Below are 72089 nucleotides of genomic sequence, written 5' to 3' on the forward strand. Positions count from 1 at the left end.
CTTTGTGCATGGACTTCCGTCAGGCTCCAAGCACTCTTTTCACCTAGAGCCCAGTGATGCTCTGGTACAGAAGAACTTGGAAACACAGCCCTGAGTCCCACAGCTTTTCTCCCAAAACTAGTCTGGAGTTTCTGAGACAGCAGCCTTCCCCACAGCCCTTTGCTAAAAACACTGGAGAGGCTCCTGGGTGGCTCAGTCAGTTAAGCATCTGCCTTAGGCTCAGGTCATAATTCCATGGTCCTGGGATTGAGCTCCACCTTGGGCTCCTTGCTCAGCGGGGAGCCTGCTTCTCCCTCTCCCACTCCCAATGCTTGTACTTTCTCTCTGTCAAATAAATAAAATCTTTAAAAGATAAATAAGCACATTGGAGTAACTAAACCCCAGAACAGCACTACTGATCCAGAAATGCATACATCACAGAGAATAAGAGGGCAATAACAGACTGCTCAAAGGCCTAATACAGGAAGAGTTTATTCCTGTATACAAAGAAGGGAGTCTTCTGGTTTTTCCCTGGCAAGGGGACACCGGGGATAAGATGAAAAAACACTTCTCTAGCCTAGTTCCCAGGGCTTCAGGGTGCCTTTCTGCCTGGCTGACATTTTAGTAACTGATGTTTAGTCATTTGCATCCCACAACCCAGTGGTCCCAATGTATCTACTTCGTCCACATAACATCAGAAAGGGGCCCATGTCTACAGTCAGCAAAGCAGGTATTTAAGGATTGGCTGACCACTCTGGTTCTAAAGACCTGGGTCCTCTTTTCTCCACACAACCCAAGTGCAATCAGCATTGAGTCCTATACAACCCACCTCTCAGAGTCTCTCCAATTAGGCCACTTCCAGGCATCCCACTACCATTTTGTTTAAAACACACACATTTCCCACTAATGTCTGTGCCAGTTTGTGCCATTGGTTTGACAAAGACACAAATTTTCACTCACTTCTATGTGCTTGTGTAAAGTTCTTCCCTCAGACTCACAAAACCCTAACTCCCTTACCTTTGCGCTCAGGAACCTGTCTTACAGTGCAGGTGTGGAGTTGGCAATCCTCACTGAGAGGACAAAAGTCTTCTCCATAACTTTCCTAAATTGTTTAACTTTTAATTTTAACCTAGAACATTTAAGTGGGGTACCAAATCCTTCTATTCAATCCCAGAAGATCAAACTTTTTAAAAAAGGCCTTGAAATCAAAATGTTAAAAACTGGATTGCATGTTTATATTGGTGTAGCATTATTAGCCAGTGCTGCACTCAAGATCAGGGGCTTGATGGCAAGTGTGTAATAGAAGTAGAAACAAATGTGATTTACTATATGGTTTAATCAAACATGTGGAGTACCAACACATGTTATGGCTTTCTACAATATACCCCAATCAAATGCTTACAAACAAGATGGTAGATACTTTATTGATATATGTAGTAGGAGCTGGTGAAGGTCCTATTTGTCTTTTTGTAAAATTTTAAACTCAGTGAAGAGGTGCCCCAGAGGACGCATGGAGGAGGGATGTATGTATGGAGTTTAAGGACCATAAATGGTGAACTCGGGAGAAGGAAGTTTTCTGGAGATAAGGAGGAGATCTTCATCTAGACTTCATTACATTATTATCATGGACCCAGTGTCTGAGCCAGAGACTAAAATTCCAACCAGAAAGAAGCCAGGGATCAGAGAGCCAAGAAGAAATGGTGGCAAAGCAACTAAGAAGCCAATCAGTGCTTTAGGCAATCTCCTAAAATTGGGTAGAAGAATTTGGAATTCAGTTCCTACCAAGGAGGAAGAAACCTGGCATCTCTACAGATTTTCAGGTGAGCCCCAAAGGGTTAAAACCTGGCAGTTAATCCAGACTATAAATACACAAACCATTAACAAAGATTAAGCAGGCCAACTCCACCCAATCTCAGCTGGGATTAAGTTTAACCACATTTATCCAAACTGCTTGCCAGAGGCGAATGTAAATCCCATCTAGAGAGAATTAACATCACCTCCATTTATATCTATATTTTTTCATACATAAATTCCTAAATTATTTTGTATATCATGAGGCAATTATTTTGTATACTTTAAGACAAAACCAAATAATTAGAAAAAGAAAACATACAGATATTAGAACAAATCCACAAGACTACTAGATATGGAAGTTATTAATCTTAGTAAGAAAGCAGAATACAAAATGAAGTATTTGCATAGATATATAAGATTTATCAAAAACGAAAGGGATATCTTAGAGTTGAAGAACACACTAACTGCAGTAAAGAATTCAATCCAATAGATAAAATTAACAGATAAACATAGAAAATTGATAGGAAAGACAGGCTACAAAAAATACCCAGACTAAAGCACAAAGAAAAAGAAGAATAAAAATATGCAAAAGACCACAATAGACATATAGGACTTATTAAAAGATCATGTGATTGAAGTCCCAGGAAGAGAGGAAAGAAAAATACAGTGCATGGTATAGTGACTAAGTTTTCCAAAATAATGAAAGACATCAAGCCAAGATTCAAGAAGAGCTATGAGCCCTAAGCAGGATAAATACACAAAGAAAAACATTATCAGGTATATCATATTAAAACTGGAGGACAATTTTAGGACAATTAGAAAACTAAAATGAGTCAGATATGTTAATGAATGAAACAGAATGAGAACTTCAGAGTGCCAAAAGAATTAACTGCTAACCTAGAATTCTGTTTTATAGGTCTTCTTTAAAAAGAACTCAAAAGAAAAGTATTTCAAGACAACCCAGAGATTATTTTCCATCAACATATCTGCACTCGGTATTGAATATGAGTGTTCAAGAAAATTCTTCTTTAGGAGAATAATGATGCTAGATGGAAATATGGAGATCAATAGAACACTGCAAGACAATGGAAAAAGTGAATATGTGGGTAAGCATAAACTAATATTGATTGTACAAATAAAAAGAATGATTTTCTTTTGAGATTCAAAATACACACATAATTAAAATGTCCTAAAAAAACAAAAGGGTGGGAAAGAAGTAACTACAATTCGAGTGTTCTAAGGTCTCTGAATACTTGATAAGTAGTAAAGAAATACATTCCAACAGATTCCAACAAATCAAAAATACATACTGTTATCACAATAATATATGGCCTAACATGGCCAAAAGGTGAAAATAAATAAATAAAAATACCCGGTTCATCCAAAGAAGACAAAAAGGCAGAGGAAAAAAGATTACAGACTATAAAATAGATGAGATAAATAGATAAGCAATAAAATGGTGGTTATAAACCAAAGAGATCAATAATTCACTCAATATAATTGGATTAAATAATCCAAACAGAATGATCAGCATGGGGAAAAAGCACCAGTAACAAAACCATACTCTGTGTTGCTCACAAGAAGCACACTTTAATTCCAGCAGTAAAGAAGGCTTATGAGAAAATGTAAGGGAAAATATACATCCTGAAAAACGTAATTAGAAGAAAAATGGCATAATTACTAAGAGACAAAATAGACTTCAAGGAAAAAGTGGTGCTAGAGATGAAGAGGGGTGTTTCATGTGTTAAAAAAAATTTGATCTTTAAGGAAAGTAAAATAATTCTTCATGTGCATAGATCTAATACACCGGCTGAAAATGCACACACAAAAAAAAGATAGAACTAAAAGAAGAAACAGACAAAACCAAACTTACGGTAGAGCTTTTAACATACTTCTCTTAGTAACTGATAGAAAAAGCAGACAAAAATTACCAAAAATGTAGAATAAGCAACATGATTAACAAGTTTTACCGAACTGGCCTAAGAGAACACTGCACTCAAAGTTTGAAAAACATACTTTTTCCTTATTTCTTAAGAAGGCACATAGCAATCTTGGCTCACAAACAAATTCTCAACAAAGTTCATGGGTTAAAATCACACCAGTATTATTCTGTGACCAAAATGGTATTGTTTGAAATCAATGAAAAACAAAAAAGATTTAAAGTGTCCAAATATTAGAAAATAAATTAATAAACTCACAAATAACTCGATGGGTCAAAGATAAAATCAAGGGGCACCTGGGTGGCTCAGTGGGTTAAAGCCTCTGCCTTCGGCTCAGGTCATGATCCCAGGATCCTGGGATCAAGCCCCGCATCGGGCTCTCTGCTTGGCAGGGAGCCTGCTTCCTCCTCTCTCTCTGCCTGCCTCTCTGTCTACTTGTGATCTCTCTCTGTCAAATAAATAAATAAAATCTTTAAAAAAAAAAAAGATAAAATCAAAAAGAAAATTAGAAAAATCTTGAAATGAAATATATGAAAGATAGGACATAAAAATACTAGGTTAATGTCCTTTTCAGAGGTAAATTTAAACACTTTAGCATATATTTTAGAAAGGAAAATGTTTGAGAATGATCTCAGTTTATATCTCAAGAAGTTAAAAATAGGGGTGATTGGCTGGTTCAATGTGTTGAACGTCCTCTTGGTTTTAGCTGGGGTCATGATCTCAGAGTCATGAGATCTAGCCCCATGTGGGGCTCTGCACTCAGCACAGAGTCTCCTTGGGATTCTCTCCCTTACCTTCTCCTCCCCCTCTGCCCCCGTGCCCCTCTTCCAACTGGTACACATGTGCATTCTTTCTCTCTCTAAAATAAATAAATAAATCTTAAAAAAAAGAAGTTAAAAGTCATAGCAAATGAGGCAAAAAAAAAAAGAGTAAAGATAAAAGTTGAATTTAATTAAATAGAAAACAACTGTATAATAGAAAAAAATTAACAAAAAATCGTTCCTTTGAAAAGGCCAATAAACTCCTAATAATAATTATGAGAAAATGCAAATTACCAAACTCAGAAAAAAAAAGGATTCATCTGCACAGATTCTATATCATTAAAAGTTTTATCCTAATACTTTAAAAAATTTAAAATAAATGTAATAATTCTCAGAAATATGCAATATACAAAAGTACCTAAAGAGAAGTAAAAAATCTAAATAACCCCATGTCTGTTAAATAACTTAAATCTGTATTTTAAAACCTTCCCACAAAGAAACTCCAGGGGCAGATACTTTTACCAGAAAAATTTATAAATATTTAAAGAAGAAATGGGTCCAATGTTAGACAAACTTGTTAAGAGAATAAGCAAAGACAGCTATTTCCTAACCAGTTTCTGAGGCCAGTATAACTTTGATAACAAAACCTGCTAAGGACACTTATCAGAAAGGAAAGCTGCAAGCCAGTTTCTCTAAGCACAGGTTCAACCATTTAAATAAAATATTAAAAGCCCATACACAGTAAGATCCAAATTCAGTAGATATATATTCTGGGAATGTGGGGTTTGCAAGTCAAAATCAATCAGTGAAATATATTAACAAAATAAGGAGAAAATGCGATCTTCAAAAATGATAAAAAAATCTTTTTTGGTTAAAAATCTTAATTGGTTAAGCATCAGACTCTTGGTTTTGGCTCATGTCATGGTCTCAGGGTCATTAGATCAAGCCCTGCATTAGGCTCCACACTCAGAGCAGAGTTTGCTTAAGTTTCTCTCACCCTCTCCTTCTGCCCCTCCCCACCTCAAACTCTCTCTTTTAAACAAACAAATCTTAAAAAAAAAAAAAATCTGATAGCAAACATATATTTATATTTACCTCATGAGGAAATATTAAAAGATTTCCATTGAGACTAGGAAAAGAAAAAGAAATTAATATCCTCATTTCTACCAAACATTGTGCTAGAGTTTCTACAGTGCAATAAACCAAACAAGAAAGTAAGTAAAGTAAAAGGTTGGGGAAAGAAAGAAGTAGTATTTAGACATGACATGATTATTATTAATAAGTAAATTTATCATGATGTCATGGTACAGATCAATTTAGGAAAATGATGTGTTTTCAATTTATCAGCAACAAATTGATAACATGAAGTTTATAAAAGTTATCATTTTATAATAGCTTTATAATCAAATAAATTAGAATAAGGCTGATTAGAAATAAGCAGCACCTAGGCATGCAAAAAATATTGAGAAGATAACAGTAAATGGAGAAATATGCCATAATTATATATTAGATCATTCAAATTATTTTATAGATTTGATTCAATCCTAATCAAAGTCTCTTTAACCTGTTTGTGTGAATTTGCATATTTGTGTGCGTGTGTGTGTATTAAGAAACCTCTAAAAAGTATATTGAAATGTAAAAGTTTGAGAATATGTAAAACAACAGTATAGAAGAAAAACAAATTTGAAATTCATAGACTACTAGATTTAAAGATATAATTAAGCTACAATACATAATAGAGAATGGTACTGCCACAAGAATATAGAAGTAAACCAGTATAACAATAGAGGAATAAAAAAAATATATGGACATATATGGACACTTAAAGGCAAAGTAGTGGGGAAAATGACAGTCTTTTCATGGGTTAACTAGATAGTTGCACAGAAGAAAATACATTTTGACTTCTATTCCACTCTATTTAATGAATGTATGCCAGATAGATTTTAGATCTAAATATGAACTGTAAAGTTCTTTTAGAAGAAAACATATTTGTGATCTTGAAGCAGATTAAAATGCCTTAAATGAGATGCAAAAATCACTAACCTAGAGAGAAAAACATAGAACCATTTAGGCTACATTAAAAGTATAAACCCCTGCTCATTAAAAGACACAAAGCATGAATACAAAAACCACAGAGTGAGAGAAGATACATACAATATGTGTAACTGGCAAAGGACTGATATATGATGTGTATAATGGATTCCTGCCAATCCATAAGACTAATGCAGACCACCTTCAAAAAAAGGACATCCAAATGATCAATAAATATATTATGTTTAACCTCATTAGTCATCAGGGAAATACAAATTAAAACCACAATACAAAAATGTAATATACTCACCTGAATATCTAAAATTAAAATCACTGACCATCATGTATGTTGTTAAGAATGAGAAGCAAGTAGAACATACATCCATAATTGGTGGAAGTACAGATTGATAAAACCATCTCAGAAAATTATTTGAATGTATACATATTATATTTGTGTGTGTGTGTGTGTTATGTATAAAACTTATGACCCAGAAATTCTACTTATAGATATGTACTATAGAGAGATGCTCACAAAAAGACAGGTATAGAAATGAGCAAGTATGTATATCCATGGAAAACAGAAAAGGCAAACAATACCAATGCCCATCAATAATAAAGTAGCAATAAATTGCCATGTATTTATACAACAAAATACTGCACAGCAGTGGGGGATCATGAAACTACTACTTCACAGAACAACTTGGAAGAATATCAGAAACATAGTATTGTGTGAAAGAAGCCAGATGCAAAAGGATCCATACAATATGGTTCCATTTATAGGAAGTGTAAAATTTATCACTACGTTAACAAATAGCTTCAAAATTTAGCAGCTGATAACAACAAATAGTTATTATCTCAGTTTCTGAGGGTTGGAAATCTGGGAACAGTTTAGTTGGGTCACTGGTGGCTCAGGCTCTCTCGTGAGGTTGCAATCATCTAAAGGCTTGACTGAGACTGGAAGGAAAATCGGCTTTCAAGATGGCTCACTCACATGGCAGTTGGCTAGAGATTTCAACTCACTGCCTATTGGCGAGAGGCCTCAGTTTCTTGCTACATGAACTTCTCCCCTGGGTCTACTACAGTGTCTTTACAAATGGTGACTTCAAGTTGAGACCAGTGTTCATTTACCATTCTGAAAATTCTGGGGCCCTTGAGAATTATGCCATATCTCTTTGCCTGTGCTCTATAAATGGAACCCCTGGATGACAGCATATCTGTCTATAACTTGGTTTACCAAATATTTTAAGCCCACTGGTGGGACTTAGTGCTTAGAAAAAAAAATTCCTTTAAACTATTACTGCTCATTGACAATGCACATGGTCACCTAAGAGCTCTAATGGAGAAGTACAGTGAGACTGGTATTTTTCCATGCCTATTAATGCAATACCCATTCTGCAACCTATGGATCAAGGAGTATTTCAACTTTCAAGTCTTATTATTTAAGAAATAGATTTCATAAGTCTATAGCTGCCATAGATACTGATTCCTCTGATAGATCTAGGCAAAATAAATTAAAAACCTTCCAGAAAAAAAACAAAACAAAACAAAAAAACAAAACACCATTCTAGATACCATTAAGAAAATTTGTGATTCATGGGGAGGAGGTCAAAATACCAACATTAGCAGGAATTTAGAAGAAGTTTATTCCAATCCTCACTGGATGACTTTGGGGGGAGGGTGTTTAAGACTGCAGATACCATGGATACAGCAAAGAACTAGAATTAGAAGTGAAGCCTGAAGATGAGATTGAATGGCTGCAATCTGATGATAAAACTAAAATGGATGAGGAATTGTTTTTATGGATAAGCAAAGAAAGGGGTTTCTTGAGGTGGACACTACTTTTTTTTAATTTAAGATTTTATTTATCTATTTGAGAGAGAGTGAGAGAAAGCATGAGATGGGAGAAAGTCAGAGGGAAAAGCAGACTCCCCATGGAGCTGTGGGCCTGATGCAGGACTCCATCCCTGAACTCCGGGATCATGACCTGAGCCGAAGGCAGTCGCTTAACCAACTGAGCCACCCAGGAGCCCCAGAGATGGAAACTATCTTGATAAAGATACAATGCAGACTGTTGAAATGACAACAAAAAAGTTGGTATGTTACATAACCTTAAATAGCAGCAGCATTTGAGAGAACTGACTCCCAGTTCTGAAAGAAGTTCTACTTTGGGTAAAGCGCTATCAAACAGCATCACATACTACAGAGAAATTGTTCTTGAAAGGAAGGGTCAACCAATGTGGCAAACTTCATTGTTGTCTTATTTTAAAAAATTGCCAGAGTGACTCGAATCTTCAGCAACTACCATCCTGATCAATCAGCAGCCATCAAGACAAGTCCCTCCACCAGCAAAAAGATTAGGACTCGCTAAAAGCTCAGATGATGTTTAGCATTTTTTTAGCAATAAAATATTTTTAATTTAGGTATGTACATTGTTTTTAGACATAATGCTATTGTACACTTGAAAGACTACAGTATAGTATAAACATAACTTTTTAAAATGTTAATTCTGGTATAATTAATATACAGTGTTATATCAGTTTGATGTATGCAATATAGCTTAAAAATTCTAATTTTGTTAAAAAATTCTAATTCTAAAAAATTCTAAAAAATTCTAATTTTCTTTAAAAATTCTAATTGTGCTAATCACAATATGTGTACTCTTAATCCCCTTCACCTGTTTTACCTATTCCTTCCATCCACTTCCCTTCTGGTAACCATCAGTGTGTTCTCTATAGCTAAGAGTCTGTTTTTTTGGTTTTTCTCTTTTTTAATTTTTTTTAAGTTCACATGACTGAAAGCATATGGTATTTGTCTTTCTCTGACTGGATTTTTTTCACTTAGCATTATACCCTCTAGAACTATCCAAGCTGTTGCAAATAGCAGGATTTCATTCTTTTCTTTTTATGGCTGAGTAACATTCCATTGTTACTACATTGTTACACACACACACACACACACACACACCCCACAACTTCTTTATCCTTTCATCTACTGATGAACACTTGGGTTGCTTCCATAATTTGACTACTGTAAATAATGCTGCAATAAACATACAGGTGTTTCTATCTTTAGAATTAGTGTTTTTATTCTTTAGGCAAATACCCAGTAGTGGGATTACAGGATCAAATGGTAATTCTATTTTTAATTTTTGAGGAAGCTCTATGCCTTTTTTTCACAGTGGCTGCACCAGTATGCATTCCTCCCAACAGTACATAAGGGTTCCCTTATCTCCACATCCTCATCAACACTTGTTGTTTCTTATGTTTTGATTTTAGCCAAACAAATGTGAGTTACTACCTCATTGTGGTTTTGATTTGCACTTCCCTGATGGTAAGTGATGTGAAGCATCTTTTCATATGTTTGCTGCCCATCTGTATGTCTTCTTTGCAGAAATGTCTGTTTATGTCTTGTGCTCACTTCTAATCGGATTATTTGGTTTTTAGATGTTGAGTTGTATAAGTTCTTTATATATTTTGGATACTAACCCCTTATTGGATATGTCATTTGCAAATATCTTCTCCCATTCAGTCGGTTGTTTTGTCCCATTCAGTGGGTTGTTTTGTAGTCTTGTTGACTGTTTCTTTTGCTGTAGAGAAGCTTTTCATTCTGATGCCATCTAAACAGTTTATTTTTGCTTTTGTTTCCCTTGCCTCAGGAGACATAGCTACAGTCAATGTCAGAGAAGTTACTGCCTGTGCTCTCTTCTAAGATTTTAAGGGTTTTAGGTCTCATATTTAGGTCTTTAATCCATTTCAGGTTTATCTTGGAGTATGGTATAAGAAAGTGGTCCAGTTTCATTATTTTGCATGTAACTGTCCAATTTACCCAATACCATTTGTTGAAAAGACCATGTTTCTCCCCCAATGCATATTCTTGCCACCTCTGTCAAAGATTAATTGAGCATATAATGGTGGGTTTTGTTTCAGGGCTTTCTATCCTGTTCTGTTGATCTATGTGTCTATTTTTGCACAAGCACCCTACTGTTTTGACTACTACAGCTCTGTTGTAAATTTTGAAATCTGGAAATGTGATTGTGATGGCCCCAGCTTTGTTCTTTTTTAAGACAGCTTTTGCTATTGGGATTCTTTTTTGGTTCCATGCAAGTTTTAGGATAAGTTTGTTTCTTCTAGTTCTGTGAAAAATGCTGTTAATATTTTTATAGGAATTGCATTAAATCTGTAGATTGGTTTGGGTAGTATGGACATTTTAACAATATTTATTCTCCCAGTCCATGAGAATGAAATATCTTTCCATCTGTTTGTGTCATCTTCAATTTCTTTCATCAGTGTTTTATAGTTTTCAGAGTACAGGTGAAACATCCTTGGTTAAGTTTATCCCAAGATATTTTATTATTTTTGGTGTAATTGTAAATGGGATTGTTTTCTTAATTTCCCTTTTGCTATTTCATTATTAGTGATGAAAATGTAACAGTATAAACATAATTTTTATATGAACTAGGAAACCAAAACCTTCATCTGACTCACTTTATTGCAATATTTGCTTTATTGTGGTGGTCTGGAAGTGAACCCGCAATCTCTCTGAGGAATGCTTGTACAGTGAAACTACCTGGAACCACCACCCACCACACACACCCCCACATTATGAACTGATGGTTCACAAACAATTCACCATAAGATTTCTTCATACAGAAAACTCCACTCATCACTCTAAAACGTGGTTTTATTTATGAAAATATAATTTGACCACAACTTCTCTAGAATACAGTAATTACAAAAAGTTAGAGATACCTGCCCAACCAACCAATCTCACCTAGAAGAAATACTGGCTTGTGTCCAGCATACCATTAAGTATTCAAATCTGTTCCAGACTATTTAATTATGTTTACCACAAGCTTCAATGATGAAGCCAAGTTATAGAGGGAAACATGCTATTTTTTAAGAAGACTGATTGCTATGTTAAAGTCTTCTGAGAAATATATTAGCATGTTATGTGTGGCTTGGCAAAACAACTCTTTGGAGATATTTTATGTAATACTGAAGTCAAAACCATTTTAGGTGATTCCGCTAAGGAAGTGGCAAAAACACACTGCGAAAAACAGAAAGGTTAGGAGTACAGTTTTCAAAAATTCAAAGATTGGCTGCATTAATTTGTGTTTATTGGCTTTCTACTACCTTGTTACTATCTTCTTAGTTTCCACAGCAAGAGTTTAGGTTTGACTCATTAGCCTCCTTAAGTAATGCATGCACACATGCACACACACACGTACACACACACACTAGAAAAAGGAGAGAGAGAAAACCAAGGCATCATAGAAAGGGAGTGAAACAGAAAGGAGGCAGAGAGATTCAGAGAATAAGAGACAGAGGGAATGAATGAGAAAGAGTAAGAATATATAACTAACTGTGAATAGATGAACGCAGAGCCCATATATGTATATGGAGTCTATGTATTAGTTTTCTGTTGCTGTAATAAGTAACTGTCATAAACTTAGTGGCTTAAAACAAAAACAAAACCAAATTATTTTGTGGTTCTGTAGGTAAGAAGTCTGTCATGGTCTCACCAGGCTAAAATTGGGGCTATAATCCTTTTTGGAAACTCTCAGGGGAGAATATGTTTCCTTGCTCATTCAGGTAGTTGGCAGAAATTTGCCTGGAGGTTTTAGGCCTGGGGTCCCCATTTACTTGCTGGCTATCAACTGAAAGCTGTTTCTTAGAAGTCATTTGCTTTCCTTGGCTTGTGGCCCCTTTCATACTCTGAGGTAGCAATGGCAAGTTGATTACTTCTCATGCCTCATCTCTCTCTGACTCTGTCCCCCTCTTCTTCTGTTTTAAAAGGCCCATCAGATTACATCGGGCCTACCGAAATAATCCAAGATAATCTTTTTGGGTGTCAGTTGATTAGCAAATTTAACTCCATCTGAAAAATCCATATTGCCATGCAATGTTAACATATTCCCATGTTTATGACACTATGGCACTGACATCCATGGGGTGACATTATTCTGCCTAACAGATTTTATTTTAATAGTGGAATAGAATATTTATATAAAATCTATTTAAGTTATCAGGGCATTTGGGTGACTGTCAGTTAAGCATCTGCCTTCTGTTCAGGTTGTGATCCCGGGGTCCTGTGTTATTGTCGGGCTCCCTGCTTGGCAGTGAGTCTGCTTCACTTCTCCCTGTCTCTGCCTCCCACTTGCACTCTCTCTCACTACCTCTCTCTCTCAAATAAATAAATAAAATCGTTTTAAAAATCTATTTAAATTATCTATGTATTTATTATGTTTTGATCTATTTTTCATTCGCCTAAATTGGCTCAGTTACCAGCATCTAATGATGACAGCATAATGTAAAGCATATGATTTCACAGTAGTTTCATGGATAAAATCATCAGAGAATTTAGGATGGTTTGACTATCTAAAGAAGTAGTGAGAACAAAAATCATAATCCACAGTATAAAAAAAAAGAACCTATGAGTTCACATAAAAATGAAGATTAAACAAAGAGGAAGAAAGAGCCCTTCCTTAGAATAGAAGTAACAAATGCAGCAGATACGAGTGATATAATAATTCAACATTTAGCAATCAACTTAGTAACCGTAGTGTCAGGAAAATGTCATCAATGGGTGCTAAATCTATTGGGTGATGCAGAACAGGATATTTATATGGTCTCAAGTATCTTCCCTCAAGACACTCATTAACTACAAAGGGGAAAGGGTAACTTTAGTATGGAGAAACCTGGCAGTCATGACCTTAAACAAATGATCAAAGTTATCACCAATATTTGACAAAATATGCACTTGGCTTCCTAACAGATACACCGAGAAGGACACAATATTCCATCTGTGACAATTTGTCCACCAATCATAACATAAATTTAATTATGGGGAAACATTAGCCAAATCCAAACTGAAAGAAAAAAGCAATGGACCACATTCCTCAAAACTGCCAAGGTGATAAAAGAAAGTTAGCAGAATTATTCCAGAGAAAAGAGAAAGGACAATCACTGCAATAAGTTATCCTAGACTGGATCCCAGATAAGGAAAACTCTTTATTTTACAATAAAAAAAAAAGCAGTAAAACAAATGGCAAAACTTGAATAAGATCTGTATATTAGAGGCTACTATTATATCAATGATCATTTATTTTCTTAATTATAGTGTAATTATATAAAAGAATATCCTAGTTTTAGGAAATAAGTATTTGGGAGTAAAGGAGTATTATATATTACTCTCAAATTTTGCAGAGAAAATATTAATATGCATGGAGATAAGTAAAGAAAATGGTAAAACAAATGTGATGAAATATTTCAATTTGGTGAATCTGAGGAGTGAGAGGAATTTTTTTCAAAGTCTTTACATTTTACATAAGACTAAAATTATTTCAAAATGAAAAGTAGAAAATAATTAAAGAAGAGGATTTTTACTTTCCCTACAGAATTATAGTTTGAAACAAGTACCATTTGAAACAAGTACCAGTACAGCCTATAATATATTCTGAATTAAAGATAGATCATCTTGGGATGCCTGGGTGGCTCAGTTGGTTAAGCGTCTGACTTTGGCTCAGGTCATGATCCCAGCATCCTGGGATCGAGTCCCACATCGGGCTCCTTGCTCACCAGGGAGCCTGCTTCTCCCTCTGCCTCTGCCTGCCACTCTGTCTGCCTGTGCTCTCTCTCTCTCTCTCTAACAAATAAATAAATAAAATCTTAAAAAAAAAAACAAAGATAGATCATCTTTTAATTAACAACAAGAAACTTGTAATCCATGGGGGATTGACTGGGAAATATTTTTTAATCAGGAAACTTACTAGTGCAACAGTAAGTTTCTTATAATTTATAATACATAAATTTAACAGCAGGTGTCTACGAATTTTTTTTAAGTTGAACATATGTGGATCTGCATAGGAGCAAAATAAGCTAATAGGCTCTGAGCAGAAAGAACAGAATTGGAGTTAAAATACTGCCCTACAGCTGGAACAGAAGGCAATGTTTATCAATCAACGGTCACTTTCAAGTTTACAAAAGAAAGCAAGAAATGTCAATTAAAACAAAGTATAGGAGATGAGTCAGGCAAATGAGAACTTCTCCCCATCTCATACATTTTAAGAGTTCCCTTCCCACTCTCCTTCATTTTGTTCATAGACACTACTTCCCACAGTAGAATGCCCACAGAGATTAAACACTCTATCAAAAACAAAAACAAAAACAAAAACCTGATCAGGATATGGAGCAACCAGAACTCATGCAGTGCTGGTTCAAGACTGTAAAATAATACAATCACTTTGGAAAAATGTTTGGCAGTTTCCAATAAAGTTAAACATACACTTACTCTATGACCAAGTTATTGCACTCTTAGGCATTTACCCTGGAGGAATGAGTACATATACTCTACAAACTGACCTGTACATACATGAATGCACATAGCAGCACTATTAATAAAAGCCCCAAATGTTTTTTTTTTTTAAAAAACAGGAAAATGGATTGACTAAACGTGATATACAATGAAATATAACTCAGCAATAAATAACGACAAACAACAAATACAGGTAGTGGCACAGATATATCTTAGAAATATTATGCTGATCCAGGGCGCCTGGGTGGTTCAGTGGGTTAAAGCCTCTGCCTTCGGCTCAGGTCATGATCCCAGGGTCCTGGGATCGAGCCCTACATCAGGCTCTCTGCTCAGTGGGGAGCCTGCTTCCTCCCTTCTCTCTGCCTGCCTCTCTGCCTACTTGTGATCTCTGTTTGTCAAATAGAGAAATAAAATAAAAAGAAAAAATAAATAAAATCTTAAAAAAAAAGAAAAGAAATATTGTGCTGATCCAAAGGAACCAGACAAAAAAGAGTACACAGAGTAGTATTCCACTTGTACGAAGTTCAAGAAGAAAGTAAAACTAATCATTATGGTGATAAAAATTCAGAGCACTGGTTCACTTTGGAAGGAAGGTAGACACATTGATCAGAAAGAATGCAGAGGAACTTTCTGAGGTGATGGAAATGTTCGTTATGATCTGGGTGACGGGGAGGTACACAGGTCATAATTCTTTGAGCTGTATGGTGAAGATGAATGTGTTTTACCAAAGTAAGTTAAGTGTCAATAAAGCGACGTTAGCATGAAGAAAAGCCTCTGGATGCCTAGCCACCTGATCTTTGCCCTTTAGACTCACTGGTTCTCATGTACCTAGCAAACAAGTGCCTTCATCATGTCACACAATTGCCTTGTAAATCAAAGCAGTGCTATATTTACAGGAAGCTTCCACCAAAAAGTTACTATTATTTCTTAAAGAAAAAAACGGAGCACACGGGCTACCAGAAGAACTGGCTGCAATGTAACCATATCAAATCAATTCTTCATGGGAAGAAAGCGTCTGAAGAGATCTGACTCTTCTCAAAACTGAGAACATAAATCCTCCAAATGGCTTTTAAACCTCAGCCAGCCTGCATGGTCATGGGCTACTGGGCTACATCGGTCTCCAGATCAGTGCCCGACAAGGTGGTTTCTTGAGAAGGTAAGAAACACAGGCATGCCTCTCACTGAAATATTTGCCTAGAGATATTTCTGTTCCTGAGAATGAAATGCAAATTTGTTTCCAGTAGCCTGAGGTGGGATAGTGGTTTTTATGGTTTTGCTTCAAAACCTGATGAAAATTGGGAGTGAGTTCATCTCTTTTTATAAGGTTATTTGGTGAGGTTTCCAACATGATCTAATCTTGCCCTGGAAAATGAACTAAAAGGAGTTGACTGGTTATTAGGAATGAGTTCACTGGCCCCACTTTACAGCCATCCAAGTGGATGTCTCCATGGAAGTGTCGAGGCTGCTTCTGTCCCAGCTGGGTTCAGGGACCTCCCTGTGACTTCAGAGGGACTTCCCAGGGCAGAACAGGGAAGAATCATATCCAACTCCTTTCACATTTTAAGTGTGCTTGTCTTTCCATTACCTACTCCTATTTTCAGAGCTGTATAATTTAACTTCCCAAATTAAGACCAGGTTAAAAACCAATAGCCTCTACTCACCCAGACACAATCTATTGTGCCTGAATTTAAAACAACACCCACGCATCTGTTTTTCTCTATTGAAATAGCACAGGTGGATTGTTCCAACATTAAATCTTTCCAAAGTACACTTGATTCGAGTGAAAAGCAATTAGAATAGTCTAATAAAATTAATCAACTTCCACAATTAAAGGGGGAAAAAATGAAAGGACTCTTTTACAGAATAACATTTTGCATGCTGACTTGTAACTTCACACTTGATAAGGTGAGCTCTGATCTTTTGTAGATATTTTTACACTGCTTTCACTAGTTAAATAAAGACTTGCTCCAGTGCCTGCCCTTTTCATGAAATTAAATAAAATGAATTTAATAATCCCTGACCTCCACAAGGTCAGAGGTTGTTAATGACAACAAAAACCTGAAAGTGTCTACATCATTGTAAACAAAGTTTTAAAAAATGCTGAATAGATAATGAGGGAATAATGAGTTTAGTGAAAAAAGTCTTGTGGAAGAAGGTCAATTTTGAGCTGAACTCTGACAGAGAAAAGGAACTTTACTTTCGATTCTCTGGCCAGTTTTTCTGAAAAGAATATCCTTTCGTGGGGCACCTGGGTGGCTCAGAGGGCTAAGCCTCTGCCTTCAGCTCAGGTCATGATCCCAGAGTCCTGGGATCCAGCCCCGCATCAGGCTCTCTGCTCAGCAGGGAGCCTGCTTCCCCCTCTCTTTCTCTGCCTGCCTCTCTGCCTACTTGTGATCTCTGTCAAATAAATAAATAAATAAAATCTTAAAAAAAAAAAAAAGAATATCCTTTAGTGCCATGGTGCTCAGTGGGACATAATTTTCTGCCACCACCACCTATTCTGGAGATACTAATAATGTCTGAATAAATCTCTGATTGTCAAAACTAGGAGAGGGATGTGCTACTGGCATCCCAAGGGTCAGAGATGATGTTAAATATACTATATTGCCCAGGACAACCTTCCTTGTCCCCAGAACTCCCCTCAACAAAGAATTATTGGTCCAAATTATCAATAATTCAAAAACACTGTTTAGGATTACTCAGAACTTCACATTCATAATAGAGCTATATTGGCTTTTATATCTAAGTCACCTGCAGACCTCAAGGAGGAAGGACCGGGGTGCCTGGGTGGCTCAGTAGGTTAAAGCCTCTGCCTTCGGCTCAGGTCATGATCCCAGGGTCCTGGGATCGAGCCCCATGTCGGGCTCCCTGCTCAGCAGGGAGCCTGCTTCCTCCTCTCTCTCTCTCTCTGCCTGCCTCTCTGCCTACTTGTGATCTCTGTCAATTAAATAAATAAAATCTTTAAATTAAAAAAGGAGGAAGGACCAATATACTTAAGACTTTTTAATACCAGATACAAACACATTTTTTTTTAAGATTTTTTATTTATTTATTTGTCAGAGAGAGAGGGAGAGAGAGCGAGCACAGGCAGACAGAATGGCAGGCAGAGGCAGAGGGAGAAGCAGGCTCCCTGACGAGCAAGGAGCCCAATGCAGGACTCGATCCCAGGACGCTGGGATCATGACCTGAGCCGAAGGCAGCTGCTTAACCAACTGAGCCACCCAGGCGTCCTTACAAACACATTTTTAAAAGGATGCATAAATCTCAAAACCTGCACTTAAATCATCCTTTTTCCCCTAGCATTATGGAGATATAATAGACACATATAAGTTTAAGGTGAATGACATAATTTGATATATGTATATATTGTGAAATGCTACTACAATAAGGTTAGATGACATGAATCATCTCACATAGTTATCTTCTTTATGTATGTATATAGTAAGTTTTTTTTTCAATGTATTGTACTTTATCTATTGGTAGATGACAGTACTTTTTTATTTGTTCAGTTAGGCAACATATGATACAGTATGAAGTTTTAATATCTATTCTTTTAGCAGCTTCCAAGTATATGATTTAATACAGTATTGTTAACTACAGTCACCATGCTGTACATTAGATCTCCAGAACTTGTTCATCTGATAAATGGAAAGTCTATACACTTTGACCTTCACCCATTTTCCCTACTCCCTTCCCCTGAAACCATCAAACTACAATCTGTCATCATAAGTGTGGTATTTTGTTAAAAGTCCACATATGAGTGAGACCATACAGCATCTGTTCTTCTCTATTTGACTTATTCCATTTAGCGTAATGCTCTGAAAGTTCATCAGTGTTGTATGGAAATGGTAGGATTTCTTTCATCTTTAGGCTGAATAATATTGCATGATAGATTGATCAATCATTAATTGCTAGATAACAAATTCTTTAACCACTGATCGATCATGGACACTTAGGTTGTTTCCATGTATTGGCTATTGTAAACAATGCTGTAATGAACATGGGGCTATATCTTCAACAATGTAACTTATATCTTCATTCCTTTGGATGTATACCCAGAAATGGGATTGCTGAATCATATGGTAGTTATATTTTTAATTTTTTGAGAAACTACCATACTGTTTTTCATAGTGGCTGTACCAATTCATATTCCCACCAACAATGCACAGGGCTGCCTTTTCTCCATTTCCTCACCACCATTTATCATCACATGTATTTTTGATACTAGTCATTCTATCTTATTGTGGCTTTGATTTTCATTTCCCAGATGATCAGTAATGTTGAACACCTTTCGAGACACCTGTTGGCTACTTCTATATCTTCTTGGGGAAAAAGTCAATTCAGGTCCTTTGCCCATTTTTAAATTAGATTTGAATTTTATTTTTGGTTTTTGTTTTGTTTTGTTTTTGCTACTAGTTGTAGGAGTTCCTCATATATCCGGGATATTAACCTCTTACCAGATACATGATTTGCAAATATTTTGTCCCATTCTATAGGCTGCCTTTTCATTCTGTTGATTGTTTCTTTTGCTGCACAGCTTTTCAGTTTGGTGTAGTTCTTCTTGTTGATTTTTGTTTTTGTTGTTTGAGCTTGTGGTGTCATACCAGCTAATCATTGCCTCCAAAGTCAAGGAGGTTCTTCCCTGTTTTCTTCTAGGAGATTTGCAGTACATCAGGTCTTATGTTTAAGTCTTTTATCTCTTTTGAGTTAATTTCTGTGGGCAGTATAAAACAGTAAAAAATGAATTAATTTTTGGGAGCCATATTGTCTTGCCCATCAACAGATGATGGACAAAGATGTAGTATATACTACCACTATATTTATATATTACATATTACTGGAATTTTATTCTGTCATGAGAAAAAAGGGCATTCAGCCATTTGCAACAACATGAATGGACCTTGAGGACATTATGCTAAGTGAGATAAGTCAGACAGATAAAGACAAATATTGTATTGTATCTCTTATACGTGAAATCTAAAAGCCCACCTTTTGAAACATCGAGGAAATGATGGCTAATGATGGTTAACATAGAGGAAATGATGGTTACCAGAGGGGGATAGGACAGATGCTGTTTAAGGATACAAGCCTGCAATGAGTAGTTAATAAGCCCTAGAAATCTAATGCAAAATATTGTGAATATAGACAACAATACTATATTATTATCATTCAGCTTGCTAAGAGACTAGAACTTAATTATTCCAACCACTAAAAAAAAAAAAGTGATAATTATGCAACATGATAGAGGTGCTAATTATCACTACAATGGCAATCACAGTACAATATATACATGTATCAAACTAACATGGTGTACACCTTAAATTTGCACAATGATATAGGTCAAATATATTTCAATAAAAATATAAAAAAGTAAATTCACAATTAAAAATGAATAAATTTAAACTGTCAATAGTTTATTCAAAAACATTTGCTAAGAGCCGTTTTAGACTGAATGTTATTCCTCCAAAATTCCTGTCTTGGAGTTCCAACCCCCAATGTGATGGTATTTAGAGATGGGGGCCCCCCCGGAGGTAAAAAAGGTTAGATAGGTCCAGGTGGGGCCTTGGTCTGAAGAGGTTGGTACTATTATTAAAAAAGACACCAGAGAGCTTATCTCTCTGCACCAGCACAAAGAGGAGATCATATGCACACACACACAGGGAGATGGCACCTGCTTACAAGCCACAAGAAGAGGCTTCAGAATGAAACTGGTTTTGCTGGCCCCTTAACCTTGGGCTTCCCAACCTTGAACTGAGAAATAAATTGCTGTTGTTTAAGCTATCCAGTTTATAGTATTTTGTTATGGCAGCTTGAGCTGACTAATACAAGAACCTACTATTTTCTAAGCATTGCAATAGACAGTGGGGTACCAATAACAGTAAGAGACACCAAGTCCTCACTGTGGTAGCATGTACACAGAATGTGTACTTAAGACCATGAATGTGGATGAGATCACCTACAAAGAAATTTTACACAAAGAAGAAAAGAAGGTAAATAGATCAAAGGAAGGAGAAGAGGAAAAGAGTGGAGAAGGGAAGAGGAGAGAGAGAGAGAGAGAAGAATGCCTTATACGACTCCAAAGTTTAAAGTTCAAGCACATGAGGAAGAACCAGCAAAGACTCAGCCCATGGCTGGGACTATGATGTCAAGGGACATTAACTAGGAAAAAGGTGGCAATGAACAATTAAATCAACTGCTGATGTGAGATCAAGTAACTGGAAGGCAGAAAGTATTCTTTCCTTTAGCCACTGCAAGTTATCATTAATCTTGACAAGAGTAGTTGTGGAGCTTGAGAATGTGTCTTAGATCAAAGTGCACTTAAAAGGGCAGTGAAGAAGCGAAGACAGAACGCCTACACTTCCTTTTTAAGAAGTATTGATGGGAAAGGTAACAGGAAAGGGTGGGGGATAATGTAAGAAAGAAGACATACAATTTTAAGATATAATCATGTTCATATGAAAATGAAGAAATCTAACAAAGGAGAAGTTTGATAATGCAGAAAAGAGAGGAAACAATTTAAAGAATGAAGTCCATGAGTAAGCAAAAGCAGAAAGGTAAAATTTACCTTTGATAGGAGCCAGAGAATAAAAATAAATATATCTATCTATCTATCTATCTATCTATGTAAAGGAAGATAGTGGAGACAGATGTAGGCAAGGCTACAGGTTTGGGAGATGGAGTGAGAAAATGCAGTTTCCAACTAGTGGCTTTTATTTTCTCAACAAAGTACAGTAATTTAATATATATTTTCACGCTTTCCTACTCCCAACTTGCTGCAAATAAACCACTTAGGCATCCATCAGCAACCACAGGATCATGATTTAGTACTGTTACAGCTTCAAAGAGAAAGAATAAATTAACATTTAAATGTTTTAATATCCAAAAGTTGTTTCTGAAGCCCACACAAGAAAAAAAAAATACTACATTTGAAATCCAGAGGTTTTATTTTGAAAGATGCAGAACTTATTGAGATAAAAAAAAAATAAAATAAAATAAACAAGTAGGAGGAGAGGGAGAAAAATGGCTGAGAACTAAAAAGGAAAGTTCTGAAGGAAGCAAGATGGAGACTTTATGCTACAACAGTGATACATTGGAAAGATAACAGAGGAATGCTCTGGCTCATCCCAGGATGAGACTAGATGACAGTGCCCTGGGCCATGAGGCATAAGAGAAAGGGGTAAGAGCTAATGTCTTTGGGGTGGGTCAGTAGATACTGGGACACAGAACAAGAACCGGTGTGTGGAGTGAAAGAGGGCCATATAAATGTGTTCCCAGACCTTTATGAATACTGAGAGGCTAGACACTCTGCCCAACCTGTGTCCTGAAGACATTTCTTCGCTAAGCTGAGTAGAGCTTTGGGTTAGATAAGAGTACAGGCATGTGTCTCAAAGTGACTTCCCAGGAAAGCTTGGGAAGGCAATCAGAATATGCCATCTGGGTGATGGGCATCAAGGAGGGCCCTTGATGTAATGAGCACTGGCTGTTATATACAACTAATGAATCACTAAACTCTACCTCTGAAACTAAAAATATACCACATGTTAATTGATTTAATTTTTTTTTAAATATGTCATCCCAATGTTTGCCATTTCTGCATGAGAATTATTTTGAATTGAAGGCAACCGAAAAACACCAGACCTAGGAAAGCTCTCTTCCACTTTCTCCCTAAAGGTGGGGCATAGATTTCCCTTTCTGATGGTATCTTTCTTCCCTCTCCCACACCAGGAAGAGGGAGCTCAACTCTTACCACTGGAGATGGCACCAACGTGAATCTCATTAGCAAATCTTACTGAAATAACCCTTACTTTCCATTCATTTCCTTCATATATTTACTTCAGCAGAAGTTACCACTCCTAGAAGCCCAACCCCTTTATTTTTGTATTGTCACTTCTCCACAGATTTGTCACTCTTCCTTAAAATGGTATTTAAGCACATGGGCTTAATTGCTTCTTTGGGTTTTTCACTTTCTTTTCTGTGAGAATCCTGTCCAGATGTAAAATTAAAATATTAACATCAAATACAATTTGTATGTTTTTTCTCCTGTTTATCTGTCCTTTGTCAGTTTAATTTGCATAGTCCTAGGTATGGAACCTAAGATGATAAAGAACAAAATTTTTCCCTCCCCTACACTTGGAATTTATGTGTTTATTGAAGAAAAGCAGAGAGGTCAGATGTGAAGCATGCCTGATAAGTCTCTTAAAGGTGGGAAGATAGAAGAGTCTGGAAAAAATAGAGAAACACTGGAAGAGTTGCTCAGGCTACTGAGTGAGTAGAAAAACGATGGGGGTAAATAATAACCATCCAGCTGATGGGGGTGAATAATCAACCATCCAGCCAAGGCAAAAAGGAAAAGCCCTAACAGCTTTAGATGTTGTGTGTTGAAAGATGCAAATGTCTTTTTCCGGATGCTGGAGCATTCCTTGGCTAAAATCTTTAACTAGAACTTGATCATATGATAAGAACAATTGTTATTAGGGCACAGCACACCTCGACTCCTCATCTGGAAAAGTAAATGAACTTCTGGCTAGAAGTTGTCAGAGAAGAAATAAATGGTAAAGTCCTTCAAAGAGTTAGAATTGAACTCTTCAGTTTCTTCATTTGTACATCCTTGTAGAAGATTTATTTCATTACTCAATGAAAACAAAGCAATTTTCTTTCTGTTTCTGTTTACCTTTGGTGCACTTGGCATTTGACTACACATTTCTGGACTCTGAATCACAGCTTTTCAGGGATTTGATGTTAACCACTAAAGGGGTATGGAATGGTAAGCTGATTATAATTATGCTCCTAATCCTGGTATTATACCATAATACAAAGATAAAATTATTATACCATAATAAGAAGATAAAAGGAAAAATAAGATCTAACTAAGCAATTGTTCAGTGAATTTTTTGAAAAGACACAATGTATATATTCTATACACATGAACTTCTTGAATAATTTTTAAACTTCCATTATTTTCTACTTTATTTCAATAAAAAAGCTCTTGGAGATGAATGAAATATTTTTTTCTAAATAAATACCTTCATCTTTCTCTTAATTTAAACTTTAGGATAATTTTAGTAAATAATAATTGTTTTTCATTGAACAATAATCTCCCTAATTTCTAACTTGAGCTCTAAATTATAAAATATAGAGGATGAAATTTTGAGAGAGGTAGTAGACAAAATTCTATAGGGAAGGAGATTATTACACACAGAACTCTTGTAAAGCATTTCAACTGCCCTTATTTGAAAATAATCTATCCCTTTCTGAGATATCTCTTCCATTTGGATGGACTTCGCACTTAAACATGGCTAAGGCAATTTCATTTGTGATGCTGGGTAAGGTGTTGCAACTGCCTGGTTTGGGAAGTTTTCACTACAGTCTTAGGAAGAGAAAGAAGCTGGGATGGTGGGAAGGGGTGGGGGAAGGCAGGGACAGAAAAGCCCTGCTTATTGTTTTTGCAAATCTCTCTTCCTTGTTGATGTATAAAGAGACAATCATTGCCAGCCTTAGGCTCTATCACGTCCATTTTTTAGAACCTTAAGTAGGTTCCCAGGGCAAGATCTCCAATAACCTGAGTCAAAAACCATTCTCTCTTACTAGATGAAGTTGACAAGATGACCTAGAATAATTATATCTATTCACAAAGCAAAATCAAGATGTTAGTCCAGTCTGTGGTGGCAAAGGCACAGTCATGAATCTCTAATAAAAACATAATGAAAAGAAAACAGGACTCATTCACTGAAATATAGTAATCTCCATAAAGCCACCCATTCATCTGGGAGGCACTCATCTAGTCTGGAACAAGAGTCACTAGGTGAGAGTAATTTGTTAAAAAAAAAAAAAAAAAGAATCACTATGGACTACTTGGATTCTTTGCCTAAAACAAAACAGAACAAAAAGTCTATTTAACACCAACATTTTCCATTTGTTCTTTGGGATTATAAGAGACAATGCCCTTAATATTAAGAATATTTATACCGACCTGAGAATGAGTGAATAGAGTTCCAAAGCCTTATGGTTCCTTTAATGACTCCAGAAGGATTTATTGAACACCTACTTGGTGAGAAACATGATACCAGGTCTTGTAACACACATCAGAATATATTATGTTCTAACATATCCTCAGAGGATAATAAGTAAACCTCATGAAATGCAACCACTTTTAGACTGTGATATGAGTGCAAAAAATGAGAGGGATTCCTTTTGGCTTTGACTTCAAGAAGGGTGACCCCTGGGCAGATACACACTCTAAAATCTTCCAAATAAAGGAAATGGCGAGATCCAAAGAGTAGAAAGGTAAGGGAAAATTTACTAGGTGGCAGGAGAGAAGGGTTCATTGGGAGCATTATGAACATTGAGGCTGAAAAGTCAGGGAAGGTATAATGGAGGATTCTGACAGTTTCACTAAGGAATTTAAGACTTGCCTTTATTTTTAACTGCAGTCCGTTTCAGACCCTCTAACATGCTAATATGCATTGTGACTCTCTAAGAATACAGCATGCCATAATCTCAAATGTTTTGCTCATGAAAACTTGTATATGAGATGTAATGAGACCCTTGCCCATTCATTTCATACACTTAGAGAAACCCTGTTTTAGGGGAATTTGAAACTGCTTCACATTGAATGTGATAGCATTAATATTTATTAACAGAATCAGACCAGCCTAAAAGGTATTTGGCTTTATACTTATTAGGGATGATGTAAAAATGGCTGAGTCCTAAATTGGAAGATAATTTAAAGTCTGTCTGGTGCTGTCGGAGCTATCTGACATTTCAACAGCCTCAAAGAAAACAGACAAAAAACAATAACAACAACAAAAATAACAACAACAACAACAACAACAAAACAAGCAAACAAAACAAACAAATGGAAAGCCACACTATTTCATTGTCCAGCCTCTGGTGACAGGAACTCAACCAAAGGAACATTTTCATTTTCAAACAGTTTATTATTTTGAACCCAAATCTACTTTTCCAAGCTTGCTAGGTCCTTTTGAGGCAATCACTAAATGCCTAAATCTTCTCCTCCCCTAAAGCCCTTTATGCAGTTTGAAACAATTATCTCATCCCCCCTTAATTTCTCTTTTCCTAGTTCTTTCAACTGTGCATCATCTATGGCATAATTTTTAGGCCCTCACCAGCATAGCCATTCCTCCCTGGCTCCCTGGATACTCCAGGTTGTCTGTATGTCTCTTGACATGAGATAATTGACATGCATTCCTCCCAGTGTGGCCTGTGCTAAGATTTAACAGTCCAAATTCTGAACATTCTGCATCTATTATCACAGACAAAAGCCATTGGGGTTAACCTGAATTCAGTATGAAGTTATGATCCATTAAATTACTTAAATACTTTTCCAAAATAAACTTCAACTCAGCCCCATCTCCTCCAACTTCTTCCTATGTTGCTGCTATTCAAGACTGTTAAAGTTTATCTTTTACCACTAGCATATACTTCTTTTTCTGGTATAATCTTTTTGATCCTGATTTTGCCAAGTCATTTTGATCTGCCAATGTGATCAGCAGTCTTCACCTAAGACTGGATAAAATATTAGATAGGAATGGACCAAATACAAAATATTGCAAGGGAACCAGACACTCCTGTTCATGATGTAATTAATCCATTGCTTAGTGAAATGTTATTTATCTACCAAAAGGGATCACCGACCCTACGTGAATTGTAAAAAACTAAGGTTCACCCAAATCTACTTATCCTACCTCTGCCCCAGTGCACCAAGAAGAGAAAGGTAAAGGCTACAACATAGCTAATCAAATATATCTGGCTAGCTCCTCACTTGATACTACTCAGCTTTCAATAGGTCTCAGAATTTGTCTTTTCCTTTCTGAAAACTGGAACATCTTTCTTCTAACTTTTCTCTTATTCTCCATGACTTGGCAAAATTACTGACCGCATTTCTGCCATCTTGCCTCCATGTTCTCTTAATATCATGGGACTTTCTCCACTTGGAGCAAGACTATCTTTATTCTTAACCTGAATGACAGTATTTTCTTTCTTTGGAGCAGGAGATCTTAGCTGAACATCATCTTTAAAACTAATAGTACTTACCCTGAAGAAAAAGAAAGATATATTCCCTTATATCTCTTTCTCTGAGCAAGGGTTGCTCTGAGCAAGGGTTACTTATTGACATTTTGAATTCGATAATTCTTTATGGAGAGATGTCCTGCACAAAGTAAGATAATTTTTCTGGCCTTTACCTACAGATACTAGTAGCTATACCCTTATCCTAAGTAGAAACAATAAAAAAAATGTCTCCAATCATTGCCAAATGTCCCATATGTTGAGGGAAGAAGAGTGCTCTGGTTAAGAACTATAAATCTGAGCTGGAGTTCACAGAACTTTGCTTTCCCACTGGTGCGCCCCTTCGGAGCTGAGCCATTGCTGGTTTATAGAGCTTGAAGGATACATTGGCCTTTTTATTTTAACAAAACTGAAGAAAACAAACAGGGCAACAGTATGGATCATTGTGAAGTTCTCAGCAAGAAAGTGACTGAGTTCAAACCACCAGTGTATGAACAGAGATACTACTTTGTTAAAAACTTAGTGAATCATGGGGCGCCTGGGTGGCTCAGTGGATTAAGCCACTGCCTTCGGCTCAGGTCATGATCCTAGGTCCTGGGTTCGAGCCCCACATCGGGCTTTCTGCTCAGCAGGGAGCCTGCTTCCTCCTCTCTCTCTGCCTGCTTCTCTGCCTACTTGTGATTTCTGTCAAATAAATAAATAAAATCTTAAAAAAAAAAACTTAGTGAATCAACATGGACACAAGAAGATTGCAGACTTGGGCTTTGGGGACGCCACACTTGTATGGATGCTGAAATACCACCACTGCGTTCAGTATCTTATTGGAGCAGATATTGCTGCCAAACCCCTTAAATGGGGAGGGGGTAGGTTGTCTCCAGGAGTGGGGAGTTACACCATTCCTAGGGAACTAGATTTGAATATAACCTTGTATCATGGTTCTGCTGTACAAAAAGACTCCCGTTTGTGTGGATTTGACTTGATAACATGTACTGAATTGATAAAACACTTAGATTCTGAAGATCTGGCCAAGTTTCCTGAGGCTGTATTTGGGTACTTTTCTCCGGGTATGGTTGTCATCAGCACACCGAACTCTGAATTCAGTTCCCTATTTCCAGCATCAACCTTTAGAGATCCAGATCACATCTGAGTGGAAGAGAAAGCAGTTGCAGATGTGGGCTTTGGATGTGGCCAGGCTCTCCCATTACTCTGTAGAGTTTTCTGGTGTGGAGGATCCACCAGCAGGAGCTGAGCATGTTGGATACTGTACCCAAACAGGGGTCTTCAGAAAAACAGAGCAAAGGCAACTGAATTGAGCGTTTCAGAGCCAGAGGAACATGTTTATGAAGTTGTTTATACCACCTACCTCAGTTTACAGCAAAGCAAATACTTCCGGTTTACTCTGAGCATGGAGGAGGTGAAAGTCATCGAATTGATGAAAAGCCGGTTTCTCCAGGGTCCAAGGAGAAAGGAGGGCGACCGCGTGGTACCGCTTGGCAGCTGCACCCCCCAGGATGGGTTAACAGAAGCTCAAAGGGCCGAAACAGAGTAGTTCCCCAAGCCGCACAGTGTGGGAGAGAAGTTCTACGTACGGCTGGAAAGACTCTCCTCACTTACCGGAAGGTGAACCGCTTGGTGGCGGGCAGCACGGAGAAGGGACGCACGGTGGTCGCGGAGGGACTGTGGCTGAATGGAGATCAGACCACCGCGCAGGGGGTGTTGGTTGACTACGTCCACAGCGCCTCTTCCATGAAGATTTAGTCAGCCCTGCGCTGGAGCCCTAAGTGAGGCAGCTTAGTTTGCAATTTTCTCTAACCGTGTGTTTTTTCATAGGCTTTTTGTAGGGCGGTGGAGGGCCCATAATATGCTTTTTCATGTTTGTTAGACCCATGTTGAATGTGACTTTAAAAATTTTTTTAAAGCAAATTGGATTATCAAATAAAACCTTTTCCGGGGGGGTGGGGGGGAGAACTATAGATCTGACCAGAAGCAAACTGAAAAGAATATCCTTTTTGTCTATAGTTTTTCTCTCTAATATGTACTCTTTTTATTTAATTTCATTAAAACTAGTTCAAAGAACAGTACAAAACTAAACTAGGAAAACATGCCTTTGTTTTGACATTGTCATTGTCATCATCATCATAAACCATCATCATCATCATAAACCGTCATCATAAACCTGTTATTGGCCTTAGAAGGCATGCGTTACAAAATCCAGATAGCAAACCTAAGGGCCAAGAAGTATCAATTATGCCTCTGTCCATTAGGGCAATTGTAACAAATACCATAGACTAGGTGGCTTAAACAACAAATATTTATTTCTCACAGTCCTGGAGGCTGGGAATTCCAAGATAAAGGTGTCAGTTGATTGGTTCCTAATGAGAAACTCTTCCTAGTCTGCAGATAGACACCCTCTTGCTGTGTCCTCTTATGGCAGAGAGACCATCTCTCTCATGTCTCTGGTTACAAGGGCACTAATCCCATTCATGAGGGTTCCACCTTCATGACCTAATCACCTCTCAAGGCCCCACCTCCAAACACCATTACACTGGGAATTAGGGCTTCTACATAAGAATTTCGGAAGTGGACCAAACACTTAGTCCATAGCAAATAGTAACCACAAGAATCGTGACTACAAAAGGATTAAAATGTGTTTCTCTTGTTATATATTTAGCTTCATGTATGGCTTTCAAAGGTCACATAAGTCTGCAAAATGTTTGGTTAAATTCCCTAACCCTCTCACCTATACCACCAGCCTTGGCCATCTTCTTTCCTTTCAATCCCAAAGACTTGTCACTGTTCATTTCTCTTTCCAGTACCATTCCATAAAGAAAGACAATGCTTATCCATGGGATACAAAATGTCCCAGGACACCAAGAAGAAAGAGAATACAAGTGAAAGAGCAGTACAACCAGTCCCTTTCCTTGGGGATAGCTTGTTGGAGTATCTATCGCCCCCTGGTGGTAAGAGAATCTATTTCTTTCTGCTTTTATTTTGGACTTCTACTTAGTGGCTAGGACTTATTTTCAAGGCTGTTTTATATCAGCTCTGTCAAGAAGCCAGCAGGAGGATGTCATCTATTCTTTTCTTTTCTCAAGAAAAGGATCAAGCCAGAGTAAAGTGAGGCATTGCTCATTTTGGCAAATGGTTGCGTTGATTTTCCACATTTCAAAAGGGGACATGTTGGACACATTTTGTCTTTGAATCAAGAATAGGGTTAAGGTCAATTGTTGATCCAATGTCTATGTTCTCATTTTTTAATTACAAAATTAAAATTTAAAATGCACTGACAAAACAGCACATTTCACAGGTCTCACTAAGTCAATTCTATTCTTCCTTTTAAAAACGTTCTAATAAATTGGAAAAAATAATTAAAGGCCATTGTTCCAACAGTGGTAAAGCTGAGCCTACCAAATATTAGATCAGTAAAAAATTCTTTGAGAGCTGACATCAAACTGACTCTTCTGCTGTTGTGTTATCATGGAATCTGCTCATGAAACAGAACTTGACATCTATATTTTGGTGGGTTAATTTGGGAGAAAAAAATCCTTGTTTTGTAAGATTTTAATTTTTATGGCTTCTAACCATTTTAATATAAACTTGGCAAAAGAAAGGAAATAAAAAGATCAGAGAAAAGATTATAGCTAAATTAAATATATTAGTCTGGGTCAGTGAGAGTTTCAATGCCTGCCAAATTGATTTTTAGGAACATGCAGGATTTTTAGTGAAGAAAGGGTGATGTTAATGAATGAATTTAGTTATCATTTTAAATTTCATTCCAGAAAGGTGATGAGTCTTGGCACATAACTTTGATTGCTTGTGCTTTGACACATTGATCTATAAACTTAAATGCATCAGCCTTCAATCTATTATGTCCAAGGCTATACATTAGGCACTGGGAAATAATCTTGACAATCACCCCTCCCTTCAGAAATATAACAAAGGCTCTCCTAATAAATGAAGGGCTTCTTTTCAGGAAATAAGTTCTTCTTCAAAACAAATCTATCCCATTGGGAGGTGGCCTAAGAGGTGAACTTTGCATTGACCTAAAAAAGTTAACTCACTGTAATTCTAGATTAGTCAAGAAGCACTTTGGCCACATGGAAGAAAGGCAATGTATAAATCCAAATAATGAATATGATTATGAATCAGATCAGAACTATACAAACCTGCCTGTTTCACAAAGGCAGAGTTTGGATGTATCAATCCCCAGATCCTTTTGCAAGAGGATAATTCAATGAATACTGACACCAGAAGGCTCTGATTGCATGTGCATGAGACCTTGGTCTCCAAATCCCTAAATAAATGTCACACCCTTGCACATATGTTGGCTGGCTTCAAGGCACCTAGCTCTATTAGATTCAAGGTGCACTGGCACTCCTATGAACCACTTGTCTCATCCCGGTTCAGGGGTTTGGAGGAAAAACAGCAAGCATCAAAGCCGATGTGACTCCATCCTCTGATATCTATGGTCTGTGAGGCAACAATGCTCCAGAGAATTATCTTGTATAACTTTTATCGGTCGGGAAGTACTCTTTACAAAGCATGTTTCCCATTCCAAGGCCGAGGCAGGTTCATGCACTAAACAGGGGTTCTATTCCATCTTCTGTCTTCCACTCTGTGTCTTCTGGATGTATTTAAGTGGTAGGAGAAACAGGACCAAGAGTTACACTGACTACAAATGAGGACAAGCAGGAGTGCAGTCCTCAAGTAAGTTCTAAAGAAATGAAGACCTGGAGATTCTGAAAACCATCTGCCTTTAAATAACAGCTTATTCAGGAATGGGGGTTTTGAGTTCAGGGGACTAATTTGACATTTGTAAGGTTATCAAGCAAGAACTAAGTCCATTTTTGGTACCACTTTTTGCACAAACTGGTCCAAAATAAATAACCAGCACAGCTGTGGTGCAGAAAACCTCCTGTGTAAATTATTTTCATGTGTGTGGCTTTTTAAAATGAATTTCCATCAATCTTTCCATGGGTTTTGGTCCACACTAGTCCTGACTATAACTGTATTTTTCCAAAAAGTTAAGGGAGGTGACTATCTATCAGGGACCATCTCTATTATGTCCTCTTTTTTGTTGTTGCTGTTATTTGTTTTGTTTTGTTTTCAGATTGGGTTTGAGGCTCACCACATATTTACTCACTATTCTTAATAGGTCACAGAACTTGATTTGGTTCGAAGCAATGTGTGAGTGATTAAATTTGGGTAGCTTCCCACCTCTCCCACTCTATCTCCCTCTACCTCCTCTTCTGAACAGTCAGAATTCTTGGCTTTACTATTTATAGTTGCAGGGAAGCTCTTGCTTCTCCCACCCACCATTGCTCCAATTTGAAACACATGCAGGGAAAGAGAGGAAGGGGAGTTTGTGGGAGGAGAGGTGGAAGAACCACACCCACGGCAAAGCCACCATCTCCTCCTGTTTGCATGCGGTCAAACACGCAGAAAGAGGGTTTGCTGAGGCTCATTTCAGTACATCCATGCCTCACTGGTCCACATACATGTTGGTTTCGTATTGTCTGACTCATTCTGATTTTGGCACAAATCAGTTTCTTGATCATGATGGAGGAAAAACCAATAAAGAGAAATGGCTCAAGTCTTACCCTCTGATGCTTGAAAATAAAGAGGAGCAAAGGGAAAGAATAAAACCTTCTCGTCATTTTCTCAAGAGTTATCACATTCTGAAAGTCCTGCACCTGACCCTATGAAAACCTAATTCCTAAAGGTGGTACCTCATAGTAAATACCACCCCCCGACACACACACAGGGAAAAGGAAGAAGGTCAGGTGGTTTAGGCTTTAAAACCACTTAAACATTTTTCTGGAAGGTGAGAAGGTAAGGAATCTAAAAGAAAAAAGTCTGTAATAGTATTTTGGCAAACTCTCCACACTATAAACTCTATACATAGGCAATCATTCACTTGTGCCAATTTTGCTTAACTAAAAATGACTCAGATTAAATGTTAGGAGTGGTTGTTTGGTGACAGCAAAGCCTCTGTTCTTTTTACCCCTTAAAAAGAATCCAGATAGAGAATACAGAGGTCACTCCTACTGCCTCAGTCTTCTGTACATTCGACAGTTGTTCTGGTGTTCTTTAGATCTTTTGATTTCTTGAAACTTTGAGGTTTTGTACCTATGTCTATGACTTATTCTACATGTAAATAAGTGGCTGGAGTAAGTCATTTGTAAAAAGCTAAAGAAAGTAGGCAAATAATTGGTGGTCATTACTATTACTGACAGCAGGTAAAAATGGGGAGATGATGTTTAATGTCAAAACGAGCAGCAGAATTTTGGAGTCAAGAAGGCCTAGGTTTGGGCGCCTGGGTGGCTCAGTGGGTTAAGCCGCTGCCTTCGGCTCAGGTCATGATCTCAGGGTCCTGGGATCGAGTCCCACATCGGGCTCTCTGCTCAGCAGGGAGCCTGCTTCCCTCTCTCTCTCTGCCTGCCTCTCTACCTATGATCTCTGTCTGTCAAATAAATAAATAAAATCTTTAAAAAAAAAAAAAAAAGAAGGCCTAGGTTTAAATTCTGACTCTAGGTGTGAAAACCTGGGCCGGTTTTTTAAAAAATCTTCCTAAGGCTCTGTGTCCTTACCTATAGGATATAGGATAGTATAGTATACCTATAGATATAGGATAGTATTGATAAGGGTATATATTTCATAGGAATGGTGGAAAAGTCAAAGCATATACAGACCTCTCCCCCAAAAACTAACATTTAGTTTTAAATTTGGGGGGAAAATCAATCACAAGACTCTGAACTGCTTGTGAACTGTTTCTCCAACCTTATTCTTATAAATCAAGAAAGTAGTTCTTGAATTCAATGTAGTGCTTTAGCAATAGCATAAATTTCCATAACGGGCTCCATTTTCAAAATGCGTTGCACAAAACACAATCTAACAAATACTAGTAATTGTGGTATATTCCAGTCTACTTTTTAAAAGAGGACATAGTTCCAAATGCATAGCCAACTAATTAACCTCATCCAAGAATAAGAAAAACAAAAATACCATGTGTATTTCTGTTTATTAGTATCTGCAGTTGAGACAAAGAGCCCTCCTCTGGGGGTTGGATGAGTTCCAACAGGAAGACTGGGCCAGTCCTCAAAAATGTCAAGCCACAAGGGAATTTCCAAAGCTGATTGATAACAGCTGATTACACATCCTACCCATCCGTACCCTCCTTCTCCCACCCACAGACAAAAAAAGGAAGAAAAGAAATAAGCACACAAAACACAGGGGCACCTGGGTGGCTCAGTGGATTAAGCCGCTGCCTTCGGCTCAGGTCATGATCTCAGGGTCCTGGGATCGAGCCCCGCATCGGGCTCTCTGCTCAGCAGGGAGCCTGCTTCCTCCTCTCTCTCTGCCTGCCTCTCTGCCTGCTTGTGCTCTCTCTCTGTCAAATAAATTAAAAAAAAAAAAAAACACAAACTCTATCACTGGACACACCTTTTGTCAAATCCTCTGCTATCGTCTCTTTCTCCAAGACCCATTTGGAATGTTAGGTTTCTTAAATAATCCAAGCACTCCACAGATGTTAAGTTCAGGATCATATAATGTTGAAAATCTGGAAGACTGTAATATTTTTTCTTAGGAGAAAGAAGCAAACTGAAATCTAATCTTTAAGTTTGTTTTATTTGTCTCTGAAAACCATTTCTTGAAACTCTGCTTTAATACTTGCTTATGATTTTTAAAATATGGCCAATAATGTATCATCCATAGTTTTATCTAATGAGCAAAGAAAATAAAGTTCTGGGGAAAGTTAAATTCATTCCTAGCCATTTTCATCAGTATTTGAGATTCTTAAGAAAACCTGCTGTTTTAGGGGTACCTGGATGGCTCAGTCATTAAGCATCTGCCTTCAGCTCAGGTCATGATCCCAGAGTCCTGGGTTTGAGCCCCACATCTGGCTCCCTGCTAGGCAGGGAACCTGCTTCTCCCTCTCCCTCTGCCTGCTTCTCCCCCTATTTGTGCTCACTCTCTCTCTGTCAAATAAACAAAATCTTAAAAGAAAAAAAAAAAGAGGGGCAACTGGGTGGCTTAGGTCATGATCCTGGAGTCCCAGGACTGAGTCCCACATAAGGCTTTCTGCTCAGCTGGGAGTCTGCTTCTCCCTCTGACCCTCCCCCATCTCGTGCTCGCTCTCTCTCTCTCTCTCATTCAAATAAAATAAATAAAATCTTAAAAAAAAAAAAAAAGAAAGAAAATCCTTTTTACCATAAAGGGATTTTCAGTGGAACACTTGGCCATCACATATTTATCACACATGCGCAAAGAATTGATCTGACCCTGGATATTTGAACATACCCAATGGCTCACTGCCCTCCTATATATTTGCAATTGGTTTGGTGTGATGTACTATAGCACCATTTGCTAAAATAACGCTTTCCAATTATTTTTGGAACAGACCACTGGTGATCTTGTCATAATGAGAAATATTAATACAGAAGACTAGTCCAACCTAAAGGAATTATGGAATAGTTTCTTCTTACTAATTTACAAGTTTAAAAGCAATGCCTATCAATTGTCCTTTTAACTTTTTTTTTTACTTACTTTTTTTTATATGTGTGTCTGCATTGTTTGATGTTTTTAAAGTAACTATGTCATCATAATTAATGATATTTTTAATTAAAAGTACATAAAATTACAAATACTACATTATATGATCTATGCAAGCACATATTATAAAATTAAAAATTGCTTAAGTATCAGTAAGGGATGGATGTGTCGTATGTTGAGGATTATTTAGGGGAGGAAGGGTCTAATTCTTAGCTAGGTCACTTTCTGCTTATGTGATCTCTTGCAAGTTATTTAAAGTGAGTGTATTTTAGGAGAACAAAGTGGTGGTTGCTAATGGGCAGTTGAAATAGATAAAGGAGATGGAGAGTACATTTATCTTGATGAGCACTGAGAAATTTATGAGACTGTTGAACATCACATCATATACCTGAAATTAATACAACACTATTAATTATATTTCTCAATAAATAAATAAAAATAAAGTGAGTGTATTTTACTCTTCATTTATAAAATGAGGATGATAATGGGTAAACTTGTTATAAGGATTAACAGAAGTCAAACATAATGCAGTTCTAGTTTTTGTTGTGTCATCAGTGGTAGACATTAGTACTGCTATTATTCTTATCATTATTATATTATAAACCACCATCGCTCAGTGGCCTCTGACTTCCTCATAGCCACATTTCTTATGCTTTGGGTTCTCCGAAGATTGCTAACAACTGATGAGTGATGCAGTCCATGGATACAATCAGCACCCTTGGGTGACATTTTTCTGGGCAGAAGCACCTATATTGTCATCTTTTTTTTTTCTGTCTGGTATATATATAGAATAAAAGCTATCCAGCCTTTTCAAATTAAACAGAAAACAAGAAATAGGAGACAAATACCTATCAACTGAGTTCTAGATGGCTAGCTAATAAAAAGTCACTAGTGAAATCTAAATTCAACATGTGTCTTGGAACAGATTCATCCACTCAACTTTTTGGTTGATGTGCAGAGGGCCTAGGCAATATCTATTTTTCAATAGTACTTCTCCTATATGGTCACACTCTAAAGTTTATTTTATGGCTAATATTAGACTTCAACATATAGTTCAAATAAGTTCATTTGTTCTCTGAAATACATCATTCGGTGAAAAGTTTGGGGAAAACAAGTAATTAAATGGAATAACTTGGCATGTGGCTTCATTTCTCTACTGGAGGATATACAGTCACATGTCAGGATGAATAAATAAGCCTCACCCAATAGACAAGAGCTCATGCAACAATTTAATATTTAATTAGAAAGACCAAATTAAGCTGTTGTGTCTGGAGCTTAGATATGCATTAACTTGGAGGAAAGGAGACGAATTCTTAGAAATTTATAAGATAAAAATTAATTGGAATGGTACAACAGGACAAAGGTGATCCCTAAAAAAAAAAAAAAAAAAAAAAAAAAAAAAATGGAAGACAGATGACCCTACTAGACAACTCCGAGGAAAAAACCTCAGCTAGAAACAACTGTAGTAACTACATGATTATATCAATAGACAATTTCAAAGGAGTTAAATTCTTTTGAAGGTGCCAAATTATTTGTGTCGTATTTTTATTTTTTATTTGCAGCATAAGTGTCATGTAAGCACTGCTAAATATATATATATACATATATATATATATATATATATATATATATCTGTAGGGCAAATGGATATTTTGCCAATTGCAAGATTTCCCCTTTTTTAAAAGCTTCTTTAAATATTTTACTTATTTATTTGACATGGTGAGAGTAGGCAGAGAGGCAGGCAGAGGGGGTGGAGGGAAGCAGGCTCCCTGCTGAGCAGAGAGCCTGATGTGGGGCTCCATCCCAGGACCCTGAGATCATGACCTGAGCTGAAAGCAGACGCTTAACCCACTGAGCCACCCAGGCACCCCAAAAAGCTTCTTTAAATATAAGAAGAAAATATAAACAGTGCCATCAAAATCTACACTGAGACTCAGGAGGAAATTCTCATGGAAATGTGGCCACTCCACAAGGAGAATCTGGCTCCCGGGACTGTACTCAAAATCTGAGGCAGACACTGACCCATATTTATGATTTGGAGGCTTTTTTGCTATTATGAATTAATTCTTGTAATTTATGCCTTCCACATTTTCCCTCTCATTACATATATACACACATATTACATACATATACATATTCTTCTAAAATGCACTTACAAGTTTGTTTTAAAACTTTTTAAATAATACATATCACCAATGTTTTATATATAAGCTCTCAATTTCCACCTGTATTAGCTATAAGTTAAAGCCTCACACATACCATTTAGATGACAACAATTAATAAAGATGAAAATCATTCCAGTGGTAATCATTATTTATGTGCCACAGACCACAGTATATTGCATGGGTCAGCTGAGTCCTCTATACACTAAAGTAGCATTTTCCAGAAACCAGTCTAACTTTCAGTGTGCATTAAATGTTGCCCACACAAAGCTGAAAAGCTGCTGTGTTCCAGAGTGGAATTTAGGAACTGAGAAGAACCAAGTGCATGGCCAATGTCTCCTCTGATTCTAAAATAATTAAAACAATTTTCATTTCTGAGCTTAAGTGGTGGTCCTTCATGATTCTGGGAAGATAAGGCTGATTTGATTCTCACATTTAACCTAGATCAGTTCAGTCTTCATCAGATTGACATGAAAGACTTTTCTATCAGGACTGCCTTCTGCTCAATGAGACCTGTTCTTTCCCCACACACAATCATACTTCCATGATTTTCTAGCATTTGAAAGACTGTAAACAAATTATTCTAGGTGGGATAAAGATGAGTAAACCAAAGTTTGCTCTCTTTTCTTACTCTCCCCACAGATCTGTGAGGTCAGGTACTTGTTCTCTGTCCGGGTTGGTGTCTGCTCAAAGGAGTTGGCAGTGAAAAGTTAAAAGCAGATAAGCTAGGCATGAGCACAAATGTTCCTAACAAAGGTTGAGAAGGGATTCTCAGAAATCCTATTCCAAGGAAATTAGCAGCAACAATTCTGTTTACATCAAATCTGAGACCAAGACTCAGGAAAGGAAAGCAGCCTTTATTTTTTTTTTTTAAGATTTTATTTATTTATTTGACAGAGATCACAAGCAGGCAGAGAGGCAGGCAGAGAGAGAGAGAGAGGAGGAAGCAGGCTCCCTGCTGAGCAGGGCTCCCAATGTGGGGCTCGATCCCAGGACCCTGGGCTCATGACCTGAGCCGAAGGCAGAGGCTTTAACCCACTGAGCCTCCCAGGCACCCCAGAAAGCAGCCTTTAGAAATAAATTTTATATCAGCCTAAAGACAGAGGAACATGTGCCACTGATTGCTTTGTTCTATCCCTGTTCTGTTCCAAAATCCTGATACATATTATCTGATACAGAAAAGTGTTCTGAAGTAATAAAAGGGCTAAAGACGGAAACTTTTGCAAATGAAGTTTTGTTATTTTTAAAATACTAGTAACAGCTAAACTTAAATAACCAAAAAAAATTGCTTAGTAATTATCCTAATTTAGGTAAGAGTCATTACTAATTATTCTAACACATAAAGTGTTGCCTCAAAGTATGTGAATGTGCTTGAAATGGTTTGTTCTGTTTGTCTGGTTTATTAGTCCTGGAATCCTGTTTCATTCATTTTTTAGATTAAAAAAAAATTAATGGAAAGTCAATCTCTTACGAGATGTCACAGGCAGAGATTTAAACTGACCCCTCCGATCTTCTCTTTTGTATTCCTAGTTAGTTCATAGTAATTCAAAATCTTTCAAAGCCCAGTTATTAACACATTTAAAATAAGAATCAATTGAATGTATGAAATTGGTTACACCTTCAAAATAGAGCAGTAGAGCCTGGGTCATGCATGGAGTGAAAGTAAACACATGGCAAGATTTGGTTGCTTAGCTTCAATCCTTAGGTCTATTACACTTTTGTGCATCAACATTTTTAAAACCCATCAACCAACCTACAAGTATCTGAGACATCCCTACAGTGTTATGCATTCATGCATTTATTCATTCATTAAATAATTGTAAAGCACCTGTCATGATCCTGGTAGTAATTAGACAATGGGATTTTTAAAAGGAGTTTAAGACTTGAAAGTTGTATGTGTGTAGAATGGCAGAGTCAGTATGACAAATGCACGTACAGATGCATTTTAGGGACTCAACAAAGGTAGCTAAAGTTCTCTGAATTAACTATGTCACATTTTCCTTAGAAAACCAACTTTATCACATATGGGGCTATGCATTCCCAGTGATGTTCACTTCTTCATCTCCCATTTACCACTTACCCAACTGAGGAGGGGTGTGGGGGGTAAGCAATACAGAAACCACTTTTTTATTATTTATATTGACTCATAAATGAGACCAGAGAACAAGCGCAGGAACAGGAAGGCCCAACCCTTCTAAGTAACATATTGGGAGTTGGCTTTCCACTTGGCCTACCCTAAGTGAACTGTTCATAGGTAAATTCTGAGACCTGATCTCTCCTCAACCTTAATCTCTGAAAAGCAATCAGTCCTGTTCCTACATGAGACATTAGATGGGAGAATAAAATACCAGCACATCTTTGGCAGAGAATCAGGAATCAGGAAAAACCCTAAGAGTCCAAGGTCATGCCAGCAGGTCAACTGATAAACCATATACAGCAAAAACTACTGCCAGAAAAGGACATGCCTGTGGGTGGGAAATGGCCTTTGAGAAGGACTATATTCTTTACAACTGTTCGGAAAACCTCTATATAACAAACATGTGCATATGCCCCAAGGGCAAAGCATACTACTGATGAATTAGTTGAATAAAATACAGCTTCTACTTAATTAATAGTTCCTACTACAGACTTTTGTAATTCAGGAATTCTTTGACTTGGAGCAGATGAAACTTAAGAGAAACATCTCCAAAGTGAAAATGAGTTTATGATAGACACTTTGTTGCCAGTAAGAGGAAAAGTGGGTTTAAAAAAAAAATGGTCTAGGGGTACCTTTTTTTGTGACAATCAATTTCATAAGTTATTTTTAATGCAGTCTTTAAACTTAAATTATAAAATCGCCTGTCATGTAGAGTGTCATCAGGAGACAATGTGATGCAGAGACTGTTAACTGGCTTTCATACCTAATTACATGGCATGCAAATAAACGACACTTACTCTTTAAACTAGAAAAAATAATCCCATCCAAATTCTTCTTGATACATTTTCCACCTGCTAAAAACATAGACAATCGGAGACTCTCTCTTTGCAATGGAAAAGCACACAAACTTACAGAGTTGTTTACAAAATAATCAATGCCCACTTGTTATTTCTACAATGACAGAGAACATGTAAGTAAATACAATGATCCAGAAGGAAAAAGAAATATACTTTTGATGGGGCTGCAAACATATATTTCAATTGACTCATCAACAAAGTGGGTAAGTGAGGACCCAAAGTATAAAGCCTGTGAAGTGAAGGTTTCAGAAAGGAGATTTGGTCTTGAAAAGGAAATACGAGGGGTCTTGCCATATGCTGTTAACCTATGAGGTGTTGACCTATGAGGTGGAGGTAATGAGTACTCTTGACTCTGTGGTGTTAGTGTAAACAATCCCTCGAGCTCAAGTATCAGCCATTTAAATAAATTCAGGAGACAGAGGAAGTGATGTTTATAGGCTAGAAGTCTGGGATCCTTTTTAAACAATCTTGGGTATACAGATCACAAAATGGAAACCTGATATAATGGGAAGAAAATAAGAGGAAGTGGCACAGGGTAAACTTGAGGGTTTGGGTCAGAAATCCTGAAATACAGTTCTGAGAAAGAAAAAAAAAAAAACTGTATCCATTTGAGATGAACATCTTACCTCAAAAAGTTACAGTGTATAACTATTTACCAGAGGTTGACAAAAATCTATTTTTGTAAGTTAATTTTTTCAAAGTTACAATTTCCATTTATCTGTGTAAATAGGAAGTTGTGTCACAAGTCTGTCCTAAGGCAAATTTTAAAAATTTAACTTTGAAATATTAAAAATATATAACATGCTTATATTTATTATATTTTGCTAAATGCAGTATAAAAATTATTGGCAGTTTGGGGCACCTAGGTGGCTCAGTGGGCTAAAGCCTCTGCCTTCGGCTCAGGTCATGAGCCCAGGGTCCTGGGATCTAGCCCCACATTGGGGGGGGGGTGGTTCTCTGCTCAGCGGGGAGTCTGCTTCCTCCTCTGTCTCTGCCTGCCTCCCTGCCTACTTGTGATCTCTGTCTGTCAAAAAATGAATAAATAAACCTTAAAGGAAGATTTTATAGGAAGTTTAAAGGAAGAATATATAAATATCCTTAGTACCAAGACTGACCTGGAGTGGACTAGAAGTCAAATATGTTGTTGATAATATTCCTAAGTGAATAAACACTGACATTTAGATGCCTATTATTAAGTGAAAGAGGCCAATGTGAAAAGGCTACATTCTATATGATTCTAACCATAGGGCATTCTGGAAAAGGCAAAACAATGGAGATACTAAAAAGATCAATGGTTCACCAGAGAGTGCTGTCATTGTGGAAAGATGAATAGGCAGACACAGAGAATTTTTAGGGCAGTGAAAACAATATCTGTATGATAGTATAATGATAGATATATTTCATTACACATTTCTCCAAGTCCATAAAATATACAACCCTAAGAATGAAACTTAAATTATAGAGTAGGAATGATTATTATATGATAATGTAAATTTATCTTTGGTAAAAAAAAAAAAAATGTACCATTTTGGTGAGTAATGTTGATGATGGAGGAGGCTATGCATGAGTAGGTACAGAATATATGTGGGAACTCTCTTTCCTTTCCTCTCAGTTTTGTTGTAAACTTAAAACTTCTCTAAAAGAAAGGTCTCTAAATAAATAAATAAAAAATAAATAAATGCAAAGGAGATGAATGGAAATAAGCAAGAAGTAGCTTTGTATATGAGCTAATGGGTTTGTTCCTGTCCAGTCCTGAAGAAACATTCCAGATTTTCAAGGGAGAGTAAAAACACATCCATTCATACATCCTATGGAAGAGGGCTCGAGGCTCTCTTGGCCTCATCAATGATCTAGTGTGGTGTATGTAATTTTGGCTTCATTCTTGCCTTTGGTATAATGCAAACTGTAGTTACTGCCCTCTAAATTTTAACTGGAGTGCTAATGTTCTTTTCATAAGCAGGATCTGAAATATAGTCTTAGCCTTCATTGAAAAGTACATTTTAATTGAATAATCATTGGCACGGCTTGAGATCTGAGACCTGAGGGAACTAATTACTCTATGTCCAATCAGATTTGGTCTCTTCAACTCCCTTTCAGAGGCCTGTTTCCTCAATATCCCTGTTTCCCATCTGTTCAAATTCAACACCACCACATCCTTCCATCACAACCAGAGACTCTCCTATTTCTGTAAAGAGTGCTATCATTCTTCCTCACTAAGCCCACCTTCCACTAACTAGCACTGACACAAACACACACACACATACACACGCACACCCCAAGTATTCTACTATTTGTTCTATTTGTTCTTCTTTTGCTGTATGTCCTATATTTGCTCTTTATATTGTGTTTCCAGAGCCATCCCTCTATTGTTAATAGCCACGTAACTGGTCTCCCTGTCTCCAATCTCTCCAGACCTTCTGAGATTCTCTTAGCAAATCTTTCTTCAAATACTCCAAGTCTCGGGATATGATTATGTCAGTAGTTCTCCACTGCCTGCAGACAACACTTCAAAACCTCTAATTAGGCTTTTTTTTTTTTTTTTAGATTTTATTTATTTATTTGACAGACAGAGATCACAATTAGGCAGAGAGGCAGGAAGGGGGGGTGGAGCAGGCTCCCCGCTGAGCAGAGAGCCAGATGTGGACCTCGACCCAGAACCCTGGGATCATGACCTGAGCTGAAGGCAGAGGCTTTAACCCACTGAGCCATCCAGGTGCCCCTCATTAGGCTTTTCTACTCAATTCTCTATTGTCACCTGCTTTTACCCAACTCTCCAGTCTAGACTGTTGACACTTACCCACCCAAGCACAATTTGTGTTTTCTCTCCTTGTGTCATGGCTTCAGCTACAACTACCTCTGCTTGAAATGCTTCCGTCAATGTCTCTACTTTGTGAAATCGGTCATCTTTTAAGCCTCCTTTCCAGTATCCCCTATTCCATGGAGTTCTGCTCCAGGCACCCAGGCTGATCTCTCTTCTCAAAATTCCCTTAGTATTTTATCTGTATCTTTTCTATGGGACTTACATTCCTCCCTATATCATGTTTGTTTGTGAATGTAGTTTATCACCCCTTCTCTTTAACCAGGTTGTGAGATTAGATCCTGTCTGATTCATTCACCTTGAAAGCCCCCCACAGTGTTTTACACATAGTAGAAACACAGTAAATATTTGTTGGGCAAAGAGCAAACAGCTCAATGGAAAGCCTAGAGTTTGAAAACAATTTTATGAATTTCCCATTCCAAACTAGTCAGCAAATGTTTGAACCCCTACTCATGAGATTTTAAAGAATCATATGATACAATTCTGTTATTCTCATTGTTCTTTTGAAATAGAAATAAAACAAAAATAGATAGAGATGCATGATAAAAAAAGTAAACTAAAGGGGATGAATCTGGTAGATGTGATTAAAGCAACTTTTTTTTTTAAGATTTTATTTATTTATTTGACAGAGAGAAATCACAAGTAGGCAGAGAGGCAGGCAGAGAGAGAGGAGGAAGCAGGCTCCCTGCTGAGCAGAAAGCCCGATGTGGGGCTTGAACCCAGGACCTGGGATCATGACCTGAGCCGAAGGCAGCGGCTTAACCCACTGAGCCACCCAGGCGCCCCTAATTAAAGCAACTTTTTAACAGTTTTGACACATAACCAAAGTTGACTATGTGAGTAAAATCCACCAAAATGAAAAATTAGTTCATTTTTCACAACTTTAAACTGAATCTTAAATAGGAAAAAGAAATTTCAAGTTTAGATTTGTACATATAATTAAACCTGAATACCTGAAACTCCTTGTTAAAGGGGTCATAATCTAAGTGAGAAACTATGTGGAATTAATTAAGTTCAATCTGCATATTTCTTCAGCCACTCAAACACTATTTTTATATAATACAAACTTATGGATGCATTTTCATGACTTACATTTTAAAGATTTTATTTTTTGAGTTCAAATAAAACATAAATTACTTTAGCAGATTATTAACTGTGCTGCCTTTGGAATGATGTATCCAAGTTCTCAATCAACTTGTGGCTTCTGTTCTTCAGAATTAAAGAGGAAGATTTGAAAATGTGTATTTGTTCGTATAATGCTATGATTTATGTCAGTTTCCCTTTTTATTTTCAAACCTTCTATAAAAGAGCAATCCAGTTTGAACCACCTTTAAGGGAAAAAAAAATATCCTAAAAATAAAACCACTGCATAAAGATTTTTGAAGGCTTGATCAAGGATCAGGGGGAGGTTAACTTAAGTGTCAAACTGTGATTTCGTGTCAGCCTAACAAATCCATCTTGCATGTGGAGAAAAATAAGCTCAGTGCAGTTTACCAACCTCTATCTCTGATTATCTCACATGGTAGCTGCCTTCTGTTTCCATGGTCCTAATCTTGGATAAATGGCTCAAGAGGTAATGCTCTTCAATCTTTAAAAATATATTCCTAACTGGAGGGTGTATGTGTGTGTGTGTATGTGTGTACTCATACACACTGTGGTAAAATTTCCACAAAGAAGGGGCACCTGGGTAACTTAGTTGGTTGAGTGACCAATTCTTGGTTTTGGCTCCGTTCATCATCTCAGGGTCCTGGGATCTAGTTCCAGATTCAGTGGGGAATCTGCTTGAGGATACTCTCCCTCTCCCTTGGCCCCTCCCCCTGCTTGTACTCGTTCTCCCTCTCTCTCTAAAATAAATAAATCTTTAAAAAAGATTCATAAAGAATAAATTGCCAATTTTGAGGGATTTTTTTCCCCAACTCACAGAAAAGTAGAATGCTGAGACTTCCATCTTGTTTCCACCACTTACTAGTTTTGTGATACTCAGCAGGTCACCTGATATGTCTGCAGCACTATAAGATAAAGATAAGAATAGATCTTCCTATATAGGCTGTAGTAAGAGTTTTATGAAAAAATATAAGCCATATGTATGGCAACTGTCTCTGCTTGAAATGCTTCTGTTGGTGTCTCTACCTCACTGGGTAAAAAGTTGGTGACAATAAGGAATTGGGTGGAAAAGCCAGATTGGAGGTTTTGAAACATAATAAGCACTTAGTCAATTGTACTTGGTATTGCTGAAATATTATTTGTTTTTGTACTGCTGTTGATTGTTCTGTTGTTATATAATCCACCTTCTTCATTTTATAGACAATTAAGCAGTCCTAGAAGCATCAAGTAGCTATACCTTAATGACTGAGTATCTGTTCTGAAGCCACAATGCCTAAGTTTGAATCCCAACCTTCTGCCTAATAAATGTGTAATATTGATCAACTTAATTAATATCATTGTTTCAGTTTCCAAATTCATAAAATATGGTTAATAATAGTCACCACCTCAAAGTGTTGTTGGGCAGATAAAATAAATTAATCCATAGAAAGCAATCCGAATAATATATGGGCTCAATAAACACTAGTTACTGTTAGCATAATAAAATCATGATTACTACTACTACCACTATTGTTATTATTAACAGACTTACATTGCATATTAGAATAGTGGTTAGAATACTGGTTAACACATGGTAAGTGCTCAATAAACATTAGCTATCCAGAGGTGGCCAGGAGGGAAAAGGGTCATTCTGAATGTAGCACAAAGGCATGGTAACAATAATCTTAAGTTTCATTTAAGTTCTAGTACTTGGGGAAAAAAAAAAATCAGGACTTTGACTATGTGCTCTAGGAAGAAGGAAAATTTCAATTTTGTCCTGTGCTCCAAAATTTCCTGAGCTGACCATTTCCTCACCTGCAGGGGGTCCTATCCTACAACAAGCTGACACCTGTGCAGCCAGCTTGAGACAGTTCTCGCCTACCACTCACGGCTGTGTCCACAACCCCTTATGGATCAAGTTGACTTCTGGAGCTCTTCCTGATAAGAAACTGCTCTACTGAGATTAGGAGTTTCAGGAAATAGAGATGAGAGACACTGTAACAAAGAAGGGATCAAACAGGGACCACACTTGCTGGTTGTGGGTTTTGTCAGTGTCACTGGAAGACTGTGAGGAACATAACTTATGCATTTGCAATTTGGAGAGGAAAAAGGAAAAAGATCATTACTGGGAATTTTGTTTCTCTTCCTCTTTTCCCAAATGTGATATCATAACTACTATGTGAACTGGGAGAGAAGTTTAATAGCCTGGAAATGCACTGGATGTGCAAATCTGATGAATATTCAAAAGAGCTTCAATATTGTCTGCCACATCTTTTATTCACAAGTGATCCTATATAAAGAAAAATTACTAATGTTATTTAGAAAGAAACTTCTAATATGGAGCAATAAAAATCATAAAGATTATTTGGGCAGGAATGTACTTTTGCATTCCCTTTAGAATGTTACAGCAAATCCTGAGACTGTTCTGGTCTGGACAAGATGGCACAGACTCGTTTCTACCTGCTTCTCCCTCCTAAATACAGATATAAACCCTGAAAGTAATAGAAGATGCAATCTGAGGGAAACTTGGGTAGAGAAAGGAAGAATGGCAAGGGACCTAATCACTAAAGGAACATCACAGCAGCAGGGAGTCTCTTAGGTTTACTTGCCTCACTCACTCACCCAAAAGAAGAAGGTAACCAAGCAACAGAATGTAGTTCAGGGGTCCTCAGACCTTCACCAGATTCATCAGGAATCCCTCTAATAAAATGGTGTAAACTCAGCACCACTGGAAAGAGGAGTAATAGAGAGCCCTCATTAGAGAGTCCTTATAACAAGGGCCTGGCCCGGGAAGCATGACCTTTCTCCACTGGGCTGGAGAGCTCTTACCCCTACAGGGAAAGGCAAGGTGAACAGATGATACCTCCAAAGGTATGCCACCTCAAGTGCACCTGGTCTGGGAAGTATCTTTATACCAATATTCCTTCATCCACCCAGAGACACTGGGAGGGCAGGTACACATATGGGATTACAGAATTCCACCACAAGTGGTCTAAGTGGACAGTGTCTTTTTCCCATGGGCCTGAGACTCCCCTGCCCTGATGAGAGAAAATGAGGCAACTGGACAGCATCAGCAAGGAGGATCTCACAAGTGCCTGGCCAGGAAACTGCTTTATCCCCCACAGGCTTAACTCTTCTCCCCCTCCTAAAGGCACCAGGTATTCTGGCCTAGGGATAACACTTTCACCCCCCTTAGGGACACAAGTAGGGTCCAGTGGGAGTCCCAGAAGCACCAGACTAACCCAGCAGACCAAAATAGCATTGGGGAAGTTCTGAAAATTAATGAAGTTATTATTGCAACCACAGCTCACAAAAGAAGGTATGCTCCTGTGTAAACCTAAACATAGTGACTGCCTCCTAAAATAAATGATGCCTGTAAGACCCAGATTCTCCAAACTGAATAGCCAAAATACCCAGAACACAAAGAATATTTTATCTGTCAGAGAAATCACAACTTAAATGAGAAAAGACAACCAACTGATGCCAATACTGAGATGAAGCACATGTTATCTGAGAAGCCATCCTCAAAATACTTCAATAAGCACTTGAAAATTCTCTTAAAACAAATGAAAAAAAAATAGAAAATGTCAGCAAAGAAAAAAAGTTGCTAAAATAAAGAAACAAAATGGAACTTAAAGAATTGAAAACCACAGTAACTGTAAAGTTTTAAAAACTTATTAGATTGGTCCAATAGGAGAGTGAAGAAGATAAAGGTCAGAATCAGTGAACTTCAGGACTTGAGGACAGATTTTAAAAAAATGTACCCTATTCGGGACGCCTGGGTGGCTCAGTTGGTTGAGCGGCTGCTTTCGGCTCAGGTCATGATCCCAGCAACCTGGGATCGAGTCCCACATCGGGCTCCTTGCTTGGCGGGGAGCCTGCTTCGCCCTCTGCCTCTGCCTGCCTCTCTGACTGCCTGTGCTTGCTCTCTCTCTCTCTCTTTCTAATAAATGGATAAAATCTTTAAAAAAAAAAAAAAAAAAAAGTACCCTATTCAAACAAAAGAGAAGAAATAGATAAAAAACTAACAGATAAAACCGCAGAGTATGAGGGACCTGTATGATAACAACAAGAAAGCCAAAATTCATATAATCAGAACTGTGGGATGAAAAGAGAGGGGGAAAAAAGTGGGGCTAAAGGGGTATTTGAAAAATAATAGCTGAAAATTTCCAAATTTGGTAAAAGACATAAACTTAGATTTAAGAAGGTGCATGACTCAAGAAATCCATACCAAGACACAGGATATCTAACTGTGAAAATTAACAGAAAGAGGAAATTCTTGAAAGCAACCAGAGAGAAACAATGCATTACATATCGGAAACACCAATTTGAATGACAGCATATTTCTCATATGAAATCATGGAGTAGAAAGAAGTGGCAAACATTTTTCAAGTCTTGAAAGAAAGAACTATTAACCACAAATTCTATAACCAATGAAACTTCTCATAAGGGAAGAGAATATAAAAACATTCTCAGGTGAAGGAAAATTGAAAAAGAATTTGTCACTAGTAGCCAAAGATTAGATAGTAGAGTTCTTCAAGAAGAAAGGCAGGGATAAAAGAAGGAACTTTGGAGATGAAGAAGGAAGGAACAACAGAAAGAACAGAAGCATGGACACATAACACATTATTCTTCTGCTTACGGGTTTTACAAATCGTATTTGATAGATGAGCTAAAATTTGTCATACTATTTGATACTCAAGATAGCAATATTTAAAATAAATAAGTTACCTTCTTTACCTAACTTTATAGGGAATTAAATGCAATAAAAATTTCAATACTTCGCTCAAAGTGGTTAAATGTTGATACCAGTAGATGATGTGTATTGTAATTCTCAGAGCAGCCATTATGAAAACTACAGAAAGAGATACACTCAAACTCAAAAACCCCATAAAGAAATCAAAACGGAATGTTAAAAAAAAGTTTGAATAATCTATAGAAAGGCAAGAATTGAGAGGCAGAGAAACAAGAAACAGAAGAAATAAAGAAAACCAAACAGAAAACAAATAATGAAATGGCAGGTGTAAGCCTTAACATATCAATAATTACCTTAAATATAGTCTAAAAGCCAATTAAAAGGCAGAGATTAGAAGAATGGATTAACAAATCATAATCGAACTATATACTGTCTAAAAGACACTTCAGAAATGATGACACAGGTAGACTGAAAGAAAAACGATGAAAAAAATATACAATGATAATATTTTTAAAGTAGGAGTCACCATATTAATATCAGATAAATTATGTCAGATAAATTACACTTTAACTTAGAACAGAGAGAATTATTAGTGACAAAGAAGAATATAACATAATGATAAAAAGATCTCATCAGAAAGAAAACACAATCCTAAATGTGAACCCTCCAAAAAAGTAGAGTTTCAAAATACATGAAGCAAAATTGATATAGCTGAAAATGAAATAGATCACATTATTGTTGGGGATTTCAATACCTCAATTTGAGCAAGTGGTACAACTACTAGACAAATAATCAGGGATGTGGAAGATATGAATAATACAATCAACTAACAGGGTCCAATTGACACACAGACAAGATCTATCCAACAATAGCAGAATATACATTTTTTTCAAGCACAGATAGAATATTCACCAAAATAATCCATATCTGAGGCCATAAATTACTCAACAGATTTAAAGGAAATTAGTATTTCAACACACAGAGTATGTTGTTGGACCATAATGGAATCAAACTAGAAAGGACAAAAAAGAGAAAACTCTATAAACAATTAGATAATAAGTACCATACTGTAAATAGCTCATGAGTAAGAGAGGAGGTCTCAAAGGAAATTAAGAATACACAGAACCTGGGGCGCCTGGGTGGCTCAGTGGGTTAAGCCGCTGCCTTCGGCTCAGGTCATGATCCCAGGTCCTGGGTTCGAGCCCCACATCGGGCTTTCTGCTCAGCAGGGAGCCTGCTTCCTCCTCTCTCTCTGCCTGCCTCTCTGCCTACTTGTGATTTCTCTCTGTCAAATAAATAAATAAAATCTTTAAAAAAAAAAAAGGATACACAGAACCTGAATTAACATTAAAATAAAATATACATAAAGTGGGATGTTGTTACTACAGTTTCATAAGGCAGATTTGTAGCACTAAATGCTCACATTGACCAACATTAAAGACCCAAATCATTAACTGCTTCTCTACCAGAAAACTAAAGAGGTAAGAAAAAATATACCCAAAGCCACTATGAGAAAGAAATAATAAGGAGCAGAAATCAATGGAATTGAAAATAGGAAAACAATAGAAAAGATGAAACAAACATGTTTCTTAAAGAAACCTGATAAACTTCTAGCAAGACTGCCGAAAATAAAATGAAGGAAGACGCAAACCATCAATATGAGGGATGAAATTGGAGTTCTCACTACAGTTTCTATAGTGATCCTGTAGTAATTAAATAAGGAACTTTACCCTTAAAAATTTGACAACTTAGAAGAAACTGATCAGTTCCTCAAAAACCACAAAGTACCAAAACAAAGTAGATTATCTCAGTAATATTATAATCACTAAAGGAACTGAATTTGTTATTTAAAAGCTCCTGAAGAAAATCTTCAGACCCAGGTGGTGTCATTAGAAAAATGCTACCACTGAAAGAATTAATACCAATTCTTAAAAATTTCTCCCAGAAAATAAAAGAAGATGAAACACTTTCAAAGTCATTTTATATAGCCATTATAGACCAAATTGATAGCAAAACCAAAAAAAACAATAGTAAAAACAAAAACAAAATAAAACAAAAAACTACAGACCAATATCCCTCAGGACTATGGATGTAAAAATCAACATAAAATATTAACTACTTGAACCCAACAATATATAAAAAGAATTCTATACAATGACCAAGTGCAGTTTATTCTAGGTGCGTGAGGCTGTTTCAGCATTCACTTAAGAACCAGTGTGGTCCATAATATGAACAGGCTAAGTTAGAAAAATCATATGAGATTACATCAATTTACAGAAAAGGCATTTTATAAAATTTAACACCATTCATGATAAATGCCCAGCAAGTTAGGCATAGACAGAAATTCCCTCAACTTGAAAAAAGAGGATTTACGAAACAACCTAAAGTTAATATTGTATTTAATGTGAAAGACGGTTTTCTTCCTAAAATCAGGAAGAAGGCAAAGATGTCAACTCTTACCACTCTTACACACATAGTTCTGGAAGTGCTCACCAGTGAAATGGGGGAACAACACACACAAAAGGAGCATGCAGATCAGAAAGGAAGAAATAAATCTGTTCCTGTTTGCAGATGACATAATTACCTACATAGAAAATCAGGAACAATCTACAAAAGTCTTACAGATCTAATAAGTGACTTCAGCAAGATCGCTGGATACAGGAACAATACACAAAAATTAATATTTCTGTATAGAAGTAATAAATATGCAGAAGCAGGACTTAAAAACACACCATTTGGGGCACCTGGGTGGCTCAGTGGGTTAAGCCTCTGCCTTAGACCTAAGCCTTGGCTCAGGTCATAATCTTGGGATCCTGGGATCAAGTCTCGTGTCAGGCTCTCTGCTCAGCAGGGAGCCTGCTTCCCCCCTCCCCCTCTCTCTCTTCCTGCCTCTCTGCTTACTTGTAATCTCTCTCTGTCAAATAAATAAATAAATAAAATCTTTAAAAAAAAAACACCATTTGCAATCACTTCAAAGAAAATCAAATGCTTTGGTATAAAGTTATCAAAACATATACAGCACTACTATGCTTATAAAATAAATAAAAATAATTTAAGTAAATATTCATGGATTTGATGATTTGAAATAGTAAAGATATCAATCCTCTTCAACTGATCTGTAGGTTTAATGCAATTCCTATCAAAGTCCCAGCAATAATTTTTATAGATATAGCAAGATTATTCTAAAATTTATATGAAATGGCACAGATCCTATATTAGCTAAAACAATCTTGACAAATGAGAGTAAAGTAGATGGAATAACTATACCCAATGTTTAGGCATATTCTATAGCCACCAAAATCAAGACAATGTGATACTGGCAGAGATCAATAAAACAAAATAGAGAATCCAGAAATAGATTTAGACAAGTCTAAATTTTGACAAAGTACAAAAACAATTTGCACGATAGTGTTTACAACAAATGGTGATGGAAAAATTGGACATCTGTTGGCAACAAATGAACCTCAATCTAAACTTCAGACCTAGGGTTCCATGCAATCCATGCCCTCCTTATACCCATCACCAGGAGCACTGGGTGTTATATGCAAACAATGATCATGTAACACTACATCAAAAACTAATGATGTACTGTATGGTGACTAACATGACATAATATAAATAAATAAATAAATAAATAAATAAATAATAAACTTCAGACCTTACACAAAAATTAACTTAAAATGAATCATGCACTTAAATGTAAAACATAAAACAATAAAAACTTTGAGGTAAGAACATAGGAGAAAATCTTCAGAATCTCAACTAGGCAAAGACAACTTTGATAATACCAAAAACACAACCCATAAAAGAAAAACTGATAAATTGGATGTCAACAAAATTAAAAATGTTTGTTCTGCCAAAGATCCAGTTAAGGGGATGAAAATAAACTACAGACTGGTAAAGAATATTTGCAAACTACCTACTGAACAAAGGGCAGGTATCTAGATTATACAAAGAACTTTGAAAACTCACAGTAAAAAGCAAACAATTAAGAACCATGAACAACATTAAGGATCCTATAGTAATGGAACTATTCTGTATTTTGACTGCAGAAGTGAACACTTCTGCAAAACTTTACATGTGATAAAATTGGAAAGACCCTGACACACACATACACATGCTCATGCACATTCATATACACCTTATTACATATTATTATAAGGAAAACTAGGAAATATGAATAAGTTCAGTGGGTTATATCAATGTTAATATCCTGACTGTGATATATTACAGCTTTACAATTATTTAAGGAACTCATTCAACTCAGTAACAACAAAAAAATCTGATTTTAAAATGAGACTTTTCTGGAGCTCAGTCAGTTAAGTGCCTGCCCTCAGCTCAGGTCATGCTCCCAGGGATTGAGTCCTGCATCAATGGAACTCCATTTGGGAAATGAGAGTTTTCTGGACATGCAGGTGGCTAGTGCCACACAGATCTGTAAGAAGGAGGGGCTGCAAGTCCAAGGTTGAGAGGCCTTAGCAGCCTGTTAGGGGCAAAGAAGTCCTCTGAGGTCCTGCAGGGAAGGGAAGAGGGCTAATGCAGAGTCTGCGAGGGACACCAGCTCCTTGGGTGTGCTCAGGAAGTGAAAGGAAATGAAGAAAGGCCACACACTGTGAGGAGACAGAGACTGGTGGAAAGATCTTCAAGAAGGGAGAGGGATGGTCATTGAATCTTTACATAGTTCTGTTAATAGAGACAGATGCAAGGGGTCTAAATAGAAGGAGGCAATTTTGATTGTATAATAAAATGTAAGAAATTGTTAGAAGTCCCATGTTTCTTTCAGAAGATAAGCTGTGGGGTTCATTTTTAGGGCAGCTCAATATCACTTGTCGACCTGACTTGAGTGGGGCTTGCAAGCCGTATGTTCGGTAAGCCCATGATGATCAGTTTTTGTCTTTTTTTAGTTGAAGTGATATTCACACACATAAAATTAACCATCATACATAAAATGTATAATTCACCGGCATTTTTCAAGTACATTCACAATGTTGTACATCTATCACCTCTATCTACTTCCAAAACATTTTCATCACCCAGAAAGGAAACCTCATTCCCATTAAGCAGTCCCTCATTCTTTGCCCCCAGCACCTAGCAACCACCAATCTGTTTTCTTTCTCTATAGATCTATTTAGATTATGTACTCAAAAGAATTGAAAACAGGTATTCAAACAAGTGCTTGTACATAAATGAAGATCCAGTTTTGAATGGGCATCTTTGAATGAGGTCAGGCTCTAGGCAATTTACCTTAGCAAGTGAGTCCTGTAAAAATAAAGTCTGCTTGGCCACAATGCCATCTGAGTTTATTAAGACTGTTAATGAAGGGAGCCTGCTTCTCCCTTTGACTGCTGTCTCTGACAAATAAATAAATAACATCCAAAAAAAAATTAACTAAAATGGGACTTTTCTAAAACAACATACAAATGGCCAGCACATACATCTAGATGCTCAGTATCACTCACCATCAAGGAAATGCAAATCAAAACCACAATGAGATATCATTACACCTGTCAGAATGGCTATTATCAAAAAGACAAGAAATAACAAGTGCCATTGAGGATGTGGAGAAAAGCGTACCCCTGTGCACTGCTTGTGGGAAACTAAATTGGTACAACCACTGTAGAAAACAGGATGGAGGGTCCTCAGAAAATTAAAAACAGAACTATCACATGATCCTGAAATCCCATTTCTGTGTATATAATCAAAGGAAATAAAATCAAAATCTTGAAGAGATATTTGCATCCCCATTTTAATCACATTTTCTACAATAGCTAAGAAATGGAAACAAATTAAATGAGTATCAACGGATCAATGGATGAAGAAAATGTGATGTGTGTATATATATACACACACACACACACACACACACACACACACACATATACAAAGGAATATAATTCAGCCATAAAAAGATGGAAATCCTGCCATTTGTGGCAATATAGATGGATCTTGAGGGCATCAAGTTAAGTCAGATAAATCAGAGAAAGAAAGATAACGCATGATCTAACTTATATGTGGAATCTAAGGCAAACAAATTCATAGAACCAGAGAATATATTGTTGGTTGCCAGAGGTGGGGATGAGGGTCAGCAAAATATGTGAAGGTGGTCAAAAGGCATAAACTTCCAATTACTAAAAAAAGGAGAAACACTCTGTTGCTATATCCAGACCCAGATGGCACCAATACCATTAGAATAGAGGCCAAAGATACCTCTATTTCTGCAATTAGTTAACCTGCCTCTCATATAGTATCACTCCAGCAATCAGACAGTCCTAGAAAATGTCTGGCTGGGTTATAAGGAGATCAAGAGTAACATACAGGGAAGTGAAAATGTGGTATGGCAAAAGATAGCCTTGCTCAATGTCCCACAGCTTTTTAGTTGGGGTATAACTGGACAGCTCACATCGTTGATAACCTGACACATACTCTACCTGACTTATTTATATTAAAATTCTTACAATCACTGATTTTTTTTAAAGATTTTATTTATTTATTTGACAGACAGAGATCACAAGTAGGCAGAGAGGCAGGCAGAGAGAGAGAGAAGAGGAAGCAGGCTCCCTGCAGAGCAGAGAGACCATTGTGGGGCTCGATCCCAGAACCCTGGGATCATGACCTGAGCCGAAGGCAGAGGCTTTAACCCACTGAGCCACCCAGACACCCCAACAATCACTGATTTCTAAACCCACTCTTTGTTTCTTTGATCTTGCACTTCTTGGTGATGTAATGTATGTGATTCAAGACATGTCACACGTCAAAGACATGTGTACTTTAAGTATTCAACAAAAAGTAGTTGCATGATTTGAATTCAAGAATCTTCTTTTTAAAGGTTTTATTTATTTATTAATGAGAGACAGAGAGAGAAAGAGAAAGAGGGGCAGAGGGAGAAGCAAGCTCCCCAAAGAGCAGGGAGCCCGACAAGGGACTGATCCCAAGACCCTGTGACCCAAGCCACAGGCAGACACCTTACCATCTGAGCCACCCAGGCACCCCCTCAAGAATTTTTTTTAAGTTTCCATGTGCAATACATACACCCTATAGAAATTAAACCAAAGCAAACTTAGTTTATTTTCTAATAAATAATGAAGTAGGTAGGCTATCAGCTCATTAACAATGCAGAAAAAGGCAAACTTAAAAAAAGATATGAGATGATCAGATGACAGAGGGTTGACCTCTAGCCAAGGGGATGAGAAAAAAGCTCCATGAAGGAAAAGAAATTTAAACTGGACCTCAAATGATGGGTAGGACTTTAGGAGACAGAAGGAGTGAAGTGTTTCTGAAAGAAACTAGAAGAAATCTTCTTCTGTTTACTGAAGAAAAGAAAAAGTGAGGAACCAGTCCAGAAAGGGCAATTTCAGAAAACTCTTCTTTGAAGGGGGTGTGTTTGAGGGCCATACAAAAGAGGCACAAAACCAAGAAAGACTGAAAAGTATATTGAAGGTAAGTTATTAAGCATTTGTATCTACCATGCCAAGGAGTTTGGACATTATAATATGAGAAGAATCAGGAGATGTTTGATCTAGAGAACTTAATCTCACAGTGTTAGTGTTGCATGGAGATGGTAGAACTAAAAATGATGGAGTTTTCCGTATGAATGAGAGAAAGATGGGATCATTTAAAGTGGTAAAAAGCAAGTTTGTGGAAAATGTGATTTTTGCATAAACTATCTGGATTATCTTTAACTGGCTAAAAATCAAGTTCTTTATATATAACTCTTACCCATCTTCATTTAGTCACTCAACAAGGCATGAACTCTTCTTGATGTTATTGATCATCTTGGGGCAGAGGAGGCAGCCATTAGCAGGATTTCCCTGGTAAAGTATTGAACACCCTATGACCACTCATGCCTCTTCCCATGGCCTGCTAGGTGGAATGCCTGCTCTTGCCATCAGTCCTAAGTATTCTTAGAAATGGATGTGTGAACAGAGCTAAGGTTTATGGGGCAGGAGGAATAGATTATCTAGTTACCACATCAGCATGGGTAAGTTTATCTAATTAATCTTTGATGAGCCCATTGTCACCAGGAGGATCAGGACACTGGAAAATATAAGCTAAGTAAATGTTTAATTTGAGTAAAGAAAAAGGAGCTTGATGAGATTCCAGATTCTGACCAGATTTTGCTGGGTGGCAGGATCAAGTCTTATCTAAGTATTCTCCAAATGGTGGCCAGAGCTTCTGAGAACAAACATGCTTCAAAAGGACTCTACCCATGCAAGGCCTTTCAACTGGCTTTGACTTGAAGCCAACTAAGTTTTGTAAAGGTACTAAATTGAAGAAGATCCCATAAAAATGAATCTTTGGTGTCAATTTCACGTTTATATTTTTAAAAAGAAATAGTGATGCGAATTAAGAGGAAAGCTAGCTTTCCATTTCCATAAAGGTTTTAGAAAACACCTAGAGAAAGTCCTGCCAGTGAAGCAGCTCCTCTCTGGGCTACATTTGCTCACAGTGTGACTCACAGGAGGTCACCTGCAACAGGAGAGGCTCCTTCCTACCCTGGGTTCAGAACCAAATAAATAAATAGCACACCGACTTTGGAGAGACACACGTCAGAGCTAAACATGTAATTTGGAAAATTATATGTGGCTAATTGCCCAGAAAAGACTTCTTAGGTTTTCGCAGAGATTCATTGGAAGATTTTGGAAGATTCATCAGAAAGGCTTAGAACATGTCTCTTCCCAGGACAAGAGTGAGAAAAAAAATATTCTGGGGAACATAAGAACGAGGCAGCACAGAAGTATTTATGTTTACCCTAGTGGCCACCAAAGGATAAACAAGAAATGCTGCCATAAACCCCTAACTTATATGGGGGACAGCTCATGTGTCTCTCAAGCCGCTATCCTTTTTCTAATCTTAAAGTGTGTCTATAGGCACCCCACTCTGCTGGTTGCTCACCAGAGTCACTGTTCAGAATTCACTGGTCTTATTTAGGGCTACAGCAAAGATGATTGATTGATTGATTGATTGATATATAGATAGATAGATAGATAGATAGATAAAATAGGCACAGGCACCTTCTTGATGACAGGCCTTGGCAAAAAACAAAACAGAACAAAACTGTGCAAATAAAATTATGAAGAGAGTATTGGGATGTCAGCCCAAATCATCTTGTCTTGGGAGATTTTTTTTTTTTTTTGTCCCCCTCTACCAGGACAAAAATAAAGAAGAAGGAAGTGAATAAAATAGTTGCATCTCCTGATTCCCTCAGAAGTTCTCCACATTCTCGTTGAGGTAAAAGCTAGAAAACACTTGTGTATTCAGAGCAGGTGGAGACTGATAGTTTCTGCCCCTAACCCCATCATTTTTACAGATGTGATCTGCTTTTAACTCCCTTGCAGAGCATCTCCTTGATAAGCCTGATTCTTACAAAGCCTGTATGACAAATCCTGAATCAAAAAACCCAAGTACCATCCAACAGAACTTTCTGTAATGATGCAAATGTCTTGTAATCTTGTTGCCCAATATGTCAGTCATTTGCAACAGGTGACTATTAAACATGTAGAATGTGGATAGTCTACCTGAAAAAAATCTTAATTTTATTTAATTAACTGAAATTTAAATAGCCACGTGTGGCTAGAGGCTACCACATACTACACAAAGGACACCAGGTGGCTCTCCTTGATAGTGACAACTCCAAAGTTATCAATGACTATCTGCCCCATTTTAAACACCTTTGGATTAATGTGGAAGGGCTTTCCAGTAGTAAATGAAAAAGAAGTTAGAATTGCAATATATTTTCTAAAAGGATGTAATCACAGTACTTACAGATATGTAGGATAATGGACATAGAGGTAGCTAGTTTGCTAAAGGACCAGTCTTGCATTTTTGATCATGGAAACATTATTATTTGCAATTAACCTTTTAAGCACCCCAAACTGGACCTGCCTTGCTTACTTTGCAGTTTCATCATCTCTGTGTAAATTGTATTTTATTGTACTTTTATCTTCTCATAATCCAGTTTTTTTTTTATACTATGCACTTCTTCAAGTGAATGCTCTACCCCTTAACTTCCAAAAATCTACCTAGACAACCACTTGCTTTGTCTACAAAATCAAACAGCCATGATCTTCTTTCTTGGTTAATTAACCTAGTTAACTACTAGGTTAATAACCAGTTCCTACTATACCATATAGTATTGTTGGTGACTTGCTTTTTCATGTTTTTCTTCCTGAACTTGTAGCAACTTCTTTTATTCCAATGTTTAAAAACTCTGTCTTATACCTGTTGTTGACCCATGTAAGTACAACTTCACCAGATTATCTAGAACAAAGGTTCCCAAACTTTAAGGCACACAGGAATCATCACTGGAAGGCTTGCTAAACATAAATTCCTGGGTCCTAACCCCAGACTTTCTGATTCAGTAGGTCCAGATGGAGCCAGAGAATCTGCATTTCTAACAAGTTCCCAGGTGCTGAGGATGCAGCTTGTTGGGGGACCACAATTTACGAACCCCTCACCTAGACTTTAAGAACTCTTCTTGGTTTCTTGGATTTCTCACCCACCTACCTGAATCCCATGGTCGGTCATTTCGGTGTAGACCCCAGCAATGCCCTTTATAAAATTTGGTATGCTGTGAATCGGTTGGGATACTATTCAAATGAAGAGTTGGAATCAGTGGATCTGGAATAGAGCCTCAGAATCTGCATTTTAAAAAGCATTCTAGGGGATGCTCATGGTCCACTCTGAGTAATACCACCCTGGAATTCTTTACCTTAACTTTCCCCCTTACTCATTTTCAACACTGTGTTATTCTGAGACACAGGTTTCCTAATATCCGCTAAGGAACTGGACTCTTCACACTCATTATCGCCTATGAGTCCTGATAGCTAGCACTGGAGCTACCATTCCCCAATCACATATTCAAGGTGGACATCACTGATTCATCATGGCGATTATGAATGCTGAGTCTGAATGTAGCCTCAACAACCTCCTCAGAACAGTGGGGATCAGACAGCCATTAACAAATCCCAGCAGACTTAGAGCAAGCTGTCTCTCTTTGTTCAAATATATCTCCCAAAATGGTTATACTGAACTTCACTAAGGATTGAAGTTTTCTCATCTTTTAATGTCAATAGATAAGTGAGCTTTTTAAAAAAGATTTTCTTTGACAGAGAGAGAGAGAGCACACACAAGTGGAAGGGAGTGGCAGAGGGAGAGGGAGAAGCAGGCTCTCCACCGAGCAAGGAGCCTGATGTGGGGCTCAATCCCAGGACCCTGGAATCATGCATGACCTGAGTTGAAGGTAGATGCTTAACCGACTGAGCCAGCCAAGCACCCCAATAATCAAGCTTTCTATATACCTGAGAATATTTAGTTCACATGGCTACTCAGTTCCTTCTTCCTTGTGAATTTTGATAAATCCATTTCTTCCTCTAGTTTTCAACTATATCTCTCTTTCTTGTCTTAGTAGAAGTCATATTCTACCTTATTAATATCATATTTTTTCTTTCTAAGATAAAACATACCCTACTTGATATCTTTAATATTTTCTTTTTTAATTTCTCCCTTATCTAAAATAAGCTCAGGTCTCTTATCTCAAAAACAAGGACTCTTAATGCTGCTATTACATCAAAATGCTGGTCTTGTTTCTCTTTGCTTTGACTTTCACTCCCCCCAAAATGGAGTCTATACTCATGGCTTCCATTCAAAGCACCATTCATTCCTAAACCTCCAGAAACTTGTTTCCTTCCCCACCGCTTTAGCAATGATGTCTCATAAGTGTTTATCCAGGGAATTCAATGACTTTTTCACAGTTTTCAGTGCAGTAACCACTATTGATTAAACTCTTAGAAATAAAAGGTTTTATTTTCCACTGGCTCCTGGCTTACTCCTTGTTTAGATCTTTGGTTTCATTTCTCTTTCCACCACTTGATATCTAGAACCCAAAAAGTAGTTCTGTCTCTAGTACACTATAGCTTTCTCTCTCCAGCCTTCCTCAGATGTCTCATTGAGTTTCACTGCTTCGGCAAACACTACTCTTGTGGGTGATGACACCCAAACCCATTTTCCTTTGAAGGTTCAGCCCTACTTTCCCAAAAGCCTACTAGGCATCTCCACTAGGATTTTCTCAACAGGTTTAAAAGCTGATCTCATCTTTTCCTCACCTAAGTCCTAAGTCAGTTTCCTCTTTGGGTTTCTTATTTTTGCTCTTCAAGTTACCTAGGCTCAGGGTCCTGGAATTGGCCTGGACCTGCCCACATGTCACTCTGTACACCCAGTAAGTTCTCAGAACCTATAAATACCTCCTTACTTCCTTCAAAGTGTTTCTCTAAACATTCCATTCCTTTTTATCACTGCCAATTCCAACCCAGTCTTATTACTTAATCTTCTAAGCATAGAAGATTTTTCAATTCTCTCCATGTCAATTAATCCAAGAAGCTACTGTAATGGAATTTCCCAAAACCCTTCCTTCTTATGTCACCCTCATGTTCCCAAAGCCTTCATCATACCATTTCCTACAGCAAATATAATCTATAATCCTATCCAAGAGATTTTGTAATTATAACCATTCAATCTATCCAATCTTACCTCCTTCTACCCACTCCATGAACTACTCAGCCATGTTGGCCCATTTTTTCTCAAAACATGCCATCCTTGTTTACAAAGAGCCATCACATCCCACTCTTACATGCTACCAGTTTCCTATGCCCTACCCTCCTCCATTGTTCATCCCAAAGTCCAACTACTGGGTGGACTTTCTTGACTATTTTTGCCCTAGTATGGTTTGCATAACTGAAGTCTTGTTTGAACAATTTACACTCAGCTTTCCTGTCCTTGCATTGCTATTTACCTTTTCCTATAAATCCTATATTCCTGCACAGATTCAAATCTCCCCATAAAAGGAGGTCTATCTTACATCTGCTAGAATGGCAGCCAATCATAGATCAGCAGTGTCACCAGACAGCTGAGTTTAAAAGTAAAGATTTTATCCTAATTGTGTCCATTTTATGGATCAGCATTAGAATTTCTATGCAGTATGAACTATACAACTATGCAGCATTGCCCTCAGGGTGACAATTTTATACATTGCTCTATAATAGATAAACACACCAGAGCAGGTAGTGTTTCCTCTAATAATGAGGCTTTCACACAGTCAAAAGCTGTAGTTTAACCAAATCTTGTTTCATAATCTAGCTAATAAATGCTCCTAAATATTTTTAAGCTTCCCCACCGTCGCTAAGGCTTAGAAAGGCTATTTGTCATACTTGCAAAGGCTTCAAATGAGGCATGATTTCCAGAAGAAAGCAGCTGTATAAAATTGGCCTACAAACAGAAAGACGGCATGGCTGTGGGACACCTAGCTTGCTGTCAACAACCAAAACCTTCACTGGCACTGGTAAATGTTTTATTGGTTTAATATTAAATTAACTGCCCTTGCATACGGAGTGCATTATATTTAATAGCATTCTGGTATTTGGAACTGCAGTCTGCTCTTATGCACCTGTAAAATTAGTATTTCATAATATTCCACTAAGTTTGTAAAGCTTCATTTGTTTTATACGCAGTTTTCAAAAGCTTGACATAGGCAGTGGAACTTGGGCTTGCAGAAAATCTGATGGGCAAACTGTTACCACAAAAGAGGGACTCCTTTATTATTTCTATCTACAACACACTCTATTTGAAACAAAGATTATAAGGTTTTTGTTTATCTTGAGTCATCGGTGAACGATTAATGCACTTTGGTTGCCCTTCGCTTTGCTCAGGAAAAGTCTATCTGGGGAGATGAGTAATTGCAGGTTTACTGAGATCAAACTTGACAACGATTCTTCAGGCTGCTCCTGTTTAAATACCTTAACTGTTACTAAACCTTGGGTAGGGAGTCATTTTTGGTTTTGCCCAGACATTTTAAGCCTACAATTAGAGAGGATTATTTACAAATAGTATTCATTTAGGGACAAAATTTCCCCGATTATAAAACAGTTAAAAAAAAAATCCTGAAAACAATGAAGCTTAGATTCTGTGCTTCTCTTATTAAAAGTTATTATATGGCTAACCCAGGACTCACCTTTTATATTAATTGGCCTAATTTACAGAAAAAATTGTCATCCACTGATTCTGCTTTTGGCACTGAGAGCAGTTGAACTACACACACACACACACACACACACACACGCACACGCACACACACACACACACACACAACAGTCTTAATAAACTCAGATGGCATTGTGGCCAAGCAGACTTTATTTTTACAGGACTCACTTGCTAAGGTAAATTGCCTAGAGCCTGACCTCATTCAAAGATGCCCATTCAAAACTGGATCTTCATTTATGTACAAGCACTTGTTTGAATACCTGTTTTCAATTCTTTTGAGTACATAATCTAAATAGATCTATAGAGAAAGAAAACAGATTGGTGGTTGCTAGGTGCTGGGGGCAAAGAATGAGGGACTGCTTAATGGGAATGAGGTTTCCTTTCTGGGTGATGAAAATGTTTTGGAAGTAGATAGAGGTGATAGATGTACAACATTGTGAATGTACTTGAAAAATGCCGGTGAATTATACATTTTATGTATGATGGTTAATTTTATGTGTGTGAATATCACTTCAACTAAAAAAAGACAAAAACTGATCATCATGGGCTTACCGAACATACGGCTTGCAAGCCCCACTCAAGTCAGGTCGACAAGTGATATTGAGCTGCCCTAAAAATGAACCCCACAGCTTATCTTCTGAAAGAAACATGGGACTTCTAACAATTTCTTACATTTTATTATACAATCAAAATTGCCTCCTTCTATTTAGACCCCTTGCATCTGTCTCTATTAACAGAACTATGTAAAGATTCAATGACCATCCCTCTCCCTTCTTGAAGATCTTTCCACCAGTCTCTGTCTCCTCACAGTGTGTGGCCTTTCTTCATTTCCTTTCACTTCCTGAGCACACCCAAGGAGCTGGTGTCCCTCGCAGACTCTGCATTAGCCCTCTTCCCTTCCCTGCAGGACCTCAGAGGACTTCTTTGCCCCTAACAGGCTGCTAAGGCCTCTCAACCTTGGACTTGCAGCCCCTCCTTCTTACAGATCTGTGTGGCACTAGCCACCTGCATGTCCAGAAAACTCTCATTTCCCAAATGGACTCCACTGTAAAAGAACACCTGACTTTAATAATAGTTTTTGAAAAAATTATTTAGAAAATGTTTTCATAGACATTCTATTTGAATCTTCACAACTCCTTGGGGGATAAATAATATTGTGTCCCCACATGGCAGCGAAGGAAGTTGAAGCTCATAAAGGCAAAGGGCTTGAGGTCACTAAGTTGATAAATTGCAAACATGCCCACTATTCAGCCTCCCAGTTCCTTACTCACCCCAGTGTATGACAGGTATACCTTTATATCTCTTCAAAAATTGTTCCCTCTCCTACATTTGCTACCTACCTTGGCAACATCACCCTCTCTACACTCAGGAACTGGAGCCTTCCAAGTCATTCATGACCTTCTTCTCCTTCACTGCTAACATCTAACCAAAGTCTCTTACCTGTTGTCTATTCTATGTCCATGGCTACCACTCATCCCCTCTTATATCTTGCCAGACTACTTTGAAATTCTCTTAACTGACCTCCTAGCACCCAGTTCTACCCCTACAGGGTCCCCTATTATTGTATCCCATCATGCATCCCTATCCCAGAGAGCCTTGGTTCATCAGTGCTACCTATCAGACCACATCAAGGGTTTTAGCGTGGAATTCAAGGCCTCTTCACATCTTTTCACTTTCCAGATCTATCATAATTCCTCACCATGTCTTTAATTCAGGGATACTGAATTACCTTCAATTGCCTGAAGCCACTGCATTTCACTCTCCTGTGCCTTTACTTGTCCTGTTTCTTCTTCTTGAATCTCCTTCTTATTTATTTTCTAATTTATGAAATCCTTTAAAATTCTATTTGAGCCTCACTACCTTTGTGAAATATTTCCTGAGCCCCCCTACCTGGTCCAGGGAGAATTAGTTAATCCTTATCTGATGTTTAATACAAAGCGCTTTTCCTATCATGTATATCAGTTTCCTAGGGTTGCTATAATGAAGTAACACAATCTTTGTTGCTTAAAACAGCCAAAATTTATTCTGTAACAGTTCTGGAGGCCAGAAATACAAAATCAAGGTGTTGGCAAAGCTACACCCCCTCTGGGAGTTTCAGTGGAGAATCCATTCCTTGCCTCTTCCAATGCCTGATGGTTTGGTTGCCAGCATTTCTTGGCTTGTGACTGCATCTCTCTTAGCTGTCTCCACACTGCATGTCTAAAAAGGACTATTTTCTCCTAACACGTGAAGGACAGCTTTGCTGGTTATACTAGTATGGTGTGAAAATCATTTTCACTCACAGTTTTAAAGGCCTCTTGCCTTGCATTCTAAGTTCCTTTATTGCTATCTGGTCCCATTCTTAGGTCTAGTTTACTTTGTATGATCTCATTTTCTTTCACCCCCCCTGAAGTTTTTACCATTTTTTCTCTCTTTATCCCTGGTTTCTTAAAATATCATGATGATGTTGCCTTGGTATAAGTTTTTTTGGTACTCATTATATCAAATACTTGGTAGGATAGTTCAACATCCCTATTTCTAAGAAATGTTCTATTATTTGGTGAATAACATCCTATTTTTTTCTATTCTAATTTTCTCATATACCTACTAGCTAGATGTTCAATGACCCAGAATAATCTGATAACATTCTTAAAAATTCTCTGCTCTCACTCATCTCCTTATCTTTTTATTTTTAAATTCTGGATATTTTCCTCAGATTTATCTTCCAACAATTCTACTGATTTTTTTAAAAAAATTTAGTCATCCTATTTTTAATTTCCACAAGCTCTTATTTTTTCTTGGCCTATTCCATTTTTAGAAACAAAGTTAAGATGCAATGGTTACAATATTTCCATATATTTTTTTGAGATGTTTTATAATAACCTCCTCAAGTTTTCCTTTCTTATCCTTATTGTCTCTTCCTCTGATTTCTTTCTTCCTATTTCTTTTGGTATTTATCTTTTCTGTAATATATTTTCCTCAAATGGTTGATGTTGCTTGGTTATCCATTTACATTTTACAGCAAAACACTAAATACTTAAATAAAAGCTTTATGTATATTTATATGGTTTCTACAGGCCAAATATATGGCAGGTCAAATATAATTAATGCTGGTCTTCTTTCTAGGGATTGTTTTGGCACTCCACAAAGAGAATCTCCAGTGTTCTATGTAGAGAATCTCCAATGTTCTGTCTAGAGAGGGGTATATCTAAGGCCAGATGAGAGGCAGGAAGGTCATTTTTCACCTTCGGTTTATAGACTTCTACTTAGGATCAGTAAAACATCCCAAGCTCATTCTCCTCTGGGCCCTTCTCCCTAATCTCTGAGATTTCTCTGGTTCAATTCTTTCAAGGATAAACTTTCAGACTCTTGAAAGCATAGGAAGTTGGGAGAATTTTGTCTTTTTACTATAAACTGTTGGAGTGTGTACCAAGAAGTTGCCTATTCCTTTGACTTACTTGTGTAGGGGCCTGGTTAGCCAGAGGGAGCCGTTCGGTTGTAAATTTAGATTGACCCCGCCTCTCCCAGGGAACTTACTTACAAACCCCCGATATGGGGGGGGGCGGGCAGGCTGGATGGAGACATCCAATCAGTGGGGCACGCATATATTTACTGTGGTGAGTTGAAATCTCATTGGCCACCTGTGTGTGGGCCGGGTTCAACCACCTCAATAAAGGTTAGTCTGTGAGGCTGGGGCCAGGGAAGTAGTAGGAGAAGTTAGAATAGTGTTAGAGTAGTAGGAGAAGTTAGAATAGCCGTTAGGATAGCAGTTAGAATAGCCATCAGGATAGCCATTAGAATAGCTGTTGGGAAAGCCGTTAGGGTAGTCTTCGGGAGAGTGAGTGTTGTGGTCATCATGGTCGTCGGGAGTGCCGTGGTCATCCTGGTCATCGTAGTCGTAGGCAGCGGCGCCGGCGAACGGCCTCGCCGCCAGCAGCCTTGCCGCTGAGCGGCCTCGCTGCCCCCAGCCCCGGCGCCGCCACGAGCGGCCTCGCCACCCTGGGCCACGGTGCCGCCATGAGCAGCCTTGCTGGAGTGGCATCATTCTGGGGAGCAGCCCCATCCGGGGAGCGGCCTCACCCCAACAGCCTCATTCCGGGGAGCGGCCTTGTCCGGGCAGCGACCTGGTCAGCAGCGGCCTCGTCCTGGGAGCAGCCTAGTCCAGAGTGGCCTCTTCTTGGGAGAAGCCCCGTCCAGGGAGAGGCCTCGCCAGAGCAGCCTCATTCCAGGGAGCGGCCCTGTCCGGGGAGCGACCTTGTCAGCAGCAGCCTTGTCCTGGGAGCGGCCTCGTCTGGAGTGGCCTCTTCTGTGGAGTAGCCTCGTCCAGAGCGGCCTCATCCGAGCGGTCTTCTTGGGAGTGGCCTTGTCGGGGTCATCGTTGCCGTCTCTTTGTAAGAGACGGCCCCTACCAGTCAGTTTGATTTTCGATGCTTGGCGCGAAATAAAGCTTTGTTTGATTTTTGCTTTGTGTCAGTCTTGTTCCTTTGATCACGGTCCCTAACAATTTCAAACATATCTATTTTCAGCTCCACAGTTCACCACTACACTCTTCATTCCTGCAATTACTTAGCCATTTTCTTATTTACAAACAAGTTGGATTGGGTGGCATTTATTTCCATACCACCATCTCCCAGCCCTGGCCCCAAAGTTATTTTGGTCTAACTTTCTAAGTCCTTTCTACCTACTGCATACACTTACTATCTACTATATACAAACACTTGCTATTTTCTCTACCTACTACTACATATTTAGAGGTACAGAATCTCCCAGTTTATTCAAAGATTGTGTTTCTTACTCTCTATTTTTTTTTTCCTCTTTTCGAGAACCTCTACAGAGGAGGATACCAGATAACGCTTTATTTATTCCACCAGTTGGAAATTAAAGCCCTCATTTATTCCACACCTTTCTCTCTGATCTTTTAACATACACTCTTTACTTTCTTTCTTCTAAAAAGATAGTCTTTCCGATTACCACCCCCAAACTTTTAGAGGCTCTGTTTCTCTCTCAAAATCCCCTCTTTGACCTGTATTTCTGATACTGAAATAGTATTCAGTTCCCTATTTCCTCAAATAGGACTAAACTGCATTTTTTTCCATTTGCTCCAAATTGCCTCTTATCTCTCCCCACTTTTAAAATTGTGTCTATTCCTTTAAGGATAAATAACTTTAAACACGACATTCAAAACAGAGTAACTGAACACTACTCACAACAAACTGCTCAAAGGAGGGGAGAAAAAAAGAGGTTACTATATGCCCAGGCCTACCAGTCACTCATTAAATATTAAACTGATTCCCACAAATTTTTCCATGGTGTTTTCAACTTTAAGAAAAGCCTAATGGAGCATCACAGTATGGATGCTCAATGAATTTTAACAAATCAAGCAGGACTCAACTGATCTGAGTACAAGTCTCTGGGATAAGTTTAACAATAAAAATAGACTTCATTTCCATCCACCACAATTATGCATTTTATCCATTGCTGTGGAAACTGTACAAGGGGAATTATAAGTTCCACAGTGTCAGTAATCAAAAAAAAAAATCAATTAAAATATATTCCATGTTATTAAATAGTTATGACAGTTGCTTTCATTACTTCACAGATTTATAATTAGCCTTCAGAATACCACTGTGGTCATTTTCTATTTTGAATGGACAAACTGAGGCATGAAATAATAAAGTATGTTTTTTAAAAATATGTTTGAGGAAAAAAACAGAAGAATCAAGAATAATATGGGCTTGGCTTACCCTCTTGTTTATCAGCCACATGACCTTCCATATAAGAGATTGCTCATGGCATCACTGAGCTTAAAACTCCAAGATATTTTTCACATTAAATCAGATACTTAAATGTAAAAACTGTCTACTTCCTGACATCTATAATGCCCACTCTATAAAAGTAAATATATTTTAATTAAGCACTTTAATTATAAAAATGTCTGATAGTTTAAAATGTTGTGTTCACACTCTTTGAAATTATTACATTGCTGGGGCAAATATAATTAAGTTTGGTTACACATTAAAACAGAGACCTGTTCGTGTATTTTACTTTAATTGTGTGTCTATTTTAAAGAACACTTACAATGATTCAAATCCAAGGAATAATTTGTTGAATGTAAGACTATACCATGAACTTTATAGCTGGATGAAAATTATTGGATTCAAAATCATTCAACTGCCTGCACGAGCCAGAATTTGAATCAGATTTTTGGAAAATGTGGTGTACTATTAAATCTCTCAATTGAAACTCAGTAAAGAAAATACAGAGAACTAAAAATGCAATGTGAAGAAGAGAGGAAGAATAATATTTTCAAATTATAAAGGAGTTGTGTTACAATGGAAATGATTATTCCTTCAGTATGGGTAGTTCTTGGTTGTACCATAAACCATCTCTCTCTAAACCTAACAGCCACACAGTAATGCCTATCCCAGTATGCTGCCAGAAGCATGGAAAAAACCTGCTGCCTTAGAAAGACTCTTACACAGAAGATGGGGAAGACCACTCACACAGCTGTCATGCCTGCCTGTTCTAGCCTGAGCCTCAAAGACTACAACCTGTTTTAATCAGCATTTCTCTCTAAAACCAAGAAGACTCCATAGTCTTCTTGGTATACCAAGAGTCCCTTCCCCTACCAGTGGGCACAACCTGACACAGCCTTTTCTCTGCATTCAAACTTTGATGGGGTGGGGAGGGTCTCTACTCTGGTTCTGGATTCTCCTCTGCAACTCTATGAGGACACTGATTATCCAATCTAGCTCTCCTCTGCCCCATTTCCTTGGAGGTGGTGTCCCACTCCGTATACTAGCTGAGGTCCTCTTTTGGATAAGGTCTTTTTTTCTTGATAGATTTCTTAGACAGTCAGTAGAGGTCCCCTTTCAGCCTGAATGAATTCCTCTGAACCACTTGCTTCATCATAATACCATCACCTGTGACAAGAACAATTATGAAAGCTTGCACACAGCGCTTCTCTAGTCCATACTTCATACCACAGCCAGAATGGTCTCTGCCTCTCATCTGTTTAAACCTCTTCAGAGGAGGCCCCCAGTCCTCTCAGGATAAATTCCAAACCCTTAACTATTTCTATAATTTTACTTTCTGTCTTGCTCCAACCCGATCTCTATGCTCAAACCCTGTTGGGCTATTTATTGATCCCTGAGCACAAGTTCCTCCTATTCTCTGGCCTATGGAATTACCACAGCTACAGAGACTTGAGTCTAAAGCACTTCACCCTCACTCTAGGCTATTTTTTTTTTAAATCACTTTCCGTAATACCAATTCATCTATAAATTAACATCTCTTAGACATTTAAATTTTTTTTACATTTTACTTTATCATTTCTTTTTTTAATTTTTTAAAAGATTTTATTTATTTATTTGACACAGAAAGAGAGAGATCACAAGTACACAGAGAGGCAGGCAGAGAGAGGAGGAAGCAGGCTCCCCGCTGAGCAGAGAGCCCAACGTGGGGCTCCATCCCAGGACCCTGAGATCATGACCTGAGCCGAAGGCAGAGGCTTAACCCACTGAGCCACCCAGGCGCCCCACTTTATCTTATTTCTTTTCAGTGTTCCAAAATTCATTGTTTATGCACCATACCCAGTGCTCCATTTAAATTTTTAAGAATACATTCTTTTATTTTTTAAGCCATATTTTGCTTTAAGATTTTTCTTGCTCAACTTACCTATTTCTAACTATTTTTTTTTTAAATTGCAGGTTTTGGGGCACCTGGGTAGCTCATCAGTTAAGCTCCAACTCTTGGTTTTGGCTCAGTTCATGATCTTAAGGTCATAGAATTGAGTCCCACATAGGGCTCTGTGCTCAGCAGGGAGCCTGCTTGAGATTCTCTCTCTCCCCCTGTCTCCACTCATGTGCTATCATCCATTCTTTCTCTCAAATAAATAAATAAATAAATATGTTTTAAATTGCAGGATTTTATGGAAAATGAAATTTAAAAAAAATTTTTTTGCAGATGTCTCTTACGGTAGTTGTATTTTTTGAAAACTTTAAGAACATTCAACACAAAGAATTTTTCATTTTTTTATTATTTTATCTTTTATTATTTATTTTAGAGAGAGGGAGGGGAAAAGTACGAGCAGGAGGGATAGAGGGAGAAGGAGAGAAAATATCAAGCAGACTCTGCAGTGAGCACACAACCTGATATAGGGCTCCATCACACAACCCTGAGCCAAAACCAAGAGTTGGATGCTTAACCAACAGCACCATCCAGGCACCCCTTAAGGAACTTTTACACCAGCAATTCATGCTTCTCATCAGTATACAAAGCAAGAATCACAATAACTTACTGTCTTTTATATTATTTAGGCTTTGTCACTAAATAGCCAAAGATAGCCAATATTTGATATTTGACCAATATTTTAGTTGATGAATATTCTAGGATGAAACCAAGGAAATGCCTAACAGAGTTAGAGAACAATCCTAAAAAAATAAACCGAGTGAGTGAGAAATTATTTAACCTATTATGCAAATGCGTAAATGCACTAAATATCAAATTTCCAAAAAAAAGCATATTTAAATTAACTGACAAGCATCTGAGAATGCTTTTTTTGTGTATAACTGTATTTTGATTTTCACTATAGCACCATGAGATAGATCTTCACTACAAAGAAGAAGAAACTAAAATTCAGACACATTAAGTGAAATGTATCACGCAACTGCAATGAATGGAGGCAGGACTCGAACCTCTGTCTTTCAAGAACTTCACTGCTCTTTTCACTGCAGTCCGTGAATCTTGACATCTGAATGATGTCACTAGTCCATGAATCCAAATGACAGAGCTGAAAATGTTACCACTGATGTCTGCTTCATTTTTTCATAGTTGGGTAACTCAAAAGGGAAACAGATTTGAGGGACTTCTGTAGCCATGGGGGAACTGCATCAGGAAAACTACAGTACTGTGTAACAAGCCACCCCA

General features: G+C 37.5%; 1 pseudogene; it reads left to right on the forward strand.

Moving 5' to 3' along the window:
• Positions 1-27280: 27280 nt before the first annotated feature.
• Positions 27281-28626, forward strand: LOC125109871 (small RNA 2'-O-methyltransferase-like; annotated as a pseudogene).
• The last annotated feature ends 43463 nt before the right edge of the window (positions 28627-72089 follow it).

This window comes from Lutra lutra, chromosome 9, assembly GCF_902655055.1.
Source record: "Lutra lutra chromosome 9, mLutLut1.2, whole genome shotgun sequence".
In the NCBI taxonomy this organism is placed as follows: Eukaryota; Metazoa; Chordata; class Mammalia; order Carnivora; family Mustelidae; genus Lutra; species Lutra lutra.